Source organism: Telopea speciosissima, chromosome 8 (genome assembly GCF_018873765.1).
Source record: "Telopea speciosissima isolate NSW1024214 ecotype Mountain lineage chromosome 8, Tspe_v1, whole genome shotgun sequence".
Classification (NCBI taxonomy): Eukaryota; Viridiplantae; Streptophyta; class Magnoliopsida; order Proteales; family Proteaceae; genus Telopea; species Telopea speciosissima.
In genome coordinates, this window is record NC_057923.1 from 11,910,678 (window position 1) to 11,982,609 (window position 71,932).

The 71,932-nt window shown below is 38.4% G+C and overlaps 4 protein-coding genes and 1 non-coding gene across 6 annotated transcripts; 1 reads left to right on the plus strand and 4 right to left on the minus strand.

Annotated features, from left to right (window-relative positions):
• The first annotated feature begins 1,020 nt into the window (after window positions 1-1,020).
• Window positions 1,021-4,134, plus strand: LOC122671553 (probable nucleoredoxin 1). Its single transcript, XM_043868841.1, has 4 exons — window positions 1,021-1,199; window positions 2,006-2,485; window positions 2,626-3,105; window positions 3,315-4,134. The coding sequence occupies exons 1-4, from the start codon at window positions 1,089-1,091 to the stop codon at window positions 3,996-3,998; spliced, it is 1,755 nt and encodes a 584-aa protein (XP_043724776.1). The 5' UTR covers window positions 1,021-1,088; the 3' UTR covers window positions 3,999-4,134.
• Window positions 4,135-8,048: 3,914 nt separating this feature from the next.
• On the minus strand, window positions 8,049-8,120 carry TRNAP-UGG. Its single transcript has one exon. It is a non-coding gene; the product is annotated as a tRNA-Pro (tRNA).
• A 753-nt stretch (window positions 8,121-8,873) lies between these two features.
• Window positions 8,874-27,784, minus strand: LOC122671754 (monodehydroascorbate reductase 4, peroxisomal-like). The gene is made up of 7 exons (XM_043869165.1): window positions 27,623-27,784; window positions 26,438-26,489; window positions 25,156-25,236; window positions 22,331-22,449; window positions 21,844-22,063; window positions 17,415-17,533; window positions 8,874-9,762 (listed from the first exon to the last, which is right to left on the minus strand). The coding sequence occupies exons 1-7, from the start codon at window positions 27,740-27,742 to the stop codon at window positions 9,025-9,027; spliced, it is 1,449 nt and encodes a 482-aa protein (XP_043725100.1). The 5' UTR covers window positions 27,743-27,784; the 3' UTR covers window positions 8,874-9,024.
• Window positions 27,785-29,604: 1,820 nt separating this feature from the next.
• On the minus strand, window positions 29,605-57,497 carry LOC122671195 (pantothenate kinase 2-like). 2 transcript variants are annotated; one of them, XM_043868299.1, is made up of 22 exons: window positions 57,171-57,496; window positions 56,126-56,338; window positions 55,870-55,928; window positions 54,758-54,874; window positions 51,968-52,087; window positions 51,789-51,883; window positions 51,589-51,682; window positions 49,733-49,864; window positions 49,236-49,348; window positions 48,888-49,080; window positions 37,874-38,085; window positions 37,086-37,130; window positions 36,904-36,952; window positions 35,869-35,951; window positions 34,782-34,898; window positions 34,385-34,448; window positions 33,499-33,645; window positions 33,234-33,392; window positions 32,672-32,755; window positions 30,839-31,033; window positions 30,559-30,630; window positions 29,605-30,036 (listed from the first exon to the last, which is right to left on the minus strand). In XM_043868299.1, exons 1-22 carry the CDS (start codon window positions 57,427-57,429, stop codon window positions 29,947-29,949), a joined length of 2,712 nt encoding a protein of 903 aa, XP_043724234.1. In that variant the 5' UTR covers window positions 57,430-57,496; the 3' UTR covers window positions 29,605-29,946. The 2 variants fall into 2 exon arrangements, with proteins under 2 accessions (XP_043724234.1, XP_043724235.1); XM_043868300.1 differs by lacking the exon at window positions 30,839-31,033 and having other exon boundaries at window positions 57,171-57,497.
• A 9,132-nt stretch (window positions 57,498-66,629) lies between these two features.
• LOC122670803 (MYB-like transcription factor EOBI) lies at window positions 66,630-70,651 on the minus strand. The gene is made up of 3 exons (XM_043867791.1): window positions 70,462-70,651; window positions 70,265-70,394; window positions 66,630-67,166 (listed from the first exon to the last, which is right to left on the minus strand). Exons 1-3 carry the CDS (start codon window positions 70,607-70,609, stop codon window positions 66,848-66,850), a joined length of 597 nt encoding a protein of 198 aa, XP_043723726.1. The 5' UTR covers window positions 70,610-70,651; the 3' UTR covers window positions 66,630-66,847.
• Between the last annotated feature and the right edge of the window lie 1,281 nt (window positions 70,652-71,932).

Sequence of the window (71,932 nt, forward strand, 5' to 3'; positions counted from 1 at the left end):
TCTGCATGTATGTCTATGCTTGCTTATGGTACTTCTACCCCTACTTCATTCTCCCATAATTCTTGGTAGGGATGTAAGCAAATCGTATTCGGCTTGGCTTTATTACTATCCAAATTCATTTACCGAATGACATATCCGTATCTGATCCGATATCTGACAAAATTTTATAAACTAATATCATAATCAAATTCTGGAGTTTATCGAATATCTGGATATTATCAAAACCGATAAACTATCCGATTACTAAACGAAAATCTGACCTATATTGATTATAGATTTTCGACTCCAATTATCGATTATTGACTCCGATTATCAAAATATCTTTAGAAAAGTGTTTATAAATAAGGGTAATATTGTAATATATCATATGTTTTTATAGAAATATTAAACTAATCGCATTTTACATTCGAATAGTAAATTATCTGGATATAATCCAATTTGAAATGAAACTATCTGAATCCAAATCTGATTATCTTTGAGATGGAGTCAGATATTTTTCTTTAACTAAAATTTTAGTAACAAAAACCTTTAAATGGATTCATCATGATCGAACACGAATTTTCAACTATCCATTTACATTCTTAAACGAATCCAGATCCTCTGCCGTAGTGCAGATGTGGGGTGCACATATTGGCTTCTCCTGTGATGTGCACCCCACATCTTGAGATTGAGCTCCTTTTATCCCGCGCACATCGTCCAATTGAGGAGACTTCGATCCACATGCCACTACACCAAGATGCGTGCGGTGGTGTGGATCGAAGCCCCCAACCGCACGATGTGCGTTGGACACCGTCCGGCGCACAAGTGCGCGAGCCAGATGCCCCCCGCACTAGAGGATTCTTATTTAATTTTAACACGTTAAATCTGTTTTTTTCTGGGGAGGCCCGGGAGGGGGAGAGGGTTGGAGGAAAATATTACTTTTGACTAGACTACAAATAGTTTCTTCGCGACGAAGGAAAAATTAGAAAATTTTGGATTGACTGATTAATAGATGGATCCTATAAATAAAAGCAAAAGCAATTCTTGGGAATCACTGAAGAAGTGAAGAGTGAAGAGTGAAGAAGGGTTGTATTTGAGTCGAGTCTGGAATGGCGATGGAAGAAGGTGAGAAGATGGCTAATGGCAATAATGATCACGAAATCAAATCGCTCCTCTCATCAACAGGGAGGGATTTCCTTATCCGGAACAACGGCGAACAGGTTTTGCTCTTTTCTTTTCTTTTTCCCTCTTCTTCATATCTTTTCTGATTTCTTTCTTCGTGATTTCTAAGAACAAAAATGGTCACCTTTCTCATCTTCTATGGTTTCACTATTCAATCGTTTTCCTTTTTAATCTTCTTCTTCTTCACAGTTTAGACCCGTAACGATCTAACCCTGAATTTGATGTTTAATTCGACCTTTCCGGAACCCTTTGTGTAGGTTTTTAACCTATTCGATGCCATCCCTCTGGGCAAGAACGCCTCTGCAACTCATCGAGTAGAGTTTTAACGAGAAGAAGAAGATTAAAAAGGACAGATCAGTCGGGGTTTATCCACTTTCACTTTATTCTATCCCAGGGGTCCTACCTTGTTGTCGGAAACTGCTAAAGTAGATCTTGTCTTTTTGATCTCTGTAATCTGTATCGGTGGAAGAAGTAAATGACCAGTGTATCTAAAATCCATTTGGAACCCCAACCCCAAGTGAGATTAAAGTTATTTAAATGATAATAAAGAAACATCTTTTGCCTCATCTAGAAAGAAATTCTGGATTTCTAATGGGGAGAGCCATGGTGTTTCCAAAGCATGTACCAAGCGTTCTGATCAGTTTTGAATCTGCAAGTAATTTCCCTCTTTGATATGATTAATCTCAACCTTATCAGCAGATCTTTCTTTGTTTATTTGTTGAATTTTAATCAATTATTTTCCCTGAATGAGATGTCTGGGTCTGTGGAACACTTTTAAGTCTTTTTTTTTCTTTCAATTAATCCGAAAAGGTTTGATCTCTGAAAATATTTCAAAATTTTGCAGGTGAAATGTGACGATTTGAGTGGGAAGAACATTGGGCTATATTTTTCTGCGTCATGGTGTGGGCCATGTCGACGTTTCACTCCAAATTTAGTGGATGTTTATAATGAACTCTGTCCTCAAGGTAATTTTGAGATTATATTTGTCTCGGCTGATGAAGATGAGAATGAATTCAATGAGTATTTCTCCAAGATGCCATGGCTTGCAATCCCTTTCTCTGACTCAGAGACACGTGATCGGCTTGATAAATTGTTCACGGTGACGGGGATACCCTACCTTGTAATACTTGATGGGAATGGCATAGTTGTTACCCAGTCTGGTGTTCCGATCATACGTGATTATGGAGTGGAAGGGTTCCCATTTACAGTAGAAAAAATCACAGAGCTAAAAGAGCGAGAGGAAGCAACCAAAAAGGCACAGTCATTGAGTTCTATATTGGTTTCACAATCTCGGGACTTTCTAGTTTCAAATGATGGGAAGCAGGTAAATCAACGAACAACCATTTTCATTTCTTCAAAATTATTTAAAGAGTGTTAGCTTTTTATTTATTTGTGTTACATGAGTTTAATTTTACTAAAATTTGATCTAAAAAATTAAGTTTATTTGATGAATTTTCATTTCAGGTTCTAGTCTCTGAGCTTGAAGGAAAGACAGTAGGTATATATTTCTCCTTGTCTGGTTATGGTTCATGCATGGAATTTACTCCATTACTAGTCGAAGTTTATGAAAAACTGAAGGGGAGAGGAGAAAATTTTGAAGTGGTCTTAGTCTCCCTTGATGATGATGAAGAAAAGTACAAGGAAGACTTCCAAAAAATGCCATGGTTAGCATTGCCTTTCAAGGATAAGACTTGTAACAAGCTGGTTCGATACTTTGAGCTTGAGACTCTTCCCACCCTTCTTATAATAGGGCCGAATGGAAAAACTCTGAATCCCAATGTTGCTGAGCTCATAGAAAATCATGGAGTTCAAGTATACCCATTCACACCCGAAAAGTTGGAAGAGATCGCAAAGATAGAGGAGGCAAAACTAGAAGCACAAACTTTAGAATCAATTTTGGTTCTGAAAGATCGGGATTTTGTGATTAGTAAAGAGGGCACCCAGGTAAGACTTCTTCGACTTGGATATTTGCTAACATTCCGTTTAGCCCATGAATTATATACTCTTGTTTTGTTGCATTGAAGGAATCACCATTAGCAAATTGAACTCCCGAATTCTACCTTTTCATTTGGTAACTTATATATGATTTCACTTGGGTTTTATCTTGATCTCTCTTGTGTGATTGACCTCAATCAAACTATCTTTCATTTCAGATTCCGATCTCTCAGCTTGTTGGAAAAAACATCATCCTATACTTCTCTGCAGAATGGTGTCCCCCATGTCGTGCTTTTCTACCTAAGCTGATCAATGCTTACCACAAGATCAAGGCAATGGATGATGCATTTGAAGTGATTTTCTTATCTAGTGATAATGACCAAGCTTCCTTTGATGAATTCTTTTCAAAGATGCCATGGTTAGCCATCCCTTTTGGTGATGAAAGGAAAAAGTTTTTAAGTCGCAAGTTCAAGGTTTCTGGTATCCCTACTGCAATAGCCATTGGACCCACTGGCAAGACCATCACCAAGGATGTCAGGGAACTTATGATGGTCCATGGGGCTGATGCTTATCCTTTCACTGAAGAACGCTTGAAAGAAATGGATGCAAAACTTGAGGAGCTTGCAAAGCAATGGCCTAAGAAGGTCAAGCATGAGCTCCATGAGGAGCATGAACTTGTGCTTATTCGATATCCAATATATGGTTGCGATGGGTGTGGGGAGGATGGCAATGGCTGGTCCTTCCACTGTGAAGATTGTAATTTTGATCTCCATCCAAAGTGTGCTCTAGAGGAAGACAAAGCAAAGAAAGATGATGCGAAAGATGTTGATGCCGATGAAGGGATTGAGCAAGCTTCCAAGGAAGAATGGACCTGTGATGGAGAGGTTTGCCGTAGGGCTTGAGGAGTTGATATTACCATAAATTGATACTTATGGCACTATGATCTCTATTTGCTTGTTTTGTTGTAGACCTAATCATCTTAGTTGAAATGTATTCATAGGGCTGCTCTGTATTTAAGCATATATATAGGTTTGGTTGTGTTGGAGAATAAATGATATCTAGACAGGTTTGGTAGATTGGTTGTGTTGGATATGAAATGCTCTCTTAGAATATGCTGACACTAATGCTTTAAATGGGAAGATGCCGAGGAAGAAAAAATGAAGTGATTTGCCCATGGAAAGAGATTCCTCAACTTCCTTTCTTGGTTTTGTTCGTCTTTTGTGTGGGAAATGTTTAGGGGATTGTTAATCCCGAGGCTCTATTTGGTTAGCAAAAACGGGAAACGGCAGAGTCTAACGGTACAGGTGTTGAATGTTGCATGTTGCAAACAGACAGTCAAATAAAATGGTAAAAAAAACAAAGAATAGTAAAAAAGGAAAACGGATGGTACATGTTTTAAACATTTATATTTTTTAAAAATGATATTATTTTCATATAAATTGAAGATTTTTTATTTGAAATACATGCATAAAAAATGTTCAAAATAACTGTAACATCTAAAATTAATCTATATATATATATATCACAATCCATTGTAATCTCCAAGACATGTCATCTAATATCATCCATTATCAATTCTTAATTCATACATCATAATGATCAAAGTTGAATAATATGGTTTGGTTATGGTGTTGTTCATTGTTGTTAACAAATTCATGGAGTAATGCATATTTACTTGGAGTGGGGGGTCATCACTTTGGAAATCTTTTTCAGTAAATGCATTAATTTGTAGTTCAATTTTGGGGTCTGTGCATTGATCTTGAGTTGAAGGTGAATATAGTTTTTCAAGTCATTTTACATTGGTGAAAGAAACAAGTTGATCTCAAGAGAGAGAGATATGATCAATTAAGTGTACCATTGTTTAACAAGTTCAAGTTCTTAAAAAATGCTAAACAGAACAGGAACATGTTTAAAACGGAAATGATTATCGTTTGCCATTTTGATTGTATGTTTGGGAAATATTTGAAAAAAAAAATTTTAATCGGTAAAAAATAAAAACGTATTTGAAATGGTAAAAACCGAAAACACATTTAAAACCGTTTTTGCTATCAGAGTTTAAGACCTACCGTATTAGTGGATAAGGATCAATATCGACGGAACATAAGGATCAAGGGTAAAACTGTAAAAAAAAAATGATTTTTAAGGAAAACCGGAAGTAAAATTGTTCGATCCAAACTAATCCGTGCTAACTTGTATCGATTTCAAGGATAACTGATCCCTCGATCCCCGATCCCCGATCCCCGATCCGATACCGTGCGAAGAAAGAAGCGAAACATTTCTCTTTTATTGGATTGAAATGACCGCTGCTTCTGGAAACTAGAAAAGTGGTTTTGGCTTTTTTTTTCTATATACAGACAATACAACAAAGATAGAATTCAACCACAACAAGGGGCAAGGCAAAGGGGACCTGGCTCCTGTCCAGCTGTGGTGGGAGCTGGACAGTTCAGCCTTGTTAAACAACAACAAAAATAGGGGTGGGATGGTCATTTCACATGTGAGACTTGTAAGATTTTCATAAGGTGGGCTGGCATAGTCCTACTTTGTTTTAACAAAATCGATTTAGTTGTGTTGATGAGAACTATCTTAATGGTATGAGTCCAGTTACTATGTGTGAACCTAAAGTATTGTTTCCTTAATAGGAAAGAAACCCTAGTTTTTATGCAGGGTTGGTCCCTACCCTCACCACTATAAATAGTTATCATTACCCCATTAAGTGACTAACCTGAGAAAACCTAAAGTTGAGTGAAAGAGGGTAGACCAGACCAATACAGTTCATGTGTGACAGAGATCATCAAGAATTTGGCTTCTACAACCAAAGATCCAGGTACGCCAAGAACACCTCCGTAATTCATTGTATGCTCATTGATCTCCATGAATGTTCCGCATGAATTTTTTTTTTCCATCAGGGTTCAGATGAGACCCACCTATGAAATAATCACCCTACCCCTATTTTTGCTATCGTTTAACGCTCCAGCTCCCGCCACGGCTGGACAAAATCCTTTTCCCAAAACAAATAATGTAGGGATCATTGAAAGGATAAGAATCTGTATACAGACTGTTTACCACTCCTCGTTTAAACTCATTGGTCATAGAACTAACCAATAATTTCCTTGCACCATGAGATCTTAGCCCTCTTAATAAGGTAGAAGTAGCACCAAGGGTGACCACCATGCGACATAAGCTACTGAACACTTCATCTGTTAAGAGCTTCTACAAGGACACCACCCTAGAAAACAGCAGCAGCATTCTTCCAAATGAAATCCTCATTCCTAATCTCAGATTCTTCATCACATGAAAAGTTGTAGTAAGACTTTACAGAGAATTGACCTCCAGGTCCATGTTTATGCACCAGCGGGTCGGGTGTGGAGGGTATCTCTACACCCTGCCGGGTGGCATATTGGATATGGCTAAAATTTTTTTGACAGGTACATTTTTAAGTCTCTTGCTCACATATCAAGTTTCAATCTAAACGAGTCTACCGAATGGGAAAAATAAAGCATTGCGCTATTCAAGACTAGCCAAAATATGGAAAAAGATTGCATGGACATACAAGAGAGAGTATACAATTACATGGGAGGGTATATGCTTGAATCTGAGTCTAAAAACTTGGATGTGTGGCCAATTCACACTATTAACTAGATATCCATATGATCAGCATCGCCTCACTTCCTTCCAAGTGGAAACCAGTTAGGTGCTACTGTATACACTTACTGGTGTAGAAAAACCCTCACTGCTAAGGGAATGTGATTATGGCGAACTGCAAATAGAAAATAAAAATTGGAGAAAGTTTTTCTATACCCGTAGTGTACGGTTCATCCACCATGCTAGGGTCCTAAAACATCCTCTTAATTGGACGAAGTTGATAATACCTTATCCTCGTTGCACGATACCCTCTCCCACCCATCCGAAAGCCGCGGTCAAGAAATTCCCTTTCACCATGGCTTAAGGAAAGCACTGTCCATAAAAATTTGACTTAATTAGAGTTGCACCTTTAAAAGTACAACTTTTTTACAATGAGGGGTTTAGTGGGGGTGGCGGAGAGCAATATACCAATTGGAAGAGAAAAAATCCCTACAACACCAGGTACTATTTCCCTTACATGGGATTCTTTATTATTTTCTCTTATTACTGACCTTATAAGATCCCATGGGCAAAGATACAATTTTCTGCACCGCCATTGTTTTGGTATGCAAATCCCTTCCCAGCCTCATAAAAAACCCATTCCCTAATTGGAATCAAACTTTCGAAAGTACCTGTCAATGAGTAAAGTCAAGTTACAGGTCCTGTTCATTTCCATTTGCTTAGTCTGAAATTAAAATGGATTTCATTGATCCTTCATAAAGAAAAGACATAAATTTGTGGTGGATCAATTTACCAAATACGTACATTCAATTCCTTTTACCCAACACACCCCAGCCAAAGTACCACCTTTTTTTTTCTAATAAAAGTGAAATTTATTCATTATGCTAAGGAGCACAGATTGGAGAAATAAAGACAATCATATTTTAGGAACTAACTCAAAACTAATTCCTACATTAAAAAAGAAAAACCTGATTTAATTCTTAACTAATAAAGTAATTTAAATCGATCAGGAAACTAAAATAACAATTCTACACAGGGCACATGAAATGACCGCCACATCCTTGATCATTTCCAGGGTTGAAGGAAAAACATTGGTAAGAATCAATAAGCTCACCGTCTGATCTATCCATCTACCTAAACAATGAATACAAAGACAAACAGAACCTTGTGACTAACCCCAACCCCCTCCCGTGTTAAAAGGTTTTTCAATAAACAATGTATACAAAGACAAACAGAACCTTGTGACTAACCCCAACCCCCTCCCGTGTTAAAAGGTTTTTCAATAAACAATGTACACAAAGACAAACAGAACCTTGTGAACCAACCACCCCACCGTGTTAAAAGATTTTTCAAAATTGTATAAGCCATTTGGGGCATTCCGAGAATCGAACTCGGGACCTCTCGCACCCAAAGCGAGAATCATACCACTAGACCAAATGCCCAGATGAATAATTATTAAGAACCTAAAATTAAATAAACCTACTATAAAAATGGTTTCTAATACCCTCTAAAACTTTGATTAGGTGGTCAGCCAGTAACGGCGTAGAGCTTAACCGCCTTGTACAATTTGTTTGGGAAAAGTTTGAATTTTATTGTTCATTAAATACTCATTTAAATTATTACCAAAAAAAAAAAAAAAATACTCATTTAAATTTTGAACTATAACCATTTGACCTAGATTAATTTTTTTAATCCTTTATAATATTTCTCATTGACTAGATGATGGATTATGCTATAAAGGGGGTGGTAGAGCTTTTTCATATGTAACTTTGAAGGTCCGTATTAGGTTTTTCTGTAGGAAGCCCAAGCATCATAGCCTGAAGTCTCTTTGTTTGTGGGGTTGTACTTTGGCTTCTACTGCTTGTACTGATTGTGGATTTTGTTTCACTCTTCTGCACATTAGAAACCAGCCTTCAAATACCATTATGTCCATTAACTTACTGGTTCTCTTTTTTATTTCTATTGGAACATAGTTAATATACATCTGATGCAAATTTCTGCATAAGCATGCATATATTGATGTATGCATGAATGCCTGAGGTTGAATGGGGAACATAAAAGTTCATCTTTATTTCAGTATCAACTTAACTCACCATAACCAAGCCTTAGCTGAACTATTTGAGATTTTGAATGGTGAACTTCAGCACAAATGGCGTAAGAATCAATATTAAAACTCAAAGTTCAGAGATAAATTAAATTTAACATCAAATATTTACATTGCATGAATAAGATGATAAGAGTAACAGTAAGGTATTCTGGAACTTGTACACCCTTTGCTGCTACAACATGAATGTTACAGTATTAAATAAAAAGATAGCTCTAGGACTTTCTAAACAGCAAGACAAATTACCACCTGAGGCGTGTCTTCCCGTACCAATATGCAAACAGTGCTATTGAGGCAGCTACAACTACCCCAGCTGTTGCATGCCAAGTGTACATCGGCTTCAGGAATGCAAGACTCGAATTGGTAATATTGACAGGTGGTGGTAGTGGTGGTGGTGGTGGTGGTTGCCGACTAATTGACAATGTGTAATGCAGGCCCTGTCTTTCTAGCTCTGCAATGTCAGAAACCAGTGGCCGGAGCCTGGTGACCTTAGCTATAGCCTCAAACTCCTCTTTAGTTCCACCTTCCAGGAAAGACCCCACAAGTTGACCCTTGTTAATCCAATAAGCTCCAAAAGATTTCCCAGAGAAATCTCCATAATGAACAACCTCCCCTACATTGTCTCCATAGAACTGCCACGACAATGTGAAGACTCTTGAGTAAAAGAATGGTAGGTAATCCAAGTCACCAGCCTTGTCTGGTGCCATTATTGCAGCAACAGCATGCCTTGCTGACTTCCGTGCGGAATCAACATGCTCAAGCCTACGAATCTCGCCAAAGAGTTTGACTGGAAAAGCTGCAACATCTCCCACAGCATAGACTGAACGGTCACTCGTTTGCATATGTCCATTCACTTTGATCCCACCCTTCTCCAAAGTTAGTTGGCCCTCAAAAAGACTTGTGTTTGGATGGCTTCCAATTCCCACCATGACCATGTCTGCCGATAGTCTAGTCCCATCTCTAAGGACAACTGCTGTCACCTGTAATTAAGCATCCTCATCCCCATCCCCATCCCCATTTAATGATAAATTGAACAAGTATAGAGCAATAATCTGATGTATGACAAGAAAGACCACGAAGTACAGGAAATGGAAGAAATCAAAACAATGTCTACATTATTTAGATTTCACTAAACTTTGGAATCTTCAGCAGGCAACGATGGAATATAACTGAACCTTCCTCTCCTCCCCCCTCTTACCAAGGAAAAAGAAATAAGGAAATAAAAACTTTAATTTTTATATTTTTTTTGGGTTTGAGGGGGGGGGGGGGGGGAGATGCAGGGGATAATAATTGTTGAACTGAACCACCAGCACAACCTTTTCCCATTAGATTTAGTAAACATAACTCGGACCAATTAATAGAAGAATTGAATGTGAGATGGACACTCATTGAGTCGTTTGTGAACCCAACTGAGCCCTACCCACTATCGAAATGCCAGCTGATATGGCCCAGGATCCTGTCTGGGTTTGATGCAATTTAGACCCAATCAGACTCTTTGCCACCCTGTATGCATGCATAAGGTAATGGGGAGCACCATATCATAATTACACTTAAAGGATCTTTTGGACATTGATCTGAATTCTAAATCCTACGAGTATGCGAATGAAACATGCAAATCCAGGCCATACTATCCAAAACCCAGATGTTATTAGGTATCTCCTTAACAAAGTGGCACAAAATCCTTATTATTATTTGGGTTTCTTACCACTAACTATTTGTTAGTTTATATTGTTGGTGCATTTTTTAAATTACCATAAATTTGTTTTATTTTCCTTTTCTATTTTATTAGCATGTACATTTTGATCTTCACCAGTAAGCATAAAGATGTCTCAGTAAGTTAGGTTCCCAGAATGTACCTTGTTTAATGCTTAGGTTAACTAATCCATTCTTAATTGTATGCTAGATGAGAACCTGACAAACTCTCCCAGCAAATAAATTCACTATTGCACTTCAATATATACTGGATTTACCAATACATCAGTGATAAACTTATTGTTAACAGCCTTAGGAATTGAATGCTTGAATGACCTAAATCGATCATCCAGTCCCTTATTTATAATAATCTCAAATTACAATCAAAGTATGAATTCCCCCCTAGTCCTATTCCTATTAGGAATTCCCACTACAATTAGGAATCCCAAATAGAGATCGGATAGAAGGGAAAAAACAGAAAAGAAGTAAAAAGTAAAACATAAAATAACTAAAACAATAAGGACTAAATTACCCCTATCGGGTAAAGTAGCCCATCTCAACACTCCCCCTCAAGTTGGAGCAAAGATGTTGATCATGCCCAACTTGACTAGATTGGGAAGAAACAATTTCCCAGACAATCCCTTGGTGAAGATATCCGCAAGTTGATTAGCAGATGTCACAAAGGGAATACAAATCAGCCCATCTTCTAACTTTTCTTTGATGAAATGCCTATCCACCTCAACATGCTTGGTACGATCATGCTGTACTGGGTTATGTGTTATGCTGATCGTAGCCTTATTGTCGCAGTACAACATCATAGGAAGACGAATAGGAACACCAAGATCTTGTAGCAAACCTTTAAGCCAGAGTAACTCACAAATACCTTGTGCCATAGCTCGAAACTCAGCTTTGGCACTAGAACGAGCAACTACATTTTGCTTCTTGCTACGCCATGTGATAAGATTTCCACCTACAAAGGAGCAATACCTAGAAATAGACTTGCGATCCGCAGAACCAGCCCAATCAGTATCAGTGTATGCTTCTATCCGTAGGTGACCATGTGCAGACAGAAGAATTCCTTTTCCAGGAGCTGACTTCAAATAGTGCAAGATACGAAGTACAACCTCCATATGAGAAGAGTCGGGATCATGCATAAACTGGCTCACAGTACTCACGGCGACAGCAATGTCAGAACGAGTGTGTGAGAGATAAATCAGCTTCCCTACAAGTCTTTGGTACCAGCCTTTATCAACAGGCTCACCCTCTTTTTCCTTGAGTCGAACAGTAGGATCCATAGGAGTATCTGAAGGATGGCAGCCTAACAACTCGATTTCAGCCAATAAGTCTAGGACATACTTCCTTTGGGAGAGAAAAATGCCTTTAGCAGATCTGGCCACTTCAATCCCAAGAAAGTACCATAGTTTCCCTAGATCTTTAATCTCAAATTCTTGTCCAAGGAAGGTCTTCAACCGTCTGATCTCATCACCATCATTGCCAGTAACCACTATGTCATCAACGTAGACTATAAGAACAGTGAGTTTTTCACCAGCCCTCTTTATAAAGAGTGTGTGATCAGCATTACTCTGCTTATAGCCCATAGAAATCATAGCCTTGTGGAACCGGCCAAACCATGCTTGCGGTGACTGCTTCAGCCCATATAGTGCATGCTTCAGCCTACACACTTTTCCTTGGTTTCTGTCGCAAGAGAACCCTGGTGGAATGTCCATATACACCTCCTCATCCAGTGCTCCATTTAGGAAGGCATTTTTTACATCTAGCTACTGCAAATCCCATCTAAGGTTAATTGCACAAGATAATAACACACGAACAGTATTTAACTTTGCAACAGGTGTAAAAGTTTCCTGGTAATTAATGCTGTATGTTTGAGTGAACCCCTTGGCCACGAGTCGTGCCTTATACCTATCCACAGTGCCATCCACCTTCTGTTTCACCACAAACACCCATTTACATCCAACGGTTTTCTTCCCAGGTGGAAGAACCACAAGCTCCCATGTGTTATTTTTCTTCAAGGCTTCCATTTCTTCCATCATAGCTGCCTTCCACTTTCCATCTGATAGAGCTTCTTGCCAATTGTTAGGAATACGAACAGAAGAAAGAGAGGAAACAAACGCACGAAATGATGGGGAAAGGGAGTCATAAGAAACAACATGAGATATAGGATGCTGAGTGCAAGTCCTAACACCTTTGCGAAGAGCAATAGGTAATTCAAGAGAAGGAACATTACCAGATGGAGAGGCAGGTTCTGGATCCGGGTTTCGCAATTGGATGGGTACTGGAGCAACAGTTGATTGAACCTGCTAATGTTTCCTTGTATAGGTCTTCACAGTACTGTCATCAATCCTCCGCTGAAATTCACCAATAGTCCTCTGGATAGCAGTCTGGACCGGGGTAGATTGCTCCCCTTGAATAAAGATAGTCTCCCCCTGTATAGGAACCTCTCCCCCTGACTCAGGGGAAGTACTAGGGGCAAGCCGAACTGGTTCAGACTCGTGGTAAGCAGATTGAGTGGAGGTGGAGAGTCAATAGTCAGCACATCTTCACTAACACTCTCCCCTTGAAGAGGTGGGGACACATAATATGGAACACTTTCGTGAAAGACAACATCCATGCTGACAAAAGTCCGGCGGGATGGAGGGTAATAACATTTGTATCCTTTCTGTGTAGCAGAGTAACCCAAGAAAATGCAGCGGAGACTACGGGGTTCAAGTTTACCAGGGGACCTTGTATCCCTGGCATAACAAACGCAGCCAAATACCTTAGGTGGGACTACAAAGGAAGAAGAGCCAAGTAATAGCTCAATAGGGGCTTTAGAATTAAGAACCCGACTGGGCAGCCTATTAATTAAATAGACTACAGTAAGGACAGCATCCCCCCAATAAAGGGAAGGGACATTGCGAGCAAACAGAAGAGCCCTAGCCACCTCCAAGAGGTGGCGGTTTTTTCTCTCAGCCACACCATTTTGGGTTGGAGTGTCGACACAGCTGGTCTGATGGAGGATTCCATGGGCAGCAAGGTATTTTTGGAACTGACCTTCCATATACTTTGTCCCATTGTCACTCCTCAAAATTTGAAGAGTGGCATTAAATTGGGTCTTAACCAACTGATGAAAGTGCTGAAAACATGAAAAAACTTCATTTTTTGTGTGCATAAGGTAGACCCAAGTGAACCTAGAATAGCAGTCAATAAAAGTGACATACCACCGATGTCCAAAAAGGGAAGCTTTCTTACTAGGATCCCACACATCAGCATGAACAACATGAAATAAGGAAGAGGATCTATTATTAGAAATAGGATAATCTGAACGTGTCTGTTTAGCCAAGACACAAGGCTCACCAAAAAAATCTTCCTTAGTACAGTCTTTAATTAATGCTGGAAATAAAGTTGATAAAGTACCTAAAGAGGGATGGCCTAGCCTAGAGTGCCATTTGTGTAATTCAGAAGAGAAAGATGCAGAAGGTAAAGCCTTGGTAGGTGTAGGATCTCCATCAAGCAGGTACAATCCGCCATGCATTTTACCCGATCCACTCGTCTTCCCCGAGTCCAGTTCCTAAAAGACACAGTGAGTGGGAAAAAAAGTCACTTTACAATTCAGGGATTTGGTGATACTGCTAATGAAAAGAAGGTTAGTTGTAAATTTTGGAATATGCAACACAGATGACAGTATAAGGGAAGGAGAACAACCAATGGATCCTTTCCCTGAGATGGAAGAGAGGGGTCCATCTGCAATTTTGACTTTATCCTTACCAGAAGCAGGAGAATATGTATTAAAAAGGCTGGAAGAACTTGTCATGTGATCAGTAGCACCGGAGTCTATGATCCATGGAGTGGAAACTACTGATGCACAATGACCAACAAAGGAAATACCTATACGGGTAAAGAAGGAACCTGAATTGGCAGCAGGTGTAGTAGAGGCAACGGATGTGTTCAACATAAGACGTAGAGCTTGGAGTTCTTCCTGGGAGAAACCGATGTCAGCAGTGGGAGTTGGAGCTACACTTTCAGTGTGATTGGCTCTGTTTTTAGACTTAGCACGACCACGTTTGGCCTCAAAATCAGCAGGCTTCCCATGTAATTCCAACACTGAGCCTTAGTGTGATATGGTTTGTGACAATGCTCACACTTCACAGGCTCTTTGGTAGTAGTAGTAGCAGCAACACTATCAAAAGAAGTAACAGGAGTGGAGCCAGCTGTCTGTAAGGCTGATCTCTCAACTTTGGGAGTAATCATCATGGCAACCCTTCGTGTCTCTTCACTGTGAACATAAGAAAAAGTCTCCTTTAAAGTGGGGAAAGGAACCCGACCAAGGACTTGCACCCGAATAGGGTCATAAATCATAATCATCATTGAGGCCAGCCAAGAAATCATAGACCCGAAACTGATCAACATAAGAATGATAGGCAGTAATGTCAGCAGTAGTAGTAGGTTGAAACCGAGCATAATGATCCAATTGCTGCCATAAACACTTGAGGGCAGCATAGTATTTAGTTACAGACATCTCCTTCTGAGTAGTATTTTGGAGTGTCTTCCTGATTTCATAAACCTGAGCACCACTTCCTGATCGACCATAAGTTCCCTTGCCAGCAGTCCATATCTGAGTAGCAGTGTCAAGGAGGAGATATTGACTGGAAAGATCAATGGTCATAGAATTCAAAACAAATGACATCACCATAGCATTATTGGCAGCTCATTTAGTACGGCAGCACCATCTTCAGTAGGCTGTTTGGTGGTACCAGTAAGATGGCTAGTGAGTCCCCTACCAGCCACGGTCAAGGATAATGATCTGGCCCAAATTAAATAATTCGTACTATCAAGTTTAATGGTAGCAGCATAGGGAAGAAAGTCATTCCTAGTATGACCATCTCCTTCAGAAGTAGCAATAGTCATCTCTGAGTCACCCATAATTCAGCCAAGCAGGAAAAAAAATCAGATCTTTAAAAAAAACTGAATCGAGTGTGAAGGATGGGTTTTGAGATTGCAGAATTTTCAATCGTCAGAATGGGCTGAAACTTAGGTCGAGTTTCCCTCTAATAGTAGGGAAGATATCCTTAAAAAATTAGCTCCTTCTAATGAGCCAATAAAAAGCCCTAAATTTGTCAAAATTTAGGAAAAAACCTGATTGCAGAGAAATCGCAGGGTTGAATCAGAATTGGTTTTGATCTAGAGCTACAGTCTTCAAACAGGGAAGGGTGTAGACCAATAAGAGCAGGAACCAATCTCCACAAAAGCAGAAATCAAACTTCAGTTGAAGGGATAGCTCGATCTCCAAGGATGGAGGAAACCTGCCAGCAGATTTAGGTCACACCAACTGTTCTTCGATCTTGAATGAGGTGACATTGAGGGCAGCAGCTAAATCTGCATTAGATCACCTCATAGTTGCTGCCCTGATGGAGAGAAAGAAGCCGAGAGTGGTGGAGTAGAAAAAAATGGAAACCGAGAGGGGGAAGAAACAGAAAACCAGAAAAAACTGAGAGAGGAGAGAGGAGGAAGAACCAGAAAACCAGAAAAAATTGAGAAAGGCTGCTCTTAGATCAGAGTTGGCTTTGATATCATGTTAACAGCCTTAGGAATTGAATGCTTGAATGACCTAAATCGATCATCCAGCCCCTTATTTATAATAATCTCAAATTACAATCAAAGTATGAATTCCCCCCCAGTCCTATTCCTATTAGGCATTCCCACTACAACTAGGAATCCCAAATAGAGATCAGATAGAAGGGAAAAAACAGAAAAGAAGTAAAAAGTAAAACATAAAATAACTAAAACAATAAGGACAAAATTACCCCTATCGGGTAAAGTAGCCCCTCTCAACACTTAATCATCAGCTGGAAGGAGATATTAGAATAATCTGGTCAAAGCAGTACTTTGATTGCTGCCTTATATGGCTCAGACTAAGTGTTGCCAGGCCCAAACTGATGCAGAACAGGGCCTCAATGAGCAACCATCTAAGTGAGCCTGGGACTGAAGATAACACCAAAAAGAGGGAAGACACTTCTTGAAAGAAGAAAATCATTATACTTCTCTCCCGAAATAAGATTAGAGACTCTGACCTTCTACTACATATGACCAAGCCTGTAAATAGAATTATTGGTGAATATTTAAATGAGAAACCAAAAATCTCTATTCCCAAATATGGTAATCCTCTTATTCTTGTCTATGAAAATAGATAGATACCCAAACTGATGCAGAACAGGGCCTCAATGAGCAACCATCTAAGTGAGTCTGGGACTGAAGATAACACCAAAAAGAGGGAAGACACTTCTTGAAAGAAGAAAATCATTATACTTCTCTACCGAAATAAGATTAGAAACTCTGACCTTATACTACATATGACCAAGCCTGTAAATAGAATTATTGCTGAATATTTAAATGAAAAACCAAAAATCTCTATTCCCAAATTTGGTAATCCTCTTATTCTTGTCTATGAAAATAGATAGATACCCAAAGTTTAAGATATTCACCCAAATCCCAAGATAATATTTGTTGGCTGATCCTAGACAATTATGCAAAATAAGCACCTTCCAAGATCTTTAAGATACACTGTTAAAATGTTTTGCTGATAGCCTGAAATCATGTGATGGAAGGACTTGCTGACCTAGTGCTTCTGAATGGTTAATGATGGCAACGGTAAGCGGTTTCTTTTGGGGGAGGGAGGGACATAATTCATTCGGAGGGGGGGAGGGGGGAAGACATTGCTTTTATTGTTAGCTCCCACACACGAACACTGATTCAACATAATTTTGTCAAAACCCATTGTGCTATTGACTAGAGCTGTTGACAACTAATAAAATTAACAACGTGATTCATTGAATCATTAAGTTCACTGCAGAATAAACACCATTTCAGAAGTTTGAGCTTGTCATTCATTAAGATTAATCTAGATTATTGATCAAGATAGAATATGTAGCAGCATGAGAGTTACCTTCCCACGGGAGTCATTTTCAAATGATGACAGCACCGTTCCCTTTATGAACTTCACTCCCTTTTTCTTGTAGAAGTCCTCGTAAAAAGTGGCAATTCTTGGGGTAAACAAACGAGCCACTACATTATTCCGTACAAATTCAGAATTTTAGATGAAATATAATATTAATCTCAAAAAAATTAAAATTAACATCTTATATTGTCAACCAAACAGCAAACATATAATAAGAATTTATAACGGACTCTAAGCATAAGTTTCCAGAGTATAATAAATAATATTTTGTGAACTGCCAGGAGTGGAAATAACTGCAACAACCTACAAACCAGGGAAACTTAGGGTTTGCACAAAATTCATCTCCAACCCCAGACTGACTAGAGAACTGTTACAAAAATAACTGCTCTTTTATTGTGAATGTAGAAGTAAAGCAGAAGTCCTAAATGACAAGATAAAAATAATATAAAAGAAATGAATCCTCCATAGAAGTCTAGCTCCAATGTGACTGGCAACAGAAGGGAGACATTTGTAACATGAGGTTGATTAAATTGAAAACTTCCAGGTGATCCAAATCAAATTGGAATCATAGAGAATCCAGATGTTTCTGGATATAGATCGTTAAAAACAAAATTCAAGAATTACATTGACCAAAATAGCCTCTATAATCATTGCAAACCTTTGACGAGACTTGCCCTTGTAAGAAGATGTTAAGATATACCAGAATACCAACCGTGGGGGTATTCTGGTCTTTTTCCCTTTTTATTTTTATGTTATTATTCTGTTTTATGTATTCCTAGATTCCTAGTCATATTTCGGCTAGGACTAGGGCTTCCTTTTTTATTGTTTTTACCTCAGCTGAGTTCTATGTTGGATTCCTAGTTGTATTAGGAATTCCTAATAGGATTAGGACTGAGGCAGCATTCCTATTTTACTTTGATTAGTTGTAATTCAATCTATTATAAATAAAGGGCCTGAGTGATCTATTTCGATAACTCAAGCATTCTCCCAATTCTCTCTTCTAATATGGTATCAGAGCAGGTCTCTCTGATCTAGCCTGGTTCCTAGCCCCCCATTCTTCCATTGTCCTCTTCTCCATCCTTTTTCCACTCGATCTCCATTCCCCTCCCCCCCCACTCGAATTTCTTCACTTTTTTCTGTTTTTTCTTCTCCAATTAGGGCAGATCTAATGAGGTGATCTATGGAATAGATGCTGCCCTAATTTATCACCTCACCAATTGATGATTTAAGAAGGTTTTTGGATCAATAGCTGCTGCCCACAGTTCTGCGATTTTTTTTTTGGAGTTCCCCCCTGTTGAAGATCAGATTCTCCTTGCAATTAAAGCTGGTTTTCTTGGGATCCAACACTGCAGGTTTTCTGGACAGCTGCTGTATCTGTTTCTCTTCCCACCATTGAGGCATCTTTCCATATCGATCTCCTCTCCAGGTTTTTGAAAAACATAAAAACCTGCTACTTCTCGATCTGGTTTGTTTCTCCTCTCTGCGTGGGCTGTTGTTTTGGACATATCTGCATCAACTTTCAAGGCTGCTTCTGCAGTATTTTCTCACTGTTTGAAGACCCCTGAATCTCAATCGATTTCTCTTCTAGGGTTTTACTCAAAACCCTACCTATCGATTTTGGATTTAGGGCTGCTTGTTGTTGCCAAGGGATTCATTCATCTATGAATTTGTTATTTCTGTTTTTTGCTGCCACTGTTTTGTCTGCAATATGGGGGACTCAAAAGTGACCATGGCCAACTTTGGAGTTGATTCTCAGCCGCGGACAGAATTCCTTCCTTATGCTGCATTTTCTTGGGTTACTCTACCACCCAAAAAGGGTACAAATGTTATTATCCTCCTGCCCGTCGTACCATGGTCAGTATGGGTGTTATATTTCACGAAACTCTCTCCTACTATTCGTCCCCACCTCTTCAGGGGGAGAGTTCTAGTGAAGATGTGTTGACCGTTGACCCCCTCTTAGGCATGTTTATGAGGAGTCTACTCCTGCAGTTCCTACCCTGCCTACCCCCACCCTTCCCTGTACATCAGGGGGAGATATTCCTACATAGGGGGAGGTTCCCCATTCTCCTTCAGGGGGAGATGTTCCTGCACAGGGGGAGGTTCCCACAATTCCTGCTCAAGGGGAGGTCACCCCAGTCCAAAGAACCATTGGTGAATTTCAGCGAAGGATTGATGCGACAAATTTGAAGGTTTTTTCAAGAACTAGGGAGCTTCAATCCACTGTGACACCTGTTCCTGTCCAATTGCCAACTCCGGCTCCGGAACCTACTTCTCCACCTGGTAATACTTCTTCTTTGGATCTCCCCATTGCTGTTCGCAAAGGTGTGAGAACTTGCACTCAACACCCTTTATCTCATGTTGTTTCTTATGATGCTTTGTCTCCATCCTTTCGTGCATTTGTTTCCTCGCTTTCTTCTGTTCGTATTCCTCAAAATTGGCAGGAAGCTCTTACAGATGGAAAGTGGAAGGCTGCAAAGATGGAGGAAATGGACGCCTTGAAAAAAAATAACACATGGGAGCTTATGACTCTTCCACCAGGGAAGCGAACTGTTGGATGCAAATGGGTGTTTGTAGTGAAACAGAAGGTGGATGGAACTGTGGATAGGTATAAGGCATGCCTCGTGGCCAAAGGATTTACTCAGACATATGGGATAGATTATTAGGAGACTTTTGCTCCTGTCGCTAAGCTGAATACTGTTTAAGTACTATTATCTTGTGCAGTTAATCTTGGATGGGACTTACAACAACTTGATGTGAAGAATGCCTTCCTCAATGGGGGAACTCGATGAAGAGGTTTACATGGACATTCCACCAGGGTTTTCTTCTGACAGCAATCAAGGCAAGGTTTGCAGATTGAAACGTGCTCTCTATGGGTTGAAACAGTCCCCCCGAGCATGGTTTGGCCGTTTTCACAAAGCAATGGTTTCTGTAGGCTACAAACAGAGTAATGCAGATCACACTCTCTTTATCAAGAGAGTAGGCAAAAAACTCACTATCTTGATAGTCTACGTTGATGATATTGTGGTCACGAGCAATGATAGTGTTGAGATCAGTAGGTTGAAGACATTTCTTGGCCAAGAGTTCGAAATTAAGGATCTAGGAAAACTAAGGTATTTTCTTGGGATTGAAGTTGCCAGATCTTCCAAAGGCATCTTTCTGTCCCAACGAAAGTATGTCCTAGACCTGCTGACTAAGACTGGTTTGCTAGGATGCAGTCCTTCAGATACTCCTATGGATGCAAATGTTCGTCTCAAGGAAAAGGAGGGTGATCCAGTTGATAAAGGGCGATATCAAAGACTAGTGGGAAAGTTGATTTATCTCTCTTATACTCGTCCCGATATTGCTGTTGCTGTTAGTCTTGTCAGTCAGTTTATGCATGATCCCTATACTTCACACATGGAGGCTGTTCTTCGGATTCTTCACTACTTGAAGTCCGCTCCTAGGAAAGGAATTTTCTTGGCTCCCCATGGTTACCTAAGCATTGAGGCGTATACTGATGCTGATTGGGCAGGTTCTCCAGACCGTAAGTCTATTTCTGGTTACTGTTCTTTTGTGGGTGGTAATCTTGTCACCTGGCGTAGCAAGAAGCAAAATGTGGTGGCCCGTTCTAGTGCTGAGGCAGAATTTCGTTCTATGGCACATGGTATTTGTGAGCTACTCTGGTTAAAAGGTTTGCTACAAGATCTTGGCGTTGCTATTCGCCTTCCTATGATGTTGTATTGCGATAACAAGGCTGCTATTAGTATTGCACATAATCCGGTACATCACGATCGCATGAAGCATGTTGAGGTGGATCGGCATTTCATAAAGGAAAAGTTAGAGGAAGGCCTTATCTGTGTTCCTTATGTGAAGTTTGCTGATCAGCAAGCTGATATGTTCACCAAGGGACTGCCTGGACGGGTCTTTCATCCTAACCTAGTCAAGTTGGGCATGCTTGATATCTTTGCTTCAACTTGAGGGGGAGTGTTAAGATATACCAGAATACCAACCGTGGGGGTATTCTGGTCTTTTTCCCTTTTTATTTTTATGTTATTATTCTGTTTTATGTATTCCTAGATTCCTAGTCATATTTCGGCTAGGACTAGGGCTTCCTTTATATTGTTTTTACCTCAGCTGAGTTCTATGTTGGATTCCTAGTTGTATTAGGAATTCCTAATATAGGATTAGGACTGAGGCAGCATTCCTATTTTACTTTGATTAGTTGTAATTCAATTTATTATAAATAAAGGGCCTGGGTGATCATCTTAAAGCTACTATAAACTTGTGTGTAAGAGATGATTATTAGAAAAGAGTTAAACAAAGATGATTAGATACAAGATGTAATTAACTTGTAGAGTACTGCTATGACCAAAGAATATGCTAGCATGGGTTATAAATGGTGACAGGAAACAACATTGAAAAGAAAGTTGATACTTACTGCAATATGCCCCAGGGAAGACAATGGTTACATTTATCTTATTTATTACCAAAGAGGCAGCACACTCCATGCCTATGTAGCCACCACCAATGACAACAGCATTACCACCAACACAAGATTGCATCACACTAACAAGCCTGGTTGCATCTGTTATATCTCGCAAATAACACACATTTTCTGCGCCTGATCCATTCACTCCAATTTCTTCAAGCTTCAAAGCCTATACCAAAGAGATAAAACTCAAATAATACTTATCCATTACTTTTTACTACTGAGGACTGAACCGCTCTCAAAAAATTTGCCTCACCACAATTTGGCAGAGGTTCAATTCCCAAACCCCAGATTTTCTACCAATATTTTCTAGTTTTTTAATGAAAACCTTGCACTAAGTTTTCTTTATATAATACAGTCCTTGTGAGACATTCAGAATATTCCTAGTCAAGGCACAAGATAGGGAATGACATAATTGAAAGATCAGATTCGGTACCCGAGCACCAGTCGCTATGATAAGAATCTTATAACTTATAGTTTCTCCAGCAGCTGTTAGCAAAGTCTTCCGCTTTACATCAGCAGATTTGACTCGAGTTCCAAGAACCAATTCAATTCCTGGAAATGATGATCGCAATTAGTGGCTATATTGAAGAAAGACAAATACATAAGAGTTAACCAGGATCAAACTTTCCTTCTGCTGATAAGATGTAGTTGAATATATTGCTAGGACTGACAACATGGTGGTCAAAGAATTCTTTGACCAGTAATGAAATATATATTTATTTTGAAAAACATTGAATCAAAGAAAATTCCATGAGATGCAACATGAAGAGTTCCCATCAATGTCAGCACCATTCATAGCACTCCAATGGCTAAACGATCTTCACGCAAATCAGGGTACAGAATTTTATTCCAGTTAGTAAAAAGAAAAATCCTGCAAAGAGACTGATCCCTGGAGCCTAGGTATAGCTGTTCTTCTGGAAACACTAAAAGATGCATAGTTGTTTTCTTGTAGGAGGGGTTGGGAACCATAATCCAACAAAGCAATAAAGAAACGTTCAGAATCCACATAGACAGCCCAATACCTAGCCAGTGTACAATTAGCATATAACTAACTTGAAGCTTAGCCAGTTAGCCTGTAGCCTCTATAAGAAAAATCCCATCAGTTGAGTAATTACTGATTTAGGGTGAAGGTCAACATGAGCTCTCCACTTGGACTTACATTACCCAAGGGGAATTTCCATGCTTCATTTGAATTCAAACTCCAAAAGTTTAGGTGATTGGTCATGGGAATTAAATCAGGGAGAGAACACAACTAACTTCCATGATTGTCAATCGCACCATTTTATCCAATGAAATCAGGTATTTTCACAGAAGTTTGGATTCTTGAGGAACCAAACAGACACTAATCCAACTTCCAGCATTGATTGAGTTTACAAAAAAAAGAACGCCCCAGTGCACGAGGCTCCCGCTACTGCAGGGTCTGGGAGGGGCAAATGTACACAGCCTTACTTGCTTTGCAAGAGAGGCTGTTTCCAAGTTTTGAACCCACAACCAACAGGTTGCAATAGCACAACTTAACCATTGCGCCAAGGCTCGCCCACTTCATCGATTGAGTCTACTAATACTGCTATTTCCGATAAGGAACATATAAATTTAAGACCCTGAAGTGAACAATGGCTCAGCTGTATTCAATTCTCCATCACCGATTGGACCACAAAAACATACAGCATCATGCATTCCGACCTCAAAAACACTTCCAATACAAGAAAGAATCAATCAACTCATTGAGCAGCCATTCCACCCAATACATAGCCCATATCATAATTAGGATTTACCTTCAAAGCCTTCTTTAATTCTGATACACCATGCCCCAGAGATGGCCAAGAAATACCAGCAACATTATAACTTATCCCTTTTAGGCAAAAGCACCAAAGAAATAAAGAATAAGAGGATACCCATGTGACTGTCTTGGCCTCCAGGCGCCTTGACAACTATGGTCCAAACAATTCCTAAACACCAAATCTATTTTAATCAATTTGGTAGAGATTGAGGGGGTTGTTAGATGTCCTCGGTGCACCAGCCCTTCCAAATGAATGTACCTCTGGTTGGTCCTAGAGTTGCTCAGCATATTATATTTTAAGAGACTAACTGTATCAAACATTTTGTATGCATTTCAGATTCAATCACTTGTATCATGTCAAAGAAGCATAGTCATATATCATTATTATTTCAAGTAAGTCATAGGTACAATGCTGAACTTTAGAGATCAATTGAAAATTTTCTTTTCTTTTATTCACAACTATATTCTTCCTACAGTTATGTTCTTTTAAGCTATCAAGTGATGGGTTGACAAACATCTTTTGTTGGATGACCAGCTGTTCCTTACTGGCCTAAAACAAGCAGTAAAAGAGTCCGAGATATAATCTATCATTTAGTTATGAGCCTGTTCAGAGTTTCTGTCACTTTCAGCTTTTGGCAATTTCTTGTATAGGGATCTTTGGATCTTTTCCAATATAAATTTTCAGAAATTCCACATTAAAGAGTTATTCATTCTCATTTTCTTAGGCCATCATATTCTTTTACCTTAATCTAGCAAAATAAGAAATCCAGAAAAATGCGAATAACCAAAATTGAGTATTCAAGATGCATATAATCGCATATCCAGGTTATGAGCATTTTTTTCTTCTCTATCTGCCCAGGTAAGGAACATCCAAGTTTAGACATTATGTTAAAGTATTAAAAAAAATCCCATGTACAAGTATCCAGTAGTATTGCAACTCTATGGTGCAGATTTTATGTTTAGAAACCTCAAGCTACAACGTTACAATGACTAACATTAATCTAAGGACTTAAGAAATACCAAGATTAAGAAACTAGAGACGCAAATACTGGCATATCCTATTTTAAATTCACACAGCCTGAATAAATTCCAAGTAAATATCCATTTGTACTGCATATCTATCATCAGTGTTTATAAACCTTAGAGACAGTGTAATTACAAACTTACAATGTTTTCTTACAAAAACCTCAAAAAGCATATGCATCAGTATCCTCTAGGCTAATTAGAAACCAAATTCAAAACCAACAGTTAAGCATCAGTCTGGTGTAATCGTTGGACGAGTTAACTATTTCTTTATCATGTACAGAACAATTACTAAAAGTTATTTGATATAAAAAAATAGAGATACCAAGAATCCAAGATGCCAAAAGACTACCTACATATCTCTTCTAAATGAATCACACTAGAAAATGATATATTACAACTAACATCTTTAACAAGGAGGACAATTGGGTGATGCATGTCATCAGAACAATTACCATGTTCCTTGTACCATTTTGGAGTCAACCTTTCCTCATTTACGCCTACACATGTGTGGAAAGATGGGAGACGTGCAGGATCTGCAAAGGATCACAAGTCACAACCACATGCTAGCACATAAACTACATGTCCATGCATGCATCAACGAGAAGATTAAATAACAAATGTTCAGCTATTCACAGATCTTGTTTTCTCCCCTATTACAAATAACAGTTTCATATTGAACAATGATAAAATCAAAATGCAAAGAAAATATAAAGTCACGCATGCATCAATATGATTTTCTCATTTCTAGGAATATACGTCAAATAACTAAGACCTAAGTTCTTTTCCTAACCAAAGTTTAGTCCCTGATACAAGCAAGCCTCTGAAACTCCTGATTTCTGATTTTCTTAAGGCTCACCTAACATATTGATGTGTTTATCCTCCAGGTTGACACAGAGGTCCAAGTGTAAATTTATGGGAAGATAGGGCCTTAAACATTCACATTTATTTTCCACAAAGGACAATCTATATGTTTCATGTTCTCTAGAAATGCCTCTAGTGCCTACAAAACAAGAACTGCATTTTTCCCCTGATAAGTAAGAACAGGAACTGCCTTTTAGTGTTCCGTTTAATGCCAAATGTGTTTTTCATCCTCAAGGTTTTCTGATTGAAATATCTATGTTCTATGTATGAACGTATCAATTTGTTTCACAGAATGTGAAGACATGAATTCCTCAGAAACTATTTATAACCTCCAACAAAGCTGATTGGAGGGTCAACCCCATTGAGTTGGGATAAGGCTGAGTTGTTGTTGTTTAAGAGTTTGCATATTTTTACCCTAAAACTATCACTTAAAGACCACAATTATGGCTAAAGAGTACTTCTAAAAACTGTGGAGTAACTTCAATAGTGTTTGGCATAGCCAAATCTATATTAAAAGAAAATAAATGACTAAGAGAAAGAGGTGGAGTGGAGTTTTTCAGGTTATTATGTCATATTTCATCCGAACTCCTAACAGACTCCCTAACTAAATAAATGGCATGGGAATGCTTTGGCTATTCCACTTTGTTAAACAGGACAGGACCATCTATAATTGAAGTTACTGTACTGCACTGCACAGATTCTTCAAAATAGGGACTACTGTGTTAATGTGTATTAGATTTTGACACTCCCTGAATAAGAAATATAAAGCTGGTGAGCTTATAAGTTCTTCCATTTCCAAATGAAGCACAAGATGTTAATGATAGATGTGGAAGAATCAAATCATTATGCTATTTTGAGGGTTCTTTTAGCTACCTTCAGGAAGTAAAAAGCCTTTACTTAGTGCAGGTCTTTCGTAAGGTGCAACCTGCAATAAATGAAATGAAGTGGTATCATTAAGTTGAGATAAGGCTGAGTTTGTTGTAAGTGGTATCATGCTATAGATTACGTACTGAAAATTATCAAAACAATTCTGAAAAGGATAATGGGGACCACCAATATAAGACCAGCACTAAAACATTGTATGGAAGCACTGCTGAAAATTTTATTTCATCCATTTTTGGGCAAGCTAATTGAATATAAATTTCAAGATATATTTTCACAAATTTACATGCAACAAGTTAAACAGAAGCAGAAGAATGGCAGGAATTCATATTCTCATCCATTTCAGCAACTGCAACACAAAACCATGATTATAATCCCATACATGAAGGATTTGTATAGCCTGTGAAAGTGGAAAAAAAATGTACATCATATTTGACAACTTCTCTGCCCGATGTTAACTCAAACATGTTCCAAGGTCATAATCCAATGTACAAAAGCAATAAGGAAAGGAATTCATCAGGTTCACCCAATCAGATAGGCTTTTTGCTAAGACAACTCCTTGGATGAGTGATGAATGGTAGTCACAATGTAGAAAAACAGCAGCCACCCGGTTTGTGTTTCTCAGGTTGCTGACACATAGTGTTGGCCATGTTGTCCATCTCTCTGGTTTATGGTAGAGATGCAGCCAACTTGCTTGAAGCATGATTGGGATTTTCAGTTTAATGGTCAAGTTAGCTACAAGATGGGAACCGACTGTCAACTTAGTATGCAAAGCAGTTCCGCAGCATTACAAGCTAAGAACAAATTTACTAATAGTCAAGTCTCACTGGTTTCCAAAACAGATCTCAAAATGTATGTAAAATGGCTAATACCCAACTTGAATGAGGAATTTAATGATGAATAAAATCTTACTCTCTTAAAGAAGAAAATAAAACAACGCCAGTAAGCTGGAAAAGATTTTCATAAAAACCACGAAATTCACACGAGGAAGAGATACTCAATATTATACCTATTCCAAACAAAATTTTTACAGTTAAGTTAAAGCTCCTAAGTCCTAGCCTATTATATCTCTAGCAAACCCAAACCCAAACCCAATTCAGGTATTGCTTTAGCACTGGACCTGACCGAACGAGCACTCAAAACAGAGAGAGAAAATGGAAGGTGGAAGAGCATTACTGTCTCTTCAGAGATGATGCAGAGTTCACCATGAGAGATTCCTCTTTTTGAAAATTCGAGAGCGGCATAACCAGCAGCAACACCCCCACCAAGAATCACATAAACGAAGGCTCTTCCCATCTCTCTCTCTCTCTCTCTCTCTTCTATATCTGTGTTTCTCAGTCTCAACTCTCAAGAGTCTCTCTGGAACCTAATAAATCCTTAACTCCATAAATTCAGGAAGTTGTGTTTGAGTGGGTCTGAGGATGACGAGAAGATACGATTCTTTGAGTGATTTACTACGATGTCTCTCTCCAACAAACAATTTTTCATTCTTTCTCCTCATTCAATAAACAATGATCTTTCCTTCTTCAATCCTTGGTGTCTCAGAAGAAACTACCAAAACGTCGAATCGCTCGGCAAGCAAGCAAGCCAAGCCAAGCCAAGCCAAGCAAACCAAAGCAAATCTATAGTTGTCTTTGTCGTCCCTTGTCAATAGTCATGGAGCTCTTGTATGGCACGCGTCAGAGTCAGACGCACGGGGGATTCCGCATGGAGAACCGTAGGATATGAATCTTTCTTTTTGTGATTGAAGGGTAACCTATAACCCTTGGATTAGAATCTCTTGATTTCCTCATACAAGGCCTACCCTCGTAGATGCTATATAGCCTCCATTGTATATGATTGGTGGCAGAAATAAGAGATTCCACAACAACGTTTGATTTAATAGACCTTCATTCTATTGACTATTATCCTCTTATTGGATGGATGAATCTGTAGCAGGCATGGTTCGTAATATCGGATAAGATGATCCGTATCGGTCGAGGCAGATCCCAAGATTAGACTGTTCTAGGAAGATTTTACTGGCTCGTTCCTTGGATTGGCCAATTCAATCCGAGATTTAAAAACCCATATTTTTTCTCTGTCCCTAGTCTTTCAAGCTGTGATTCATAGATTTGGGATTTCAAATCCGCAAGAAAAAGGGAGGGGGGGGGATCTTACCATTTTTTACCAAGGAATAGATTAAGGGAAAGTCTTTCACGCTGCAAGTGAAAGGGGGGGGTTGTTCTTACAAAACTTGGAGTTTTTTTCTCGATAATGGCGGTAGTGGGTGAGATCGTTGTATCAGTTATAAAAATATTTAAAAGTAAATAATTTACAAAACCATCACCGAACTTAAAATATCATCTAATCACTACAGGATTACTCTCTCAAGATATTCACCATATTTGAAAAGTGGGTTCTATGTTGAGCATCTCTTCCATTTATAGATTAACATTTTGAATCCATCACATCGATATATAACCAGTGTAAGCTAAACCCTTGGTACACTAAAGTGCACAAAGTCAACTACAACTAAGAACCTCTCAGGTATGAGAATCAAATAACTATTGAAGAGTCTCATTACTTAAACATCTAATGTAATTCCATGCAAAACTCTCAAGATGATCCAATTCGATATACATACAATATGTATAATCACATTTATAATTTGAAATCACATTCTAAAACTATACAATGTCACAACCCTTTGAACAGAATGCTCAATTATCTTTAGTAGTGAACATTTTTAAGATGTGACTTTAAGACAATGAGTCTCACATAAAATAATAATACAAATTAATTTAATGGGGCGCTGTTCTTTATGCTGCAGCACAGCCTGCACCCCAGGCACATGGAGGTGGGCGCAATGACCACCCTGCCCCCTGCAAAGGCTGCCCATGTGCCTGGATGCAGGCTGCGCTGCGGCACAGAGAACATTCTCCCTAATTTAATTTAAACACTTTAAATTGGATTTGATGGCACATAAATCCAATAGCTCCTAATGGTTGCAATATCATTGCAATGTGAGATCAATTAGGCCCCAAATTTGTTTAAACCTTAATTACTTACATAATAGTGCAAGCAAAAAAATGGCATATTGCATTTGCTTTTAAATAAAAATAGGAAAAGAAAAACTTTGCTCACATCTATATAACCTGATCATTACATCTCGTTTGACAAACCATTAAAAATGAATTATAAGTAAACTGGAAAAAGGGAGAGTTTATAAAGAGCATCACAGTGTTGTATTAATTGTACTTTCTACAGTATATAGAACTGAAACTTCCCTCTCTTTTATCTATGATCAGAGATTGGCTCAAAACCAGCAACTTGATCTGTTGGATCGCCGAAGATCACAAGTTCCAGATAGATTAGTTAGCCAAAAGGAAGGAATCTTTGACAATTGACAATGATGCGCAAGGCGATTTTCTCAATTGACTATATCCTTGCCATCCTGTCTCATTTAGTACAGAAAATTCAGAACATTGGGACACATGTCTGAACTCTAATAATGGAAGCTCTCAGCCGGCTGGTTCATATCGGCAGACACAATCATATATATTTCCTTTGATCAGTTTTTCTGCCAACCTCTGATTCTTCACCATTGCAAGCTGCAAAATAATTTTTTTTGTATAGAATAACCATAACTGTCAGAATCATGCATAGATGAATCAAGTACAGCAATAGATAGAGCTGTACGCATGTCATATATCTTTTAGGACCAAGTTTCTTTTCACCCACGGTGAATAGATTCCATGTTTTTGTTGCAGTTGGATGGGACTCTTAAGGACTGCGTCGGAATTCGTACAAAATAAATTTTTTTTGGGGGGTGGGGGATTATGATCCTCGATTCTCTTCACCTACTAAGAAGGTCTAGTGTTGTGTTCGAAATGGACCCAATAAGATTGACATCTCCTGCCCCCCACCCCCCACCACCCCCCAAAAAAAAAATCTAAGGTTATTACAAAGGCTCCAGACTTTGGAAAAGTAATCTAACCAAACTTTTTCCAGATCCAGGTTAAGAACCATCATATTGTGCATTATGAGTTCCAACCACCCTGCATTTGTGTCACAATGCACAAACACATGCATGGATGACAGTTTCCTATTGCTCTCAAGCTGTTAAAACTTACCTTAAGGGCATCACATTTAAAACGAGCATTGAAATTTGTATGGAGAGCACGGCCCATCCCTTCCAAGATTATCTGCATGGTACAACAATACCAAGTAGAAGATATCAATAAGCTTGGTCTCTATATCAGACTAGAAAATCTTTTCTGATATCGACTAAGAGAGTGAAAAGAAAATTCACATTGATCAGTCCTGAAGTGGGATGAATTTGATATAAAAGCTTTAATATGAATGGAAAACAGAGCTTGACTAGGATAATAAAAAAAGGCAGTAGTGGTCTACCAGGTCGGCCTCTTTTGCAGCAGCGGCTAGCTCTGAGCTGACCTGGTGGAGATCAATGCATGGACTCCCACATCCATTCTCAACAACCATTAAAGGAACTGAGGATGAATTCTCTTTTGAACCATCTTGGATAGTTATCATTGCATCCACAAGCAGGCCTCCTGCTTCAGCAGCTTTCCTGAGGATATCACAATGCTATAGACAAGAAGAATTAGTTTATTTGTTCAGATTGGTAAACCAACTTCGTCAATAAAAGAAGAAAGGATAAAACTAAAATGCATCAGAAAGAGAGAATATATTCAAAATACCTTTTGGGAGGGATTTTCATCACTAAAACCACTTTTAATTGTTTTTTTAATCTTATTTTAATGACTAATGCTGAAAGGGACCTTCCAATGGACTGTCAAATGTCTCTTTGATCTATTCCTAGGCAAACCTATGAAACATTATATGATTATAACTGTAGGTTTTGGATCAGGGTTGCAATCCAATTCAGAACCAGAACTCTAGTGCAATATCTGTACCTTCCCCTTTTTGCTCCACTAATTTTATCAACAGACTCATTCTGGTTACCCACGAAACCACACTGAAACCCCAAAATTAAAAGATTTTGTCAAAATTCCCAAAACCCTGGACCTATGTAACTTGGACCTTAGAACATGGAGCAGAGTGGTAGGAAAAGAAAAGAAAAACTCTGGAAAAGCTTCATAAGCTAATAGATTCAGTACAGTAAAATAACATAATGTTCAAATACAGTGGCATTAATGCTTAATTCAATGAAATACAAGGTACTTCCCTCCAACAGCTTCCATTGAAATGGACATTTTATACTGGCTCAAGAGCATCAATATTCAAACAGGCTCCATTTGGTTGCAAGTAAAGGGAAGTGAAATCACTTTTTGAAAAGAAAAAGGGAAGTTTTTTAATCATGATTGTATAACCTACCTAAAACTCTTGCCATATTTGGTAAATATATTTTTAGATATAAGATTAATTTTACTTTTCAAATCAAAGGAATTTGATTGTTTGATTTTAAAAGTAAAGTGAAATTTAATAACCAAATTCGGTATGTTTTGGACTTAGTTACACCATCATGTGAGGTAATCATTACAATAATTTCCAATTTTGTATTGATTTGATTCACTTCCCTTCCCTTTATTTCCCTTGCAACCAAACAGAGTCACAGTGACTTCTTGTGGAACAATCGACACCGGAATCACATAAAAGAGAACAGGACATGGAGCTCTTTTAGGCTGACATTATATTTTTTACTTCTCATCTTCTTTCTTTTTTCTGAGGTTTTCTTTTAGTAGTTTATGGATTTACATAATTTCTAATTTTATATTTTATTTTATAGCTTTTCCTCCCTTTCCTGAATAGTTTCTATCAAGTTCCTAGTTAAACAGAACTATTTACTTGGCAATTCCCATGTCCCTTTAGCCTGCTAATTCTATGCATATATTTAGTTAAAATTTAATAGGGACCACCTGGGATCTCTATATATTTGAATGTCTAAGTAATGGGCATGTGATATGAACTTCTGAAAAAAAAAAGTGGATAAAAAGAACATAAAAGAATCACTTTTTCTGTATTCCTTTATACTATTTTTGTTCTTAATATATTTTTTTTTGATGAGACTGCTGTTCTTAATATTCTAAATAAAATTTCTCTATATCAAATGAAGGTTCACATTTGTCTTAATCATCTTGAAGCATTTCTAACACTGCAGACATTGAGAGTTTTTAATTGGAAAATTTTTATAGATAAATTTTTTAATTGGATATTAAGATATAAGATAGAGAAGAAACTTGATAAGCGTTTGAATATAAAAACCTTGGCAGCCTCAGCTACAATATCAGGAAGTTCCATTGCAGTCACATCATTTAGTGCAGGAAGGGAGTTTGCAACCAGAACAACCTACAAAAATATAGTAAATTTTACAAATAAAAGTGATATACAAAGAATCTGCAGAACAGAATTAATGCCAAACTAGAGCATGCTCCATAATCCATATTAATACAATGACCTTCAAATGCAGCACCCTGTCATACATAAATTCTGAGGAGACCATAAACAATCCCTAAACTTAGTGAGCATGTCAAATGGGATATAAACAATCCCATGATTGTAGCTGAAATTTTGCAGCGACAAGCTTACAATAAAATTACTCACCTACAGTCTCCTCTGTATAACAAGACAGATGTAAGTCATTGGACATGTTTACAAATTTTCTTGCACTCATTTCATAATGGAAATTCGGTAAGAATGTTAACCAACTTAAACAACGTTAACTCAGCCAAGTAGATCTGGACATAGCCCGGAAGATGGTGGGTTGGACAAGTTGGACCAGGGAAAGAATCTAAACCCTTTTTACTAGCATTGCAAACAAACCTACCTCAGTTCCACGGCGGAGCAGTTCCCGTGCCAGTGGAAGCATCCCTAGTACAATATCAGCACCAGAGTTGTCGACAAAGAGCAATGCTCTTTTATGTGGAGGTGGCTTCTTGTCTACAGAACCAAGTATTCTTTCCTTGAAGATGTCAAAATCATCTACCTGCAAGAATGACAAAGGACCACTTATCATGTACTGAAAACTTATTTAGGAGTCACAGCAAATAATGAAGCACCATGGTTTCTTAACAAGTTATTCTGCCACTTGCCCGCCAAGGTCGTTGCATCTTTTTGCGACTCATACGATATATTTCAATGATAGTTCCTTTATGATAGAGATCGACACAAGCACGGGAACCCCAATCAAAAATATTTGCAGCAAGAACACCTTCAATAAGGGCAAGCAATCTTGAGTCCTACAAATTAAAAAAAAATTCAAAATAGTTAGTAGAATGAAAAGGGACAGAAAGATTATGTGGTTTACAAGGAAGCCACCACCTAAATGAACAGTAGTTTCAACCCCAATCTCAAATTTCTCTTGTTTGTCGAGAACGCTGTAAGCTCCAGTATATTTTAATTGCGAACATAAGATATGATAACATGATAACGAGAAAATAAGAATCTGCAAAACGTCCAAGGAGGAGAGCCATTTAACTACACCCCAGCCCCACCCCCCCCAAAAAAAATAATAAAATACACATATATGACACAAGTGTTGTATTTTGCTGCGTTATGCCTTTATGTATGGTCCAAGACACATTAACAGGCTTCTCCGGAACAAAGGGTTTTATGCCATTGACCCTAGGTCAAGGACTTGTTCTAACACCAAAACAACACAATTGCTTGAAGTTGCGGGTAGATGACATAATATCAAATAAATGACAGAACCAATTGTTTTCTTTTGTCCCCCCCACCAAAAAAATTCAACCTCATTTAGGGGCAGAGGATGTAAGCTCACATTGAAACATGATCGGTTCTGGAAAAAATGTCATATCCCTAAATGCCTAAGCAAAAAAAACTAAACATTGTTGTATATGGGCCAAAATAAATAAATAAAAACATAACTGTTGTTGTGTGTGTTGATAGACATTGTTGTAGCCCTTACTTATAGCTCGAGCTTATGGGATAAATGGTTGTAACAATAACTACACATACCTCACTCATACTATCAAGCTCCATGAGAAGGTCAGGTAAAACAGCCAGAGATGCCTCATTTTCCCTGTCACATGCAAAAGAGATAAGGAAATAAAATTTAAGAAATATTAAACATCAGCAATTGAGAATAACATGTACAGACAGAGTAGATGCTTGTATCATGTATCATATGTCTACATGTGTTAGTGCAAGCTATGTGACTGATATCCGTGAAGCAACAAGTATACAAGTCACCATTTCCATAGAAATAAGCATGAAAAGCATATGACTGAGAAATCCATATGAAACTATGACAAAGGAAAGCAAGATCCAATTGTGTAATGTGTATATGTGTGGCTGACCAAGCAATCATCTCTGTAGACTACAGAATGAAAGATAAATAGTATGATGTAACTACCTCTGTTTTATGCTTCTGTAGACATCAACAAACTGGAACTCTCTCAAGCTTTCCTCCCTTAGTTCCAATAGGTTGGCCAGTCCCAATTTTCCATAAGCAGCAGGCTCCTCCATTAACCTATTAGTCAAGTTAAAAGTTTGTAAATGAAAATTATCGAATGGTTGAATTCATGAAAGGTGTGCTCAAAACAGTGATACTTCTGAATGAAATTGATAATATTATTGCAATAACATTCCAAGCCTTGATCAGCTATTTGGCGGTTGGAATTTTGTTGCTTTCATAGATTTCTTTGTGGCAGCTTGGGGGAGGGGGAAGGGTGCCCATTTCAGTTTCTTTATTTTCTTGGACCAGTGCTTGGTGGACCCAGAGACTCTGGCCATCTTTGGATGTATAATCTCCCAGTAGGTATTACTTTGTGGCGAGGAAGTTGGAACATAAGACAAAAAACTTGTGTTAAGCATTCTTAAAGTTACAACCCCCCCCCCCCTGCAATTAACAAAGAGTATAGAGCATAGGATTAACACTGCTTCAAAGAAATATATTATCCAGAAATCTTTCAGACCTATGGGAAAATATATCAAAAAATAGGAATATCTAAAAAATATGGGGGATAAGACATTGTTAGTGTATTGCCTTCTAATGAACAAGAAGCCTCAGTGACTAGAAAATGCATATCATAGAGACTTATACTAATATATTAGATATCTTCTGGGCAAAATGTTGATATGGTTTAATGATTATCAGAATATCATCATCTCACCTCTGTTCAGGACAGGATGCCTTTTTTATCAACCATAATCAATAAAAAAGGACGTGATAGATTCTACAGTTCTATAAAGCTGATGGTAAACTGTCATTACAGTCTATAACATACATGCCACTCACTCACTCAGAACCTATCCAACACCTCCTCAGCAGTGATGCTTGTGAACCTCCATGGCTTTAAACTTTTCCATGTATCTGCTCAATCATTAAAAGAATGTATTTCCCCATGAGGGGAGTGGGAGCTGAAAAGATTTGTTCTGAAGCTAAATTAAACAAAATGCACAATGCAGTGTATAAGGGATTATTTATATGGAACTATTACCTCCTCAAGTGGGCAGAGAATGCATGAGCAAATGCATCACCCATTCTTTTAGCATCATCAGTTCCCCCTTCACTAGCAACTGCCTATGCATATAAAGATCACATGATTAGAAAGCAATTCTAGAAATTATCATACATCAGTGCTCCAAAATATTCATGGGGTAGACCATAAATTAGATAAAGTTCCCATCTCCCCTAAAAAAAGGAATAAAAATAGAAAGTAGTACTAATATTACAATCAAAAGCTCCAAATATCTGGGACTTGAAATTCCTTAATGGTTTTGGAATTTCAAGAAAAAGGTTACCTCTTAAAGATATATGGTGTCATTATTTCTTCAACTATGATAAGCTTTCAAAAGAGCGGCAAATGGCAAGACTGATGTAGATAGTGGGAATTTTCTTTCTTAACTGTAGTACAGTCGGTAGAATAAATTTTAGCATTATAATTTTCAGAATGCATTGGACTTTCATAATTCAAACGATAGAAGTTTAATATGAGCTGAACTGCTCATATTTGCAAAACCATTAGGATCGCCTAAGATAGCTTCAAGATAGCAGATGTTATATATCCAGAGTGCTGTTCCCATATCGGCTAGTTTTTATCCAGTAAAAAATTAGAATACAACAGGGAAAATGTGAATTTTATTGTGTGCACGGGAGGTGGTTATGTAGATGGGGATGCTATTGTAGCTTTTATTTCTTTTTTTCTTTTTTTGTAGGGCGTAGGATGTGATGGGTTCTTCTGCAGCTCGCTTTGCTCATTGGGTTTGAAATCTTGGGTTGGGGGTTGGCTGTTCCTTTTTTGTCATTCGTAAATCTTCTTTTATTTTCTTATTAATATATTTTTCCTAAGATTAGAAATTAAAAGAAAAATCTGCATCAGAAATCTTGGTGGTACCAAGGTGTCAGCAGCAAGGAAGCACTGCAAGTCTCGGGACCACACATACACATACATGATATGCCTCATTTGGGACAGACTTGCAGCATTAAGAGCTTAAAAAGAAATATTCCAAGTGTATAAGAAAAACATATATACCTTATCAACAAGGTCTGGCAAATGCTCGGACAACACAGTGAACCAATACCTATAGAAAGATACAGTTCCCAGGTTAACTAAAGAATGTTACAGCCCACTTTAGATTTTCAAAATGGGATCTGCATTCAGTGGGAAAGGAATTTTCTCCAATAGAAGCGCAAATGCATATAGTTTGTACTTACTCAAGCTCACTGTGATCAGATAGATCAATGGTGTTAGGTTCATACCTGTATTACAAGAAGTAATTATAATGTGAGGAGAATGGGAAGCAAATGGATGAAGCTCTATCTCACATAATAGAAACAATACCATGAGGAACAGAAAACAGTCAGAGAAAAACCAACCATCCAAAACAATAAACGTAAATTGGAGGCAGCAAAATGTACCTCCCCCCCCCCCCCTCTTCTAAAAAGGAAAAAAAAAAACTCTTATAAATAATCATACACTTGCAGGGACAATAAAATGAATTGTGAAGGATTAGACAAGGAGAATTTTTTTTTCTATTTTTAATTTCTCCCAGATGAAGTAAAAACACTGATCATGTTCTAAGATTTCCCCTTTGTTCTCTTTCTTGTCCTTAGTGTAGTTAAGTGATAAGATGTACATGGTCCTACAGTACTACTAAGAAGGATGCCAAAAGAGAACAGGAAACATGCCAAACCAGTAAACACTAAGTAAGCTACAAGGGTACGTCACAGTCTACATGAAAAACAACAATCAAAAAGTCAAATCTCCATGAAGAATATATTATTGCATATTTGCCATGATACCACCAGGAAAGTTCTACATCTCTTCTTGCTACATAAATATTATAATAACAGATGGCAACCATGTATCAAACACATCACTATTATAATAACACATGGTAACCATGTATCAAACTATTCATAAGTAACATTAATAATGGTTTTATATTGAAAAACTATTTATATAATATAGGCAGCAGACTAAGAAAAAAAATACTACATACGTCTTTGGGTCTGCCAGCAATGGAAACACCTCCAATGTAGGTACCAAATGAAGCACACCAACGTTTAAAGCAGCACTTGCATCAGAACGCAGAGTATTTCCTTTGGACAAAGGTACCTCAAAGCCACCAGGGCCAGTGGTTCCCAGGGGAGCCATTGGCACGGGGGCAATAATTTCAGTGCTCTTCTGCGCAAACTTCTCCATCCATGAAATCTGCAAATGACATCCACAACTTGATGTCTATGAGGGGTTCTAAGAGCTAATTTAACAGAGAGAGAGAGAGAGAGAGAGTGAGAGAGTTCTCAACATCAGGAAAATGATTATGGAGAAACCATCAGGTTTAAGATTTTTCTCGATCTATTAAGATATTTCTTTTTTCACATTCTATAGTAACAAAGGGTAAAAATGACAGTGATGACCCATCCCCTTGAAGGGTTTTCCTCTGTTCAGAATATATAATAGTTTACAGCCTTCTGAAACCCACAAATTCGTGGGCCCTACTAGTGTTTTGTTAGAGCTGAAAGGGCTATGGATTGAGATGAACATAGATCCAGAAAATAATTCTCGAGTAATTTTTCGCAAATTTTATTTGCACGAATTTTGCATACTAAGTGGCTTAGCCTCATTATGCTCCTCTTTGTCATTCATAGAACTTACTCCCATTTTGTTTTCTGTTCTGGACCTACCCAGCCCGGGGAGAAGCTATCTAAGTGCCGTGCAGCTTTGCTGGGCCTGGGCTGAAGCCCTATGATACCATTGTAGCTCCACAGAAATTATTGATTGGCATGCAGCAAATCAGTAAGTACATTCATGTCTAATTCCTTAACTTGTTCTCAGCTTTGATTAGCATAGAATAAATATTTGGTGTTGAAGACTGATTTTCTCATCATCAATGTGAACCATACCAAATTTATGCACTGCTATGCTTCACTGTAGGTGGGTATGTAAGAATAAGAGACTCTACATTTACAGTTCTTATTGAAATCTACATTTGTGCATATCTCGTGTTCTGTATGATTCTGCTTCTTGACTTTTAAATGAATACACTTCTATCGGATATCACATGCATGTAGACAACCAGCATCATGGTGATGTAGACAAGCTGATGTGTGGCAAGCATTATGCTAGAAGTAAGCATTAGAAGAGGGCTGGTTCACTTATCCAATTGGTGGACCAACAATTGGGCCATAGTGTCATGGCCATTTCGTCCAGCACTGTTCGCATGGCCTACGGTCTTGGCATAGGTGGGGCTTGAGAGTTAGCCATGGCATGGGGATGATGCCTAAAGGCATTTTTGTAATTAAATTCTATGAGTATGATTTTTCAGGGGGGGGGTAATGTCTCCTTCTGGAAAAGTACAAAAAGCATCCTAAAATCACCCATTTGATTGAGTATGCTACTAATAGATCTCTACCTCTTATTATAGTGTGTACTTCCGGAGGAGCACGCATGCAAGAAGGGAGTTTGAGCAGTAGTTTTGGAACAGTTAGATAGAGGTTTGTGATTGCAAACGGCTTATTCCTGGCTTCCCGCCATATACGGACGGATTGACTCCCCTTACTCAACATAGGGCCCACACATAGGGGAGTGATAGGTTGTCAAGGTGTACAGCCTTTGGTTGCCTGCTCCCTATGCTAGTGGCTTGAGGCCCATTGTCCTGCTACACACTTTGCTTAGTGATCCCCTTAAGATTGCTAGGTTGTAATGTTTCCCTTCAATTAACGGAAGTGCTTTGTCTTCCTACCATCTGTGTGTCTTTGCCTTGCTTTCCTCCCTTCCTTTTGTGGCTTGTTTAGGCTTACTCATAGCATCGCGTGCTAGTGAGTGCCACACGGACACCCAATTGAGTATGTCAGTGACAGTTGGTATCAAAGCCACATCTGATCATAGGAGAAGCCATGGGCGAAAACCTATAGACACAGTCGAGCACGAGGACTCACCTCGATGCACTCGAGGCCCAAATGCAAACACTTAGGGGGTGGTTAGAAAACCTACCCACTCTAGTAGTGAGGGTTGCTATCCTGGGGCAGGGCAACAACTGCTCGTTGAGAAGGTGGACGCCCTTGATGAGGGGTATACACAGCTCTCTAATACCCATGGTTCAAAATTTCGCGATATATCGGCATATTTCGGAAATCTCGACACTACCAAGACAAGATGGGCCTACAAAATGAAAAAAGTTAAACTTTCGTGACATTTCGGTATATTTCGGTATGTCACCAAAATATCGCCGAAATGTTACAAACCCATCACGTGACTCTTTAACCCTTCGACTATAAAAGCAGAATCTCGCATATCTCGGTCGAAATTTCGACTGAGACCTTGCAGAGACTCTCTTTTGTTCCTTCTTTTTTTTTATCTTCCAAGCCTCTTCCAACTTGTTCTTCATCATTTTCGACGGATCGTCGCTGGAAACACGTCGGAAACACCTCCTAACATATTTGTGAAGGCTTTTTCACTGTTTAAGGTAATTTTTTTCTTCTCTAAAACTATTTTTTTGAAAATACTATGTTCAATACTAGTTGGATGGTGATGATATTATTCTATGTTAAACACCAGAGGCCGATCTACAACCTCACAGTGTTGAAATTTTTTTTCCATATGTATTTTATTTTTTTAATTTTTTGATTTACAAAATTGATTTTTCTACAACAAAAATAGGAAAAAGTTTTGGGTAATATAAATTGGATGGGTATCAATTAAATATATGTTAGACACCAATGGCCGATCTATGGCTTCACGCTGTCGAAAATATTTTTTGCCAATAAATAATTAATTTTATTTTCGAAAATTAAGAAAAATATTTAAAAAATAAAAAAAAGTAAATAAATAAGGAAAAATATGAGGTCTTGGTTTGAAAAATCATAAAAAAATATGAAAGTAATTTATACATGTTTTTGAAGTGCATTAGATATATATTATGTTTAATCATTTCGATTTGTTGTGTTAGGTCAATATTTATATGAAAATTATTTATAAAAAAATTATTTTTAATTATGAGAAAAATATAAGGATTAGGGGAAAATATTAAATAGCTATACAATTGTTTTCGTAGTCTCAAAGTCTCAATTGAAGTGCTTCTACATTAAGTTTTTTATTATTTGTTTTACTTACATTGCAGTAAACAAGTATTATTATGGCGGATCGTGAAAGACAACGTGCGAAAGGAAAGCAGAGGGTAGGAGAAAGTAGTCAACAAAGGGAGCAGAGGGAGCAAAGGCCAGTGAGGCAGCCTAGGGGTGACATTGCATGGTTACATGGAGTACTAATTGATGGGGATAAGAGAAAATCACAATGTAACTATTATCACATGCAGTTTTTGGGAGGTGGGTCCAGTACACTTAAACAACATCTGACTGGAGGATCTAAAGATGTTGTAGCTTACCATATGGTCTCTACTAAAGTAGCTAGGGAAGTTGGTGAAAGTTTGAGGGGGAAGATGAAGAGGAAGGCTGACAAGCATAGGGTAAGGGAACAACTTGAGGAGGCAGTGAGGAGTTCAATGGGAGGAGGAGAAGGAGAATACCATGATGATGATGATGACAATGATGACCCATCTATGTGCCTACTAATATACAAACACCACAGGAGGCTAGGATTTGTTTTATGAAAGTTGTGAGTTGTGAGTTGTGACTTTGTGTATTGAATATTGAACTATTGACTATTATGGAGTTTATGAGTTATGACTTATGAACTTATGCACTTATGCCTTTACGAGTTTAAAGTTTAAACTAAAGGCTACATTTAACTTTGTTTTTTTGTTTCATTGCTTTGTTTAAATTTCTTATTATGTCTTTTAGTACTTAAACAATGTGTATTTAACTATTTATACATCAGGGTTCGACCGTATACTGTCAATCAAGGGTGCAAACCCAAAACACCACTTTGAGTTCATTTTTTTGCAATATGAAGGTTTAAATGTATTTATTTAGCTTAATTAAGGGTGTACATGAAGTATCAAGCCTTAATATGGCCAAAAACCCACCGAGATGGAGTGCCGAAATATGACAGAAAAAATACCATATTTCGCCGAAATTTCGGAATATTTCGGAAATTTCGACCAGCCCGAAATGGCGAGATGAGACGAAATTTCGAACTATGCCAATGCCATGGAGATGTGCTAGAAGAAGACACAAGGGGCATAGTGGCAGCCCTACAGGCTTCAATTGAGGAATTAACAAGTTGAGTCAACTTGCTAGTGAGGGCAGTTGGCTCTAGTGATGCCGGGGTGATAGAACCTCGTCCTCGTGTGAAGGAACCTGAGCCGAGCAAGTATAGGGGTGCTCGAGATGCCAAGGAATTAGAGAATTTCTTGTTTGAGATGGACCAATACTTCCGCACCATAAAACCAAATGAGGCAGGCAAGGTGTCGATGGCTACGATGCATCTCTCGGGAGATGCAAAGTTGTGGTGGCGCTTGCGTTACAATGCCATCCAAAAAGGGTCCTGTACTATCAACACGTGGGAGGACCTAAAGAAAGAGTTGAAGAGTCAATTCCTCCCTGAAAAGTGAAAACGTCAACTACCTTTTTCGACTTAAGCTTCGCTAGCTGTAACACACTGGCACAGTATGAGACTATGTCAAAGAATTTATGACCTTAATGCTTGACATCAAAGACATGTCTGAGAATGATAGGGTGTTCCAATTCATTGAGGGCCTCAAACCTTGGGTTAGGACCGAGATGCACCGACAAAGGATATAAGACCTTGTGTCGACTTATGCAGCTGCCGAATGCATAATGGACTATGTTCAAACCCCTGCAAAAAGGGCTCCTATGTCAACTAGTGGGGGCGGACGGTTCGGAAATACCTACAACAACAATAGATATCAAGGTGAAAGGGACTTTAGTTCCAATAGGTCTGCTCCCTCCTCAAAAGGCTCCATCGTTTCGACGGCTGGGTCAAGACCAACCTCACGGTGTTTCTTATGTAAAGGATCACACAGAAGCCAAGAGTGCCCATATAAAGAAACCCTCAATGTTGTACAAGCTTCATCTCCGCCTGTTGTGGAGGTAGAAAGTAGGAGTGGTGAGGATGATGAGCCACAAGTGGGACCCATCGACTGTCGTATGCCTTAAAGGGACAGGTTGATGAGAAGAAGGCTGCGTCCTAAGGGTTGATGTTCATTAATTCCAAAATCAATAGAAAACCCACTATAGCAATGCTAGACACAAGAGCCACCCACAACTTCGTCTCTAAATCATAGGCAAAATGACTTGGTTTGAACTTGGTGAAGGACTTGAGTTGTACCAAGGCCGTTAACTCCGCTGCCCGACCAGTGATTGGCACTGCTAGATCTGTTCTTGTTGAGATGGGGTCTTGGTTTGGACATACAAACCTAATAAAGATATCCATGGATGACTTTCAAGTCATCTTGGGCATGGAGTTCTTGCAAAACCATAAAGCAGTGCCCATGCCATGTTTAGAGTCTTTATGTTTGTTCAGAGACAAGCCTTGTGTTGTTCCTGCTATAACCCATAAAAGCACTAGTGGGACCATATCAGCCATTCAACTAGAGAAGGGGCTGAAGAGGGGGGAACTCACCTACCTAGCTGCCTTGAAGGTTGATACTGATGAGATAACCTTGAAGCCAGTACTCGACAAAGTATGTGGCATTGTGGCATATTGAAAGAATTTGAAGATGTGATGCCCTTGGAGCTGTCAAAACACCTCCCTCCTCGGAGTGCTATAGACCATGAAATTGAGCTCCTCCCTGGAAGTAAACCACCTGCAAAGGGTCCCTATTGTATGGCACCGCACAAATTAGCTGAGCTCTGTAAACAATTGGATGGGGTACTTGAAGCTGGATTCATTCGACCCTCCAAGGCACCGTATGGGGCTCTAGTACTCTTCCAACGTAAGCATGATGGAGCTTACAATTATGTGTTGACTACAGAGCTCTCAACAAGGTCACCGTTAGGAACAAATACCCTATACCCTTGATTGCTGACTTATTTGACCAACTTGGAGGAACCAATACTTCTCTAAGGTTGACCTGAGATAGGGGTACCACCAAGTTTGAGTTGCAGAGGGTGATGAGCCTAAGACCACTTGAGTCACTAGATATGGCGCCTTTGAGTTCCTAGTTAAGCCATTTGGCTTGACCAATGCCCTAACAACTTTTTGTACACTGATGAATCAGATTTTCCATGATTGTCTGGACAGGTTTGTGGTGATGTACCTTGACGACATTGTGGTGTATAGCTCAACCCTAGAAGAGCATCTTGAACACCTTAGAAGGGTCTTTCAACTGCTGTGGAAGGCCCCGACCAATGTTCGTGAGTTGTGGTCATTCCTAAGGTTGGTGAACTACTGCTGGTGATTTATTGTTGGATACTCTAGAAAGACTACTCCATTGACATATATGCTGAAGAAAGATAAGCCATGGGTATGGTCTAATGCAAGTGCTCGAGCCTTTGAAGAACTCAAGCTTGTTGCCACCTGTGAATTAGTTCCTGGACTCCTCAATGTGACCAAGCCTTTTGAGGTGCGGACTGATGCCTCAGACTATGCCATTGGTGGAGTCTTGGTACAAGAAGAACACCACGTTGCCTTTAAGAGCTGAAAACTATCCGGGATCGAGCGACGCTATACGGCTCAAGAGAAGGAGCTTTTGGCAGTGGTACATTGCCTCCGAGTATGGAAGCACTACTTGCTTGGGTCCAACTTTGTAGTAAAGACCGACAACGTAGCAATGTCTCATTTCATGACCCAACAGAAGTTATCACAAACAGGCTCACTGGCAAGAATTCCTATCTGAGTTTGACATGTCCCTTGCGTACAAGCCTGGCCGGAGGAACAATGTGGCAGACGTTCTTAGTCGCAAGGCCGAACTAACAACACTACAACAAGAGCCAAGGCGATACACAAGCCAAGTAGGCACCAACTTATTGTTGAAGATCAATCAAACTCCCTTTGGTCTCTGATAAAAGCTGGAGGAACCAAACGGTTTTGGGAAGGGGATGGACTACTTTACACCAAAGGCAGCCGTCTTTAAATCCCTCGGTCTAGGAACTTAAGGAAGGAGTTGATTAAGGAATGCCATGACACTTCATGGGCAGGACATCCTGGTGGGCGCCACACCTTTACCTTGCTAGAAACAGTCTACTATTGGCCCCGCATGAGAGACGATGTGATGGAGTATGTCAAACTTGCTTGGTGTGCCAACAAGACAAGGTTGAGAGGAACAAACCCTTGGGTCTTTGGGAGCCATTGCCAATACCCCAAAGACCATGGGAAAGTGTCTCTCTTGACTTCATTTGTTCCTTGCCAAAAGAAGAGGAGTATGGATCTGTGCTAGTGGTGGTAGACAGATTTTCCAAGTATGCAACTTTCATCCTTGCTCCTACCCACTGCACAGCGAAGGAGATAGCTTTCTTGTTCATGAAGAATGTGGCCAAGTACTGGGGCATCCCTCAAAACATTGTGAGTGATAGAGATCTAAGATTTACCGGGAAGTTTCAAACTATTGGGATCTCAGCTAGACATTGCATCAAGTGGCCACCCCCAAACAGACGGCCTAACAGAGTGATTCAACGCCCTCCTCAATGACTACTAGCGCCACTTTGTGCAAGCCAATCAGAAGAACTGGTTGAACTTGTTGGACATTGCACAATTTTCCTTTAACCTACAACCGAGCTCCGCCTCGCTCAAAAGCCCTTTTGAGCTCGCCACTGGCCAACAACCATTAACACCCCACATGTTGGCTGTTGGTTACAAAGGAAACAATCCTGCAGCCCATCGGTTTGTGAAGGATTGGGATGATAATGTCAAAATGGCTAAGGCTTACCTAGAGAAAGTCGCTCACCGCATAAAAAAATGGGCCGATCTAGTAAAGGAGACCTGACAAGTTCGACATTGGAGACATGGTTCTTGTGAAGCTTCATCCAGAGCGACTCAAGATGCTTCGAGGCACAAATGAGAAGTTAGTACGTTGCTACAAGGTCCCTTTCCCATCATCAAACAAGTTGGCAAAGTCTCTTATCGTGTGTAGCTTCCCATCTGGCTCAAGCAACTTCTTCCAGTCTTCTATGCCAGTTGCTTAAAGCCTTGTCATCCCGATCAGGACGACCCAGCTCATAACATTTCGAAGTTTCCTCCAACAGTAGTGAAGTTTACCCCAACAAAGGATGTCGAATACATTGTAGCTGAGCGACGAAAGCAGGTTCTACCCAACAAGCCTTCATTGATGGAGTACCTAGTCAAGTGGAAGGGCTTGCCAGAGTCCGAAGAAAGTTGGGAACCAGTGACATCCCTACTGAGTTGACGAGGGCGTTAACATTACAAGTGGGGGAGAATGTCACGGCCGTTTCATCCAGCGCTGTTCGCATGGCCTACGGTTGTGGCATAGGTGGGAATTGAGAGTTTGTCATGGCATGGGGATGGTGTAATTAAATTTCTATGAGTAGTTTTTCAGGGGGGGTCATGTCTCCTGGAAAGTACAAAAAGCATAAAAGCATCCTTATAAGGGAGTGACAGGTTGTCAAGGAGTGCAGCCTTTGGTTGCCTGATCCTATTCTAGTGGCATGAGGCCCATTGTCCTGCTACACACATCGCTTGGTGATCCCCTTTAGATTGCTAGGTTGTAAAGTTTCCCTTCAATTAATGAAAGTGCTTTGTCTTCCTACTATTTGTGTGTCTTTGCCTTCCTTTCCTCCCTTCCTTTTGTGGCTTGTTTAGGCTTACTCATAGCATCGTGTGCTAGTAAGTGCCGCACAGCCACCCAATTGATTAGGTCCGTGACAATAGGGCCAACCAGCCTTGATCTGGGCCAGCCCACTTGGGCTGGGAGTTTGTTGGGTCTCTCAAACCCAAATCGTGGGGGGTAGAATAGTCCTTTTTTATTGTCATTCTTTAAGTACAAGCTGGTTGGATGATGGGTGCTTCATAAGGTGGGGACCACATGACAAGAAGAATCTTCAGTGGGGGTCCACAAGGAGAGGAGGCCGGCTGCTGGACTTATAGAAGACTATATTTACTTTCTAACTCTTTGAATCCTAGTTTCTAATTTCAGAACATTGTCAAGTTAAGTTTCTAATTTCTTGTAACTTGAGGGGCAAGATATTGCTCCCTATTTATATATAAGGCTTTTAGAAGCCACCCCCATGATTAATGAAGTTGAATTGATATTGCTTTGTGTAAGATTTCTTGTCCTAGTATGAGGATGAAGGGCTGAGAGAGCCTGTCTGAGAGAGCCGAAACCTTATCCCCTTTTCTCATATCTTCTATTTTCTTCTTTCTTCATTATCTCCTCTACCTCCATTGAGTTCTGCTTGTGCTGCTCTTATTGACTGCAAAGCTGCTACTGGATAACACCTTGAACATCCTGCGGATCTGCTCCCCAGCCTTTGTTTTGTCCTGAAGCTTCAAACTCAAACAACTCTGCAACAAGTCCTCTGATCCAGTAGAGGCTTTGGGGGCTGAACCCTGTCAAGGAGTGCTCCACTCGATCCCTTGTTTGGAGTCCAAATTCCCACTGGTATGCAAGATCTCACATAACCTTCTAATTTTGAGTCTGCCTCACATCTCAGTTGTCAGCCATCAGAATTGGCTAAGTTTTGGAGCAAAGGTTCCCCCCATCACCTACCCCACTCGATCCAAGTTTAGTTGCAACCTGCTGACTAGTTTGGTTCCTACACTCAATTCCCTGTTTACACCCTACCTTCTAATTTGGTGACCTGCTTCTACTTGTGTTTCAGGCCATCCAAATCAGCCACAACTTGGAGGTTTAGTTGACCTTACCAGGGCCTATACTCGACCTTGATTCCAGCCCCAATACTTGGCTGGTTGCAAAGAATCAGACCACCTTTTAATTCTGGTTTTGAACCTGGTTTAACCCTGTAGTTGGAGTTGGTTACTAGTTGACTGATTTACTATATTGTGGGTATTTGGGGTTAGCTTGCTATTCTAGCCTCACATTACCTGGAGCCCATTGTGTAGTGGGAATGTTAGGATCTCATTTATGGACTGCAGTTAGTAATAACTACGACACAGAATCTCCAATGAAGCAGAAGCATTTTTCCCTGATAGGATCATAACTTCTCTCCAGTTTTCTTTTTTTTTTTGGTCATTGACTACCCAGTCATCAACTAGAACCTAGAGCCCCGGGGTAGGCAGGGGGGGGGGGGAGGGTTGAACACCAGACCTTCTGCATCTTACACCAGACCTATATCTGGCAGAGCCCATTGACCTGCAGTTCATTCCCAACTTCTCTCCAGTTACACTCATGGAAGTGTGTATTTATACACAGTAATGAAGAAAGGAGAGAGTTTAAACTTCGATATGATGGAAAATGAATGATTATAAGCTCACTGGAGGCATTACCCTCAGCTTTGGAGCTCATCAATTGTATTAAGTGATTTACTCTGGATCCCAAGTAGTTGGGTTAAGGCATTTGTGCGGCTGAGTTGAGCATGTAAACATTTGACCATTGACCTGTTTCCTACATACTGAATTTCGTAAGCTATTTGAAGGTGCCATCAACACAATATTCTGGATTCTGGTGGCAGCAAAGCGTGCAAAGAAACTGAATCGGGCTAATTTTTGGAGGCACATCAACGACTCTATACTTGAACTTTTGTAAATCAAATTAGCCTTGAAATCTTATTTATTCATGGGCAACGTCTTTTTGAACCAGTACAACGAGGAAGAAGAAGATGATTATAATCATTTAGGTCTAAATGAAACAAATGTAGAACAAAATGACAAGAAGCTAATAAATTACAAAGAATATACAAAAAAAAAAAACTCTGCTGAAACCCCAGAAGAATTCATAAGACTATTTTCTAACTTTAAATATCACCTAGACCTATTTGACATGATTTCATTTGTCTTGCCATGTTGGTAACACTATAATTTTAGCACAAGACACCCCTTTTGGCAACAGTAACATACTAGACTGAAGGTGTAGTCCCACCAGGGCCTCTTCGAGTTCATGTTTGATGCCTCACATCTGTATCTCATACCAACTATATTGTTGATGTCTGAGCCACATAAACATTACATTGTATACTTGCCTTCTCTTTCAAATCCCCAAGTGGTGGACCATGAATTTTTCCTGCTACGTAGGGTGCACCCATTGGGAATCGTTCCACTAACTGATGGGCCATCAAGTCATCAAGACCATGCTTTTCGTAGCTCATGAATGCACCTAAAGCTCCCAAAAACCCCTCATGCCGCAAAAACATTGCCTTTGCCTGACCTTTTGACCTAAAAAGTTAAGTTGAAATATTGGGTTGATGAGTGTGAGAAAGACACAAGGACGTTACATCAGGGCAACATAAAATCATCGCAGGAAAGAAAAAGGTTGTGAAACTCAAAACTCTTCAAGGCTTGATAGAGTAGTTCTAGTCCTTGATACTCACCAGAAATTTACTGCAACTGAAAGAGTGTCCATGGTGTAAGCATGACCTCGTATAAAAAATCCTCCGAAAAAGATACGCTTGATCCCAAACCGAAGCGCATTCAAGTATGAGACCTACTATGGAGGAAGCCAAATCAGAAACACTGCAATAAAAAAAGCATAACCAGATTCATCTTTTTACAACTTCAGCTAATCTAGCTCACATGCTTGTGCAACCCCCCCCCCCCCCACCCTCTCTCTCACAACACTCTGCATGCGTAAAACACACAGAATATTTGCATATTTGACAGAAAATATCAGATCTTGGATCAGGGTTGCCACTCTCATTTATATCAGGTCAGATTTCAAAGAAGTATATCCGAATCCAATTCAGTTCAGTCTAAATGAAATGTTAATAAATAAGTTACCATCCCAAACACAATTCCAAATCCAAACTTTCATGATAGCCCTTAAAGCTTAGTCTATATTATGTGAAAAAACAGACTCTATGAAGCTCACCTGCCCAATATTATATGAAATCATTCGGAGGAGGGATAAGGAGATGTCTTCAGGTCTGTAGTCCTCAAGCTCCTTGTTCTCATAAATTGCCTTCCCAAAGCTAGAAGCAATGGTTGATGCGGACAGTCCAATCTGTGACCATTTAATTAAATAAGAGTAACTAGGTAATTCTAGCATAAAAACAGGAAAACTTGCATCCTAACACAATATTCAAAACCACAAATCTAACACACATAACTATCTATAAATTAAGAAGTACAACCATCCAAGACCAAGAGAAAATATCTTACTAATAAAAAAAATTAAATTCCTCTGACTTGCTGATAAAGCATTCACTCTTCAGCTAATCCAAAATACACCAATTACTAAGTGCAAGAAATAGGTCATTCCGCAACCCACCTACCCACCCACCCCACCCCCGCCCAAAAAAAAAAAGTCCCATCTATTCAAATATTTGGCTGTACGAATCAAGAGAATGGCAACCTGGACTCCACCTTATGACACACAACAATACCCATTCAATTGGGGAATGGTGCGAACAGAAGATATGATGACAGACATTTTTTTACTTCAGTGCTAATCGAGATGTCTACAGTATAAATATGACTCATAAGATATAAATATATCTGCTCTCAGCTTCTGGTCCATATACATCCAAGAATTACAAGTGCATTGTACCACAATATCAGTAGTATTTTGCTTCAGTTCTGAGCAACTGTGTACATATACAAAGTCTAAAGTATCAATACGTATCCTAAGATACAGTCTGTTAGATATCTATTTTTGGCCTATGGTCACAAACACATGTGACTTGTCAAAAAAAAAATTCCAAGTGCATTGTACCGTAATATCAGTATTGACTGAAAAGAATTGGTAACCATACATGTAGATACACATGGAAAAACATCAATACTTAAAACAGTACTTTAGAGCTATATTCTCTTTCAAAATTCCTTTACTGGTTCTACAATCTCCAACATTTTCTTGTCATGTTCATACATTAAAGAGGTGGGGGGCATCAAGTTGAACGCAAAAAAATTATTAAATATGCATGTGAACTAAATTTCCATTCAATTTCTTTCATTTAACAATAGATACGATCTTGTTTACTACTCACAACCACTAGTGCTCTTGTTCAAATCAAAAGGAAATGGGGAAAAATTGAATATCCCCAAGATACAAGTGTACAGAAAAGCAGAAACTACCCTAGTTTAAGCCCACATATCTCTTAGAACCTTGAAACCAGCAACCTATTTCTAAACACAACCAACCCTACTTGCATGACATAGGGGCTAGATGGCCCTTCCTGCAAGCTGTGATGATGATTGCCAAAAACATTAACCAAGAAAGGTTGATTAGACATTATATGAAATACAATATGCACAGGGATATGAATAGTGTATCCTTTAGATGTCTAGCTTCAACATTGGTGTCCAGTGGAAGGGAGGTTGACTTCTAAGGCTTGCTTAGGCCTTTTTCACAAATATATGTTTTCAAATTAGGATCTCTCACCCCATAACTTCATTTCCCAAGTACCAAGAAAAAATGAGGAGTTTATCAGCAGAGACATCTTTTTAGAAGAACCTATAGGTTTCCACCTCTAGGGGGGGGGGGGGAAGATATCTCAACTGTTTTTCAAGGCTTTAGCATGGCTACAGTAATAACCACACGTCCACACCCGCAATTTAGTAGCTTAATTCACAAACTGTGATTTCATATAAAATGTTAACTTTAGTCTGTTCTCATGCATGGCATTTCATCCATACTGTTTTATCCCAAGATATGCATCCTAGAGTTGGCTTATTTACACAAAGTTAACATATTATATTTGAATAGATACCTTGCAGGATTTATACCTTGGAATAATCCATACCGCCATAGATATCTCCAACAAGCATGTCTATTTTTCTATTATCTCCTCGCTGACTCAACTCCAGCAACTCATCAAAGCTGGAAGTAGAAAAACAGAGGTGAGCATTAAACAAGAAACTAAAGTTGAAGCTAGAATATCATGGAGACATGGACAATACAAAATGAGTTGGAAGATCATAAGGACCTCTTGCACTTTGTCAAAAGTCTTCCCAAGCCCCAGTATGTTCCACCACCAACATTTGTCCCACTAACTCGCTGAAACTTTCCCTCTCCATCCACCTAAACAACCACCTCAAAACAGTGAGCCCTTAATTCTTTTAAACCTCAACAGTAAAATAAGACGAGGAAAGCCATGAGCACAACCTTGATCATGCCAACACCAGATCCAATATTAACAAGGAGATACGGGAACAAATCATTATGGTCAATTTGCACAAATTCTTTCTGACCCTCCATGTGTGTGAAAGCTTCATGTCGGATTGCCTACTCAGAACACAAGTAAAATGTCTGTTGAGATTCTTAATTGAGTACAATAATCCAAGAGAATAGTGGAAACCATGCAGTTGAGGAGATAAAAATTCAGCATTACATTGAAAATAAAATATATGCCCCTTTCTGTAGTAGACACAGTGTTTCTCAAGATGAATGGACCAACTAGTAACTCCAATAAACAATCTCAATATGCTAAAGGGAACTGGAGCACAAAAAAATCCTTTAGATATTCCAGTGTGCATCATAGAGCAGAGACTGCCAAGCTAAACTCTTTACTGTTATTTTCACCAGTAGATACAATCGATCATTTAACCACATCTGGTAATTCCATAGTTTCAAGGATTTGTTAATGGCAATCCAGCAGAGAGCCAGTTGGGGCTATCCAAGTCGGTGGAGGGGTGTCATGTCGATATATCGATATGTCGTCCGCCATGGTGATCATATCGACATGTCACCCACCATGGCGATCATATCGACCATGTTTTATTTTTTATTTTCTCTATTTTTAATGTCATTTAGTACGCTATAATATATACCCTATAACATCAAAAATTAACATGAAAGTGTACTACTAGTCTACTATGGTTTAATTCATGAAAGTGTAATATCCATTAGTGTATATGAAATCATGGATTATCAAATAATTGATAGCAATAGTCTTACTGATAATAAAGTTGAAAAATCATGAGAGTTGAGATATGATTCATATGAAAGTGACTACAAAATTAATAAAACAAAAAAACAATTACCAGAACAAAATTTATATTGAGTGAATAAAGCTAATAAACAATCTATCTAAATAAAAAAAAAAATTTGCTGATGTGAATATGTGATTGTGTATTAGTCAATAGTGTATTAGTGATTTCTGTTTGATGTTTTTTTTATTTTTTTTATGTTAAGGAAAAAGCATTAAAATAAAAAATGGTTTAAAAAATTAAGTTTTATAATTTGAAACAACCATGTCGCCCGATATGGCCATATGTCGTGATATGGCGTCCAGGAGGCCATATCGGTCGATATTCTTACATCATCCATATTGGTGGTTGATATGCCTACTTCTCCAGCGATATGATGCCATGGCGACGCCATGACAACTATGATTGAAACATTGTACTAAGAGTTCTCAGTTGGTCAGGCAGTTTCAGTGACTAGTCAAATAAATCAACTGAGGATTGAGCCCCCAAAACAGGTAGAAGGCTGGGCATTTTTCAGACATTGGTTCTTATATTCTTGTCACTGGCTATGTATCATATATAGCTTTAGGATCCACAACTATGTGGTCATTATATAAAACTTAATGTCTAATAGATTAACACATAGCCAAATCCTCATGTTATTGCACTTGTTACCCCCTTCTCCTTCTTTTTTGCAAGACTCCCTATGTACCAGATTAATTTTCTTTTCTCCTCTCCAATGAACCCCCATGTGTCATTCTGACAAAGTTCCCTTAACTGTTCACATGGGAATAATCCTGAATCAAGGATGGTACATGCAGGATTTAAAGTAGCCGTACGTGTCGTATCTTATCGGCAGATAAATATCGGTATCGGTCGGTACCAATACATCTTTCTTTTTTAAAAGAAAATGGTTTGTCTCGGATTGTATCGAAATGTATCAGCCGATACGGGCTGATACGATACGATACGACCAATACATATTGATACCATCGATACGCTTGGTAAAGGGTTCCGTGGGTGGTTTAATACGTATCGATTCGTATCGATCGATACGGCTCGATACATCTCAAATTCTCACATACCGATACCATCGATACATTCCATAACAAAACCCTTTTCACTCACAGACTTGATACAGCTCCTATTCTAACGGGAAAATGAAGGAAAACTCTCAACCAAGAGTCTAAAATCTTGTATTTAATCTTGGTTTTTCACACTTTTGGACTAAAAAACGAATCAAGGAGTGCTACAACATCATTCTTTGCATCATCTGATACTCTTCATGGCTATAGATGATTACAACATGTAAGAAACCTCATCTTTTATAATAGTTTCAATTTAATGCACTTGTTTGGTTATACATTATTTTCCATTTTACTGTTTATGCATGATACTTGCTATATATTGCTATACATATATATATATATTTGTTCCAAAAGTGTATTTCCATGTGCATCTTGACCATTACTATGCGTATTTGTAGTGTTTGATACGTATCACCGATACGATACGCCTCTTAAAATCACCCGACCGATACAATACCCAATACAGATACTTTAAACCTTGGGTACATGTGAAGTGACACCAGCATATGAATGCCATAAAATGAAAAAATGATAAATACAAGAACAGATAGGGAAACATCATCTATCGTACTCACACCTTTATGGATTTGTAATAATGGGAGTCAAATGTGAACTTGCCAAAGGGGGAAAAATTCAAGCCAATTTTATGCATATTCAAATATCCTCAGGACATTAACAACATCATTGGGTTCCAAGAGAGAATAAAAATGTGAGAAACTAAAGAAATTATATGTTATTTAGTTCTCTTTGAAATATTCATAGAAAGAATATAGGAAATGAGAACTCAAGACAGAGAAATCAAAGAAGGTTCGTATCCACGTAGAGATTGGGGGGGGGGGGGAAGAAAGAAAGAAATCAAAGGATACGTACCAAAATAATAAATATCATCAGGGTACTACCTTAAACAAAAAATTAGCTCCAGCCACCAGACAATCCATTTCATCTTCCTTGTCAAGACTGACTCCAAGCCTCTCTTTGAAGAGGTCTGCAAATTTGTATGCTCCACCACCTGTGGCCTTCACCCAAACATAACTAGTAAATAGATTTACGTGCATTAAAAGCAAATAGAAACCCACATATCTAAGTAAAAAAACTCAGATCATTTTTATCTTAAAATTTTCTATTTTCCCACCTTCGAAGTAATTATGTCTATAAAGTGAGGCTTGCAGATTCAAAGGACACAGTTAGTAATGAAGATAGATCCAAGAGGACAACATGACACTACAGTGGAGTTTATTATCATCATTCCCAAGTTTCCAAACTACAAGTTTGGGGAAGCAACCGGATGAGTAAGAGGGGGGGGATGACAGAGTGGAAAAAGCTACTCTATTAATTTCTTTGTTTGGAGAATCGGTGAATTTGTTTGGCAAAGGCTCCAGGTTTTTATCTGTTGGATCAGGTGGCAAGGGCATGTGTAGGGAGGTCCAATCTTATTGCACATTTTGGGGGGTATTGCCATGTTTAATGAGTAGCATTTCACTGTTTTGCAGCCTTTTGTCTCTTCTTAAGCCCTGTTGATTAGCATTGTTTTCTTCTTGCTATTGTTTAATGAACTCTTGTTTCTGATCACAAATAAGATGACAACAAGATCATGATTCAGTAAGTTAAAAACGAAAGAGGTCGCAAGAAATTTCAAATAACTTTCCTCCCCCACACTCCACCCCCTTCCTTTCTGTGGGGTATGTGTGTGTTGCAAAGAGGTCTAAAAACGTGCAGTGTCGTACCATGACACAAGCTTTCTCTGTTATGACTGGATTTGCGATTTGTTACTCAAAATCAACAAAGAAACAATCCAGCATTTTGACATGAACATCATTTCTCCAACTAATTAGTATCCAGGAGCTCTTCCCAGTGAACCAATTTCAGTAGATGGCTTAAGGGTCTACATTCCTACTCATTTTCATAGCTTGAAGGCTAAAAATCCTACTTAGATGTAACAGGTAAATGTTGGCCTAACATAGTTGAAAATCAGAATGTAACAATGTCCAAAATACAGCAACACAAAATTTACCTTAATAATTGCATTATCATTAGATGGGACCATGGAATTCCAACTACGTGAATCCAATCCTGTTCATAAAGAAAATTACCAGAATCAACATAAACAGAAATTAAAAAAGAAGTATTAATGGAATAAGAAATTATGTTTTCAAGATATATCTGGAAATTAAAAAAAAAAAGTAATAACAGCCAATTAGATAGTTGCACCACAATTATCCCCCAATAATACTCCATTAACAGAGAAGATGAAAAGAAAATTGCAATACCACCAGTGTGTAGCTGCTTCGAAGCAATAAAGTCCAAGCATTCGCTAATCTTAGATGTCTCAAACTTCACAAAATGCAGTCTTCCACCAAGAACAGGATAGCTCATTCTATTACTATTTGAAACCCCTAATCTCTCCTTCAACGACCTCTTCCTCTTATCATCAACTAAGCGATCCTCATGTCTTGAGAAATATACCAATTTGATCAGAGATCCTGCGGGTAAAGCATAGAATCATCAATTGATCTACATAAAATGCACTGTAAAGCATCAACCATAACTGTCAAGTCAGATAAGGTCATTCCAAAATGAGAAAACAAGGCTATAATTAAAGTCTACTTATAGTCTGGAACTGGCAATTTGAAAAAAAAAATGTATACATAGTTAAATAAAAACCACATGATGAAAAATCCTTCATGATATCCAATAACAAAAAACCAAAATTTACTGGGAGAGGAATGAAATTGAGCAGAATTTTAAATTGTACTCCTAGAGTAGAATAAGAAACCCATCACAATTTAAACCACAAAGAACTCAATTAAGCAGCTTCAAATTCATTCACAACGCAAACCAGAACATCCCCACCTAAGGATGGCAAATAAGATGAGAGAGAGAGAGAGAGAGAGCAAATGGATACACCAAATGCCATTCGAATATCAACTAACACCCCCAAAGACCCACTCCAAAAAAGGGGATTGCCATGCCAAATACAGAATTAACTTGGGAGAGGGAAGAAATTTCATCAAACAAACTCAGAAAATGAAAACAAAATAATGATCCGGATAAACAACAAATACGCGCCAAAAACCAGAACAATTTGAGAAAGAAAAATAAAGCAGCACCCATAATTCAGTTTTAAGAAAGGTAGAAGTGGTAGGGGAACAAAACAACAAAAAGATTCAGGCTGTCGCAAAATATAATCTTAGAACATTTTCTGAGATACCCACTTCCAGGAATGAAAAAAAATTCCATAGACATTTCCAGGAAGAAGGCAAAATAAAATCGGCCCTAGTAAGAGAGTGGGGAAATAAAAATAGAACAGCTCACCTCCAATGTCCAAAGCCAAGCGAGATATGTCATCAGACTGGTTAGGCAACAGAATTGTTGGGTCTCTCTCCTCGAAATTCCCCTGGATTGCAGCACCGCTGAGATCGAGCTGAGACCGAGAGCTCAATCGGTGAACTGAATTCGTGGCCGTCATCGCCATTTCACTGCCCTCCGGTTTCTCACCTTTCTCCACCTTCTGCTCACTTCCCTCTTTTATATTTATGGTTTCAGGAACTGAGCCTTCACTTGAACCAGCCATTACCAACTTCCTTCCACTTTGCTGCCTAATCCCAACTGTCCGCGCAAGCGTATTCTATGGGTCTTGCTGTCCTACGGTCAAAAAAATAGCAAATTTCCAACAAAAAAATAAAATAAAACAAAAAATTGCAACAAGAATTTATCAGAAAATTAAATATAACAAGAACATGAAAGAAGAACGAAACCACATCACTATTAAAAGAAAATCAAAACTATGTTCAAATCAAATAGCCAATCGTGTAAAACATGTATTCGATCCAACCAGTCAACTTGAGAGACTGAATCCGCATGACATTACTGACTTCCTACTATTTCGTATATATGATCAAAAAGGAGTCTTCTTTGGTGTGTGTGTGTGTGTGTGTGTGTGTGTGTGTGTGTGTGTGTGTGAGAGAGAGAGAGAGAGAGAGAGAGAGACGGCCTAATGAGACAAAAGTAAAATATGGTCCAAACCGCCTACCCCAACTGTCACTTTCGCGGGATTTTTTCACTCTCGATCACAACTCAGAGATCGAAAAACAAAAACCAAAAAAAAAAAGGGGAAAAATTAGGGTTTATGGATCAAATGACTGGAATATGCCATTAAAAAAATTTCAGCATTTCGTCTCCTCAGAACTCAGAAGGTTAAAATATCGAATTTTCAAAGGAAGGAGATCAATCCGAGATTGCGTCCTATCTATCAAATCAAGCTCTGACGATGATTCCCAAGTTTTGTATCACAATTGGGATAACAAAAACCCCACTGTGGATCTGGTTCCATGATTGGACCACTGAAAATCATTGTTTAGGAATCTGTATTGGGATAACAATGCAAGATTGCAACTTTCATGTTAAAATCAAGCTTCTGACTTAAAATTCCTAATTAGTGGTTTTAATCTGCGTCTGTAACTTTTGGCTGTAGACCTTGGGAGTATCCTATCACATCGTTCATGATTGGGATTACATCACCATTAATGTCAGCAAAAGAGGGTATGGAATTAAGTAGACGTAATTTACAGGTAGACTTTGATCACCAACCAGATATATGTCTTATCCACTATCATTAGGACACAAAAGTGGGTCATCCCTCCTCCCTCCCTCATCCCTCATCCCAAATTCCAAATCCCAAAAATAGAAGAAGAGAATTGGTGGAAATCCCACCCGGTTGATACTTGTCCGTATTTTCTCGTTGGCCAACGTGCATATGCGGGTTCTAGAGGCCTAGGCAATATTCTCTTGTCCATAAATAAAAAGACATGTCCAATGCTAAGCGTAAGTGCAATGGAGCCACGCTATGACCCATGGTATGAAAATCTATGAAACTTATAAATTATAATTCATTAGTCCTTCCTCTGTGATTGACTTCCGAAACAAATGACACAGGCTCAGTGACATGTACACCCAACTTTCTACACCTATGTATTTTGGGTTTTTAGAAATGTCTTTGTGTGTGCTTTAAATGGCAATGGATGGAACAATTGTTGAGTAGTAGGCGTACATGGAGCATAATTGTCCTCAAATAAATAGGAGAAAGCTTCCCTTCATGGTGGACGAAAAGCCTCTTAAGCTATAACATTTGATCATTGGATTGAATGGGGTAAGGTGATTTTCAACCACCTATAATAAGGAGTGGGAGTTTAATGATGAAATTCATTGTTTTTCCTCACCTTAATCTCTTCATTCTAGTGGTGAAAAAGTTTCTTTAATAATAAATAGGGAAAAGGTCCTCTATGTCGGTAGCTAGCTTGAAAAGTAGGGGTATACACAGATAGTTGAAAATCTAAAATTGATTTGCATTCGTATCCATTTAGGAGATCCAAATTTTGATGATACGAAACATAATCTATATGATTGGAATAGATATCCAATTATTAGTAAAAATTAAGTAGCTAATGATCTTGAGGGTTCTTGAAGAATCAACAGATTCTAGAGAAAGAAGAAAAGAGCTAAGACAATTGAGAGATATGGATTGAGAGAGAATTGTATCCGAGCGAAAAGAAGGTCCGGATTACATGAGACACGATATAAATAATAATCGAAAATCCATATTCGATTCGCTTCACTTCATATCCGTTTAGGGATATCCATATCCGGTCAACGGATATCTAGATCTGTTCACTTCCAATCTGTATTTTATCCATTTACATCTCTATTAAAAAGGAATCTTCAAGCGAATTCTTTATTTTTGCCACAACACTGAGTGATATGATCATTTTGATCATTGAATATGTAGATAGTGGTATCAACTATCAATTGACCACATGTCAAATTGTAGAATCTAATCCAATCAAATATCCTCCCATGTATTGACATACATCCCCATATTCTTTCATGCACATTTTATGTTAGTTGTGCAACTTCTATGCACTCGCTCAATCTTCGATTCTTCCAAACCCTAATTTGGCTACCTATAATATTTTGATTAGGCTGAAACTTCACATATGAGTAAGAGACCTTGGGGTCTATTTTATCCACACATTTTAGGCCCCACCTAAATTGCCACATGACAGAGCACCCTAAGTCACTTTTGTGATGGAAGAGAAAAAGAAAAGAGTACAAGTCACTGGCTAACCCACTAGGAAACCATTGACTCTAATAATTTGAAAGACCTTGAGCTCGCATTAGGGATGACAGTTCTAAGAACTTGAAGAAGAAGATGTTTATGGCATAGTAAGGAAGATTCAATCTGCCTTCTTGAGTAAGTACATAGTCTTGAAAAAGACATTAAAATCACTAGTCAACCAACTAATGACCTGAATCTATCAAGTTTTGATGAAATTATGGACTTGCATTTTGTATATATTTGTGTGTAGAAGGCAGACTTAGATTTTAATATTTATGCATGCAACTAAGTGGAAGGCATATATAAAGTTCAAAATTTAAATAAAGATATTGTTTTGAAGGAGTAGTTATTTGACTTCATGTAAGTGGACGAAATACAAGGCTGGGTTTGGTAATAGATTTTAGGTCTAGAATGCATTTTGAAACCTTTTTTTTTTTTTCCGCTTGAGAATGTATTCTAAATCCAAAATTCATTCTGAGAATTTATACCAAACCAGCTTAAGAGTCAAGACGTTTGACCAAAGCTTTGTTGAGGACTGAGATGGAAATTAATTAAGGTTGTGTTTGGTATGTATTTCAGAATAGATTTTCGGTCTAGAAGTATTCTGAAACTTGATACTTCTCTCTCTCTCTCTATAAATATTTTTGGTAAGATACTTCTCTATATTTATGGCTTCGAAATACGTTATAGACCCAAAATCTATTTTGAGAATGCATACTATGCATAGATTATAGATTTGATATGTGATTCGGTCCTTGACCATGTATTGCTATTGAGCTAGTCTTATTTTAATTTCCAACCCCTCATTAATACTAATACATTTGCCTCAAGTTTCTCTGCTTCTTCTTTGTTGCTTAATCATAAAAGACATTTGTTAAGAATTAACAACGTAGTAGAACAATGATTGCAATTAAAAAAAAAATCACATACAAAATACAAATGATTTACTTGGTTCACCCAAGATGAGCTACGTCCACGGTCGAGTGATAAACTAGAGCTTCCACTATTCTGTCACAGAAATTACAAAACCCTTAGCACACTTCACCTTGTGAGATAACCTCCTATATATAGCATCTTGCACGTTACAATATAGAGAAACACTAATTCTCAAAAATGCAAAATTGCCCCCAGTAAAAACGAATCCCAAAACCGATAGTATTGAAAAAAAAATGAATAATACTTTCTAGATTAGATAGAGATCAAGCTTCACCAATAACAACCTTAGCCATGCATGTCTACTCTAAATGGATATGCACAACACTCACATCTCCCAAGGTTTGGCCTGGTAAGATGTGAAATATTCAACTCAACTCAAGTAAGTCGTAGCCCAACTAAATGGGATCAGCTTAAACACAAAAACAGGTGGTGAGATCAGCTAATGTAAATTAATGATGATGTGACGTTAGGATTAAGTTACTTAACTAGGGTTCAATGATGATATGCCGTTAGGATTGGACGTTGTGTTCATCATTAATTTCCACTCCTATTATTCATGATCGGAATTACCTTTCTCTAATCCAATGAGAGGGCTAGAAATATTTTTTTCTTAAGAAAAACTAAGTCCTTTTGAATCCAATCAAAAAATTTAAAAGAAAAAGCCCAAAAAGGACTGGCCACACTATTGTTTCCCATCTTTATATACAGTGAGTCTAGCTCTAACATAGAGTACGTAGTAGATCCAAGCATAAGTTATGCTTAGCAGATATGCTCATAATGCACCTTCTATCATGTTCCTGTCATTTAGGTGGTCCATCTAAGAAGGCCTTTCTCTATGGTCCATCAAACTAATTTTGACATGTGACAAAATGATGTAGCAATCTTAAATGCTCACAGATATCGGCACCGGTATCAATCACAATATCAATATCGATATGTATCAATCTTATTAGGTTGTATTTGACTGATATGCATGGGATCAAAACATCATTTTTCTAAAAAAAAGGGTTACTATACTGTATCGGCGAATGCGTTCGATTTGATACCGATATCTAAAACCATGTTGTAAGGATTAAAGCCAAATTCAATTATATAACCCACGTATAAACATTTTTCCTGTTATTTTGGTTGTTTATTTATTTTCAACAAATTTTTAACAATTTATGAAACTATTGTGTAACAGATTTAAAAAACTTTGTTTAACCACATAGCCAACAGTGGGGGTCCTAACCCCTATCTGTCCTTAAAATTTGGGCACCACTCAAACTGCCATGAGGTAGATATTAGGGCGTAGAAGATACTAGAGCCCTTTATTTAATGCAAAATAATTTAGATATTGTACATTGTTTGGATCCAGGTAACAAATTTACTCAATTGTGATTATTAGATTGAATCCAACTAGTTAACATTTTTAGTCTTCTATCTGTTGATAATTTTGTAAAAGCTATTTTAGGCTTTGGTATGCATTCTCAGAATAGATTTTAGGTTTAGAACGCATTCAGAAACCGATTCTTCTCTATTTTCCTACTACAAATGTGTTCTAAACCCATAACCTATTATATTCTCTCATTATTAGGAAAGGGTATGATAACTTGAAGGCCCATATTTGTCACTACGCTAGTGACAGAGCCATGGAACATGGGCATGGGCTAAGAAATAAATACTAATATCAATGGGTCCAATTGGGCTTATGTTGGCCAACACCAAGATGTATTCCCTTAGTATCACAAACCCAAAGCCCATCAAATTTATATATTTTTTTCCTCTTAGATTTCAATGTAAAACACTTAATTGTGAGATATTAAAGGAGGAATATATTATTGAAATGAAATATAAAAAAATTGGAAAACCAATTCCATTTAAAATTTTAGGATATTGTTTTGGCAAGATATTGTTGGTATCTTGATCATTGATAAGGGAAGAAGAACATGGCCCGATCGTGTGGCCCTTGCACCTGCGTTAGGGGCCAATGGAAACAAAGGGTTTTTTCATTTTGTAGGGGGTGGGGCGGTCATTTCAACGGAGGCTGTGTTTGGATGCTGGGCCCATGCGATTGGCTAGCACTCTTCCTATATCAGAGAAATATAAATAAAATTCACAGATGATATTTAACTATTAGGGGAAAAAAAATGCTGTCAGACTAAGTACTGCACGCTAGTGCTTCACTGTGTCTATCTCTCTCTTTCCACGTTTAAAACCCTTATTTGGAATCTGGAGCAGTAGAGTACGAGTAATAATTAATAATTCTCATGTTCTTACAAAGCCTACCCCCATCCATTGGCCCTTAAACCTTCGACCTTTAGTTTCCAGTTCTAATTTTGGTTCAATTCCATGGTCGAATCACCATACAGTAGAGAACCAATTAACATAAAACTTTTTTTAATTAAGATAGAATGTGATAAAATCTCCAATTCAATTGGTACAGTAATTGGTTTGACCAGTGTAATGGTGACCGATTCACAAGTTAATTATGGCGCATTATTCTTGTAACCCTTTCAGCAGAAGCCAGTATCTACCTTTCGGAACCTCTCTTCAACAAGCATTAATATCATATCATTCCGATCCCCTGTTACCATCCAGTCTCTCGATGGGAAAATACCTTACGTTTGTCATGTTCTCTATTTGTTTTATGTATTTTGCTTTCCTTTGCTTGGTATTGGACGCGTATGAATGAATAACATCCTTTCTATCAAAAAACAAAATTTGTAGGTGCAAACTTGGAATAATCTCTTTCTCCTTTGGGTTCACAAATGCCCTCTTAAGTTTTAATATTTTCCAAAATACCCTTATGAATTCCAAATAAGGGATTACAATTAGGGATGTAAACGGATCGGATTCGGATCGGATACGGATCGGATGTGATCGGAGCCGGATATTCCCCGACCAATTCGGATACCTCTAAACGGATTCGGATGCGGATCGGATTCGGATTTTCGACCATCTTTACATCTCCGCCTTGTGTAACCCGACCTTCCTCCCCTAGTGGATACAATTCACTCTCAATCCATATCTCTTAGATCATGATTCTCTTTTCATCATATTCTAGAACCTATTGAATCTTCAAAACCCTCAAAATCATTATTTACTTAATTTTTATTATTAAGTATTTGGATTTTTTTGGACGGATTTTAATCGGAGTATTCGGATTATTTCCGGATATCTCTAAACGAATACGGATGCCCCTAAAGCGGACACGGATGCAGATTCGGATTCGGATTTCGGTTATCCATTTACATCCCTAATTACAATTGGGGCAATAGGAACATAGCTGCAACCTGGGCAGCAACCAATTTTTGTCCTGCAATCACCACCTTGTTTTAAAAATCGGTTGATCTTGACTCCAATGGTTCCTTGTCCAAAATCTAAGGTTAGGGCAATTTAGGACGAATTCCAGTCTATTTTGATCCGATCCAAATCTCAATTCCAAGTGTTTAAACCTTGACAGTGAGCTTAACATGCCCATGTGATATATAAAATCAACCCACTTACGACAAGTTGATACATGGCAAGGTTAGAACGAGGAACTCTAACTTCTACAATATAGATTCACAAAAGTCAATGTTATAGTGTGCCAGAGATGTCAGGCACGCCACCCTCTCGTGGAAAGGTCTATGCACACTGTCCTCGAACAGAGAGGCCTAGACATTCCTTCGTCATGCTAAAAAGTCAGATTTATACATCTGCCACTTCCCCTGTAAATAAAAAGGTGAACCTCAAGATAAATTCTTGAGACAACATTCGTAAATTATTCCATTCACTACTGCTCTCTTACCATTCCAAACTCTTATCTAATTTTTAGATTCTAATTTAAGCATCAGAGAGTCTTCAGCAAAGTCCAACTTTGTCCTTCTCTAATTGTGCTCACTTCCATTCAGATTTCAGTGACAACGCTTTCCAATTCACATTAAAATAGAAAATGGATTAACTACATCACTAAATCCTAGAAAGACAGTAATCCTTGTTTTATAGGTAAAACGTACAAAATCAAAGCACCATCCACTAGCTAGCTAGCTAGCTTCCTATATCCGATTTCCCCCATTTCCTCACGTTTGATGTGATAGTTTATTGCCGACCCATTATGTGATATTTCCTTGTCTTTCACGTGGCCATTATCTCACTTCCCTCAACTTTCTCCACATATTTAAAACGTGAAGAAAACAAAAAGTTACAGTACCAACCCCATTATTACGTTGCGCAACTTGTTCCTTTCGTATTTTCAGACACTCACAATTGCCCCCAAATCAAAGGTACTTTTTCTATTTCCTATATATAATTCTCTGACGAAAGGGGAATTCATTCTCATCTTCTGCAAATGAATGCCCCTTCATAGATGAGATGAGTTCGATCTCATCATCCACAGAGAGAGAGAGAGAGAGATTTCAATCTCATCTTCTGAAGATGATATGAGATGAGAGATGAGTTGATAAAATGGGTTGGATAGATCTCATCATCTTGTGCATGTGAATGAGGTTTAGCTCTCATCTTCATATAAAACTTGTTCTCATGTGGGATTGCTTACATTGTTGTGACAACCTTTAAAAACCAAAGGATAATATTATTCCACATCAGCAGAATACCTAACTTTTGCTTCACATAGAGGAAAGAAAAGCCACCAGCTGGGTCATCAGGTCAAGTGTCCTTAACTTGAGTTTGAAATAACTATACCAATCTAGGGTTTGCAAAAACCCTTAATAATAATAATAAAGATCACCACATGGTGGTTACACTACCTAGCTTGGAACCAGACATGGATGGACCTTTGGTTTTTGTTTTACAATTTTTTTCAATGATATAGTGAACATGGTTTTATTGTTCACATGTGAGCACCTCCCTTGTTACCGTTTAAAGAGTTTGGTTCATGTCCAAGTCAATATTTGCTTGGCCATGCACGAAAATGGATATATAGTTAGGGTTACTTGGCTCTCTCTCTCTCTCTCTCTCTTAAGTTCAAAATACTTACTTGGGTTTAGACTTCAGACACATCTTTCATCCACAAGCCACCAACCCAATTGCCTAAACATTAGTGGAAAAAGAAGGAAACCTATTTACTTCCTTATTCTTTCTCAATCTTTTCTTCAAAATAAAAAATTTTCATTTCTTATGGGAAAAGAAACTCCTGCCAACTTAACTAAAAAAGGGTATATCCACTGCATGATGGAAAATTATCTCCTCCAGATCTCTGCCCAGCCCAGTTCCCTAGTCCCTTTAATAAGGGAGGGGGTGGACCCCACCCGGGCAGACTGTTCAGGCAAGAGTAAGGTGGTCATTATCCGCCCCCTTATTAGGGAAACTGGGAAACTGGAGGGGATAAAGATCTGTGCATGAGGCTCTCCCGCCACACAACCGGCCTTACCCCATTTCGCAGAGAAGCTTTTGCTCGACTTAAACCCACGACCATTAGATCATAATGGAGCAACCTTATTGTTGCGCCCGTGTCCGACCTCTTCCTACCAACTTAACTGTTAACTCCAATTAGGGCAAGTATTAGATTAACCACATAATTATACTAAGAGTTCCATAAGAATCCATAAGACATGAATAGGTTTAAGTTCATAAGAGTCAATTCTTAGGGGAAACATAAAGTCAATTAGCTTGTTTTGATAAGGAAAAACTAAATTAATTATCATCTAAATAGATTACTCATGCCCTTTTCAAGATAAAGTCCCATGATTATCAGATCTAAACCATATGAATTAACAAATCTAAACCCCTTTTTTTTTTCCCTCAATTTTCTTGTTGTTGAGATAATAAGCAAAAACAGTCTCACTTATTACAGTATTTGGATTTAATAGATACTGTGTCTCTCTATTATATATTACAACCCAGAGGTGGACTAGTAACTAACATTGAAAATTCTTAATAGTATTACTATGGACATAACAGCTACTATATATAACTTCAAACTATAAAAACTTATATAAACTATAAAAATTTTATTTGTTCAATCGTTGTTAAGTAACTGCATAGACCAGAGATCCTCAACACTTGGCCAGAAGTTTTCATTTGATTCAGTAGGTAAAGGAACTGGGAAAGCTTCCAAGGTTCCAGCATAAGATGATGGTGAGTAAACTTCCATTCCATCTCCAACTTCATAAATGTTATTACTTGTGCTAGTAGCTTCATTGTGGTTCAGTTCATGAGGATTATTCTGTCTTGGATATGGTTCTGCTTGCTTAATATGCTTTTGAATCCTTGTTCTCCAGTAATTCTTTATTTCATTATCAGTTCTTCCTGGAAGATGTTTTGCAATCTTTGACCACCTGCAAGGTAGAGAGGTATATATATGTTTGTAAATGAAGAAAAGCTAGCTAGGAAATCTATAAGAATTTTCAAACTTTGGGTAGAAACCAACAAATCATAATTTATTAGATTATTTACAAAAATACGGAACTACTGATCAAATAAATAAAGCTTTGGTTTTCAAATATTGTGAGATAATTTCCTTTACACTACCCCCATTAAGATGAGCTTGTCTCAATGGTAGTCCACTATTTTAGCCACGTGGTAGGATGATGTGGCAATTCCCACCATTGATGGGTTGTAGGAATTGAATTTTCCTGCTACTTGGGTTCGCAGCAAGAGAAATGAAATCTCAAAGGATATTTTGGAAAATACTAAAACCTAGGAGGGTAATTTGTGAACCCAAGGGGAAACTGAATTATTCCATTCCTTTGGTTGTGAGCCTGGGTAGCAGGAAAGTCCCTGCAACCCGGGTAACAGCAAAAAATTTTCCATTGGATAGACAGATCCAAGTTTGGACCAGTCACCCTCAAATTTCATAACCTTATGTAATCATATACTCTTCCATGTACTGGCACCATGCACGTACCTTCTAATGGACCTCGCTCTCCTCCAGCCGTGGTGGGAGGTGGAGGATCCAGTTCAGCAGAAACAGGGGGGTTTTGGTCATTTTATAGGGAGGACCGCCTGTGAAATGACCCAAACACCCCTGTTTTTGCTCGACTGGATCCTCCAGCTCCCGTCACAGCTGGAGGAGAGCCGAATACCCTTCTCATACTCCTTATATTTTCAAAGCTTTATTTTGTTAGACTGGGGTCTACCTTCTTCCCCAAAATATGGACCTCATCCAATCTGCCGCATGGGATATATTTGAGCAGTTGAAATAAGTTTATCTAAACGGGCAGTTGAGGATACCTATGCACTAACATTATAGGGTTCTTATAGGAATTTTCAAAAACACACATTCACAGACTACATAACAGTGGCAATAAAAATTATGTGGTAACTGATTCAGCTTCATTTACAGTTAACATTGACAGTAAAAATTGCAGTTGCATCAGCAAAAATGAATGAATGAGGTTTCACATCAGATAATTACCAAGTAAGTAAATATTGATCATTTCTCTTCTCAAAAAAAAAAAAAAAAGGGTTAGTATTATTCAAATTCTAAGCATGTATGTGGTCCTAGAAATTACATTCTTTCCTCCTCATATAACAGATACATGGACCATTTTTTTTTTTTTTTGGTAATAGCTCTTTATTTAGTAACGTAGAACCTCATGGCTGAAGATTACAGAACTCCAAAATCCATAGATCGAAAATAGGTCATACTATCCTAGAAGGTAGCAGTTATAATCTAGTTCAATTATGGAAGTCATAGGATATGGTTTGCAATTCAATTTCTAAGGTTACAGTAATCATGATTTTCATCTTTCACTTATTTAGGTTTAAAGTTTTAATCCCTAAATAAGCACAATTAGACTTTAAGTTGTTCTATGAGACAAAGAGAGAGAGAGAGAGAGAGAGAGAGTAGGGTCACAAGTAAAACTGTAAGAGGAGTTGCTGGTAGGACCCTAAGGCAAAGGACTAATGCCCTTTGTCCTGATTTTCTTCAAAAGCCAAACCATGCATATGATTGCTTGCGAGAAAATGCCTACCCCAATCATAGGAGAAGAGCTGAATCGAATCTTCTTTGATGAGGAAAGTTCACGTGCCAGTGATTGAACTGGGCAATCCTTGAAAGGAAAGCTTTTATTGTATGGATCATGTGTCCATGGCTATCACCCCTATATGTAGGAATTAATTTGGTCGACAAAGGGCAACTAGTACACTTCATCCGAGAAAACCTTGTGGTCTTTGCACTTTCTAACTAAATTAAGCAAAGAAAAACTAATATTTTTATGAATTTTTATCCTCTCAAGTGCAGTCTAGTGCACCTTTAAAGTGCATTGGACAGTGCACTGCACTTGAGAGGATGAAAATCCAATATATTTTACGGAATTATTAAATCTCATCTCATGAAGATACCAAAAAGGAAAATTTATCTTATGTAACATAGAAAGGAAAATAATAGCGCATTTGATGGATAATAGTTATGTTTGGAGTTTAGTCCCACATCGGTTACTAATTAGCCTACAACCCCATATGCATTTGGGAGTCCCCTTTATTTACAAGTTCAAACTTTAGGGACCTGCCAGGGGGGACTGTTGGGAGATTTTAGTCCCACATCAGCTACTAACTAGTTTACAACGCCACCCTTGTACACTTGGGAGTCCTTATAGGCTCTTTCTTAATAAGCCCTATTCCATCTCATGCATGTGGCCCAAGAAATCCTTTTTATGAAAAGAAAATCTAATTACTAGTTAGAGGTTATAAGGTTAGATCACGCCAAACAGGAGTAGATATACCAAGGTCTCACATATTATTAACTACCCTACAACCCCCCCCCCCCTCCTTTATACACTTGGGAGTCCTTACAAGCCCCCTCATGCATGTGGCCCAATAAATCCTTTTTTATGTAGAGAAAATCTAATTACTAGTTAGAGGTTAGTTATGACATGTAAGGTTTGATCATGCCAAACAAGAATAGAGATCAAGAGGTCTCACATATTATTAACTACCCTACAACCCCCCTTATACACTTGGGAATCCTTACAAGATCTTTCTCAATAAGCCCTACTCCATCCCTTGCATGTAGCCCAAGAAATCCTTTTTATGAACAAAAAACCTAATTACTAGTTAGAGGTTAATTTAAGGTTAGATCATGCCAAACAGGAGTAGAGACCAAGGTCTTAAATATTTTTAACAAGATCAGATCCCGAATTTGACCCTTATTTGGATGTAAAATGCAAATTTTCGCGTAAATATAATTTGCATGAAAAATTTTACAACAAAATAAGTAAACCCTAATATTTTTTTTAAAAAAAAAAATCTGATTTCTTGAGTTTAAATGAGAGAGAGGGTGATTGCACCAAAAATGCCAAGAAACCCACGTAATTTGCACCAAAAATTCAAAGAACCCACGTAGATTAGTAGATTCTCCTTTCATTTACGCAGCAAGTAAGAAGGGAAGGGCCTGAAGAGTTGAAGAAGAAGAACTATTAAGCTATGGTCTCACCTGTTTCCCCACCTAGCATGTAGTTCCATGATCAAGAGCTGTTCTTCAGGTGTAATATTACCTCTTCGGACGTCCGGCCTCAGGTAATTCAGCCATCGAAGACGGCAGCTTTTTCCAGTACGTTTCAAGCCTGAAAAAAAAACTGACCTAAGGATAAGGTTTTAATGGCCATAATATACAGAGAAGAGGTTTTTTACCTGCCGAACGTGCCAGTGTGTTCCAAACTCCTTCACCATGATTAGCTATGTAGTTTATAAGAATGAGATCTTCTTCCATGGTCCATGGTCCTTTCCTTACTTCTACTTCTTGGGAGCTGCTGCTACTACTACCTCCTTTCTTATCCATCTTTGAAGAACTTAATTGGAGAAAAAAGAAGAGAGAGATAGAGAGAGAGAGACAGGGAAATGTCTTGGGGGACTGGTGGGTTTGAAACTACTAGCTAGGGTTTATATAGAGAGAGTTTCTTTAAATCAAACTTGCCACATGAATAAGTCTTAATCATCAAGATTAGAGGAACTTTTAACCTAACATTCGAAGCAAAGATGTACGTTTCTTAATCAAATCACATGGAAACCACAAAACATGGATTTAGTGGTTGGAAAATACATGAGTCTGCCTCATCTATTCATGCTTAAGGTTATGTTTGGTTGCATGTAAAGAAAAGTAAAATCACTTTTGAAAAAGAAAAATGAAAGTTTTGTGACCATAATCGTGTAACATACCTAAAATTTTTACTATATTTGGTAAAAGATTGAGTTTTCCTTAAGTCACGATGAATGGGGAATCCATTCACCACGGGGCTTCAGATGCGTGTGGGAGGGTATGTTGGGGAACATACTAAAACCCTATAGGAGTTTGTAAAGCCTAGGATGGTGTGGTGAACCTTCACATGCGGTGAAGGAAAACTTTATGCTTTGGTAAATATAGGAGAGGGATCGACACACGGTCAGAGTATATTGACATCTTTCACAATAAGCCAATGAAGGGGCGGGGAAGGAGAGAGTGCATTTTAGTGGGTGTTAGTTTTTCATACGAGGATCCACATGGTTATTGAGGGGAGAGAGAAGGACGAGTGTTATAATGACTATTGTGTTTTCTTCTTCCAATTTTTTTTTTTTTTATCTTTCCATTCATTACTTGTGAGACCTTCTCCCCCTAATTCTTTCCATTCTACCAATGAAAAATCTATAATAATTCACAAATTCAGATTGGCCAATTGTTCTCTGATAGCACCCTCTCCCGTAGGGATTTCTCGATTTCGAAATGTATCATATCCTTGGGTAGTAAAAAAAAAATGGGATGTTGTATTTCCAAGATTGGATCCCATATTCAAATGAATTTCGTAATCATAAGAAAATAGGGTTTTTAGCTATGAGCTTACCAAAAGAACAATTGGGATATATAGCTTCCTACAGGATCTCCCCCTTCCCCCCCCCCCCCCCCTCTTCTTTCAAAATTTAATAACCAAATTTTGTATGTTTTGGAGTTATTTACATCATCATTTGAGGTAATAATTACAAAACTTCCACTTAGATTGATTTGCTTTCATTTCCATTCCCTTTATTTCCTTTCCAACAAAACGAAGCCTAAATACATGATAATCCTATTTGGATGACTTCTATAAGTCCACAACTAAAGCCTTTTAATCTTATTTAATTTGGTCCAATT

Excerpts from the sequence above, each read along its gene's own strand:
- LOC122671553 (XM_043868841.1), top strand. The coding sequence starts at position 1,089 with ATGGCGATGGAAGAAGGTGAGAAGATGGCTAATGGCAATAATGATCAC. Across the intron at positions 1,200-2,005 it reads TCCGGAACAACGGCGAACAG|GTGAAATGTGACGATTTGAG; the intron begins GTTTTGCTCTTT and ends AAAATTTTGCAG. Across the intron at positions 3,106-3,314 it reads TTAGTAAAGAGGGCACCCAG|ATTCCGATCTCTCAGCTTGT; the intron begins GTAAGACTTCTT and ends CTTTCATTTCAG.
- LOC122671754 (XM_043869165.1), bottom strand. The coding sequence starts at position 27,742 with ATGGGAAGAGCCTTCGTTTATGTGATTCTTGGTGGGGGTGTTGCTGCT. Across the intron at positions 26,490-27,622 it reads GCATCATCTCTGAAGAGACA|GTTGCACCTTACGAAAGACC; the intron begins GTAATGCTCTTC and ends CATTTATTGCAG. Across the intron at positions 25,237-26,437 it reads AGGCTTTTTACTTCCTGAAG|ATCCTGCACGTCTCCCATCT; the intron begins GTAGCTAAAAGA and ends GATCCTTTGCAG.
- LOC122671195 (XM_043868299.1), bottom strand. The coding sequence starts at position 57,429 with ATGGCTGGTTCAAGTGAAGGCTCAGTTCCTGAAACCATAAATATAAAA. Across the intron at positions 54,875-55,869 it reads ATGATAATGCAATTATTAAG|GCCACAGGTGGTGGAGCATA; the intron begins GTAAATTTTGTG and ends GTTTGGGTGAAG. Across the intron at positions 49,349-49,732 it reads TTTCATATAATATTGGGCAG|GTCTCATACTTGAATGCGCT; the intron begins GTGAGCTTCATA and ends CCTCCATAGTAG.
- LOC122670803 (XM_043867791.1), bottom strand. The coding sequence starts at position 70,609 with ATGGATAAGAAAGGAGGTAGTAGTAGCAGCAGCTCCCAAGAAGTAGAA. Across the intron at positions 70,395-70,461 it reads CACACTGGCACGTTCGGCAG|GCTTGAAACGTACTGGAAAA; the intron begins GTAAAAAACCTC and ends TTTTTTTTTCAG. Across the intron at positions 67,167-70,264 it reads CATGCTAGGTGGGGAAACAG|GTGGTCAAAGATTGCAAAAC; the intron begins GTGAGACCATAG and ends TCTACCTTGCAG.